General features: G+C 46.2%; 2 protein-coding genes, 1 non-coding gene and 1 pseudogene across 4 annotated transcripts; 3 read left to right on the forward strand and 1 right to left on the reverse strand.

Moving 5' to 3' along the window:
- The first annotated feature begins 15728 nt into the window (after positions 1 to 15728).
- GOT2 (glutamic-oxaloacetic transaminase 2) lies at positions 15729 to 42888 on the forward strand. Its single transcript, XM_032854313.1, has 10 exons — positions 15729 to 15934; positions 28998 to 29154; positions 31074 to 31202; positions 34021 to 34080; positions 34628 to 34789; positions 35020 to 35124; positions 36715 to 36865; positions 37353 to 37518; positions 42027 to 42177; positions 42758 to 42888. The coding sequence occupies exons 1-10, from the start codon at positions 15846 to 15848 to the stop codon at positions 42878 to 42880; spliced, it is 1293 nt and encodes a 430-aa protein (XP_032710204.1). The 5' UTR covers positions 15729 to 15845; the 3' UTR covers positions 42881 to 42888.
- Positions 16809 to 26786, forward strand: LOC116865931 (annotated as a pseudogene).
- Positions 22474 to 22596, reverse strand: LOC116866017. Its single transcript, XR_004382312.1, has one exon. It is a non-coding gene; the product is annotated as a small nucleolar RNA SNORA38 (small nucleolar RNA).
- A 5287-nt stretch (positions 42889 to 48175) lies between the features above and the next one.
- SLC38A7 (solute carrier family 38 member 7) lies at positions 48176 to 58501 on the forward strand. 2 transcript variants are annotated; one of them, XM_032854314.1, is made up of 12 exons: positions 48176 to 48346; positions 48944 to 49082; positions 50416 to 50837; positions 51505 to 51703; positions 51940 to 52084; positions 53080 to 53178; positions 53787 to 53844; positions 54063 to 54177; positions 55461 to 55608; positions 55987 to 56186; positions 56938 to 56992; positions 58273 to 58501. In XM_032854314.1, exons 3-12 carry the CDS (start codon positions 50568 to 50570, stop codon positions 58373 to 58375), a joined length of 1392 nt encoding a protein of 463 aa, XP_032710205.1. In that variant the 5' UTR covers positions 48176 to 48346; positions 48944 to 49082; positions 50416 to 50567; the 3' UTR covers positions 58376 to 58501. The 2 variants fall into 2 exon arrangements, with proteins under 2 accessions (XP_032710205.1, XP_032710206.1); XM_032854315.1 differs by having other exon boundaries at positions 48947 to 49082.
- Positions 58502 to 60948: the final 2447 nt, after the last annotated feature.

Below are 60948 nucleotides of genomic sequence, written 5' to 3' on the forward strand. Positions count from 1 at the left end.
TACGTTTTGTATTTTCTTAAGTTTATAAATTTTTTGCAATCTCTATACCTAATGTAGGGCTCAAACTGACAACCCCAAAATCAAGAGTCACACACTCTTTCAGTGGAGCCAGCCAGCCACTCTGAACGTGCACTTTAAAGGGTTAATTATATAGCATGTGAATGATGTCTCAGTAATGCTGTTCCAGAAAATTAAAGTCAAAAACTCTCTCTCCATGCAAATCCCGTCATCTGGAGGCTGTGAACCATCCTCTGAGCTAAACTTTGTGCTCAGAAGGTCTTTTCCAAAATCGAGACAGAGTCTCAAGGCAAAAACGAGTATAATAAGTGTTTTCTGCTTCCTAATGGTGCCCTTTGTTTATCGCAAAGGGAGCATCTATAGACATGCAGGCAGAAAATCCAGTAACTTTTGATAACTACCAGCTGGAATTTACACAATCCAATTAACTTGTCCGCTGACAAAAACTATCCCTTTGTTTTGTTTCCTGGGGAGAAGTGGAGTCTCCAGTAGGTGGGGAGAGCAAACACCTGCTGATTCGATCCATTTTGTAGTAGATTAGCAAGACCAAAAACATGTCCCTGGGCCTCAGGCTGACTGCGGTTTGCTGAGATAGGAGGGAATCCCTCAAGGACACACAGGTCTAGGGCTACTTACGCTGCAGAGTGGATTCATCACTCAGTCGTCCTTCTAGCAAAAGCAAATTACCTCCTGTGTTGTACAAGGCCCTAAAGAAATTAGACAAGTTAGGGGAGCTTGGGTGGCTCAGTGGGTTAAGCGCCCAACTCTTGATCTCAGCTCAGGTCTTTGATCTTAGGGTCATGAGTTCAACCCCCACATGGGGCTCCATGCGTAGCATGGAGCCTACTGAAAGGAAGGGAGTGAGGAAAAGAAAGAAAGAAATTAGACAAATGATGCTAATGTACAGGCAATAGTTAAGCTGAAAGTTAGCAAGATGGCACCTCCCAGGGCAGACTTGTCTTGGGTGACCTGATCAAAAATGAGCATAGGCAATCATGATGACACACATCGTTTTTAAGAGCTTTCACATACTACAGTCTCCAGTGATACTGTCATGGTTAGGAAACAGTTTTAATAACATTATTTGCACATGAGGAAACAGAGGTTCAGAAACACCAGGTGCATATAGCAGACAGGGCTTTGATTTTGCAGACATGGAGCTCTTAGTTCAAATGCCATCAATACAACTTACTAGCCTTCTGACTTTTCGCAAGTTTTTGAAACTTTTCTGAATTTCAGTCTCCTCAACTTAACAGCAACAGCATCTCTCATAGGCTTGTGTGAAATAGAGGAGAACTTACTCATACACATGTGCACATGCACATGTATGCACACACGTGCGCGCACGCGCGTGCACACACACACACACACACAAAATGCCTGGCACTTCAACAGAGTTTAGCAAGTGGTTACTAAGCTGTGTCCTCTGGAGTCAGACTACTTCAGTCAACATTGCAGGCCTGCCATGTGCCAAGTTCACAAATGTAAGAAGTATGGCTGCTCACACTGCAGTTCCTTACCTACAAAATGGGTCAATAGTAGCAGTTGCCCATAGGTTTGTTGTGAAATTTAAAGATGACAAAGGGGGATACCTGGGTGGCTCAGTTGGTTAAGCTTCTGCCTTCAGCTCAGGTCATGAACTCAGGTTCTTGGGATGGAGGCCCGCATCAGGCTCCCTGCTTAGCAGGAAGCCTACTTCTCCCTCTCCCACTCTCCCTGCTTGTGTTCCCTCTCTCGCTGTGTCTCTGTCAAATAAGTAAATAAAATATTTAAAAATAATAATAATAAAGATGACAAAGGCATATAAAGTTCATAATAAATAGTCAATAAATTACGGAAATAAAAAGGATAATGATAAGGGACGCCTGAGTGGCTCAGTCGGTTGAGCGGCTACGTTTGGCTTGGGTCATGATCCTGGGGTCCTGGGATCGAGTCCCACATGGGGTTCCTTTCTCAGCGGGAGACTGCTTCTTTCTCTCCCTCTGCCTGCCTCTCTGCCTACTTGGGATCTTTCTCTCTCTCCCTCTCTCTCTCTCTCTCTGGCAAATAAATAAATAAACCTTTTTTTTAAAAAAGGATAATAATAATAAAGGTAATGATTGTCATAATTCTCAAACAATTTGTTCAGGGTCACATAACAGATAAGCTAAAAGCAGCTTCCGATTCTAGGTCTTCCAAACTTAAATACTGGTGTCTTTCCGTTATTAGACAAGATTGCAAGGTCAAGAGCAAGGATATGAGATATTTTCAGATTCTGAGAAGTCTTTGGTGGCTGAAAATACTTGAACAACATTTAGAAAACAATAGATACGTCTAAGAAAAAAGAGAGAAGGGAACACTTCCTAACTCATTGAATGAGACGCACACTGTTGCCCTGATTCCAACAGTAGATAAAGACATGACAAAAAAAAGAAAACTAAAGATCAATGTCTTTCAGGAACATAGACGTAAAAATCCTTAACTAAATACTAGCACAGCGAACCCAACAACACATAAAAATAATTAAATACTATGACCAACTGAGATTTACCCCAGGAATATAAGATCAGTTCAAAAAACAAAAACCAATCAATATAATATACCATATCCACAGAATAAAAACAAAACCACATAACCATCTTAATAGATTCAGAAAAAGCATTTGACAAAACCCAACATGCTCTTATGATTAAAAGAAAAGAAAAAGCAAACACTGAACAAACCAGGAATAGAAGAAAATTTCCTCAACCTCATTAACAGCATATTTGAAAAATCTACCGAATAGTGAAAGACTTAAAATTATCCCCCTAAGTTAAAAAATAAGACAAGAATGTCCACTCTGACCCCTTCTATTCAACATTGTACAAAATAGTAGCAGAGCAATTAGGCAAGGAAAAGAAATAAAGACATCCAGATCAGAAAGACATGGCAGGATCTTATACTTAGAAAACACCAAAGAATCCCCTAAAACACTCCAGAGCTAATAAGCAAATTCATCAGGCAAGTTTCAGAATACAAGATCAATACAAAAAGAAAGGAGCTGTATTTCTAAAAACTAGCAATAAACAACCTAAAGATGAAATTAGGAGAATAATTTCACCCATAATAGATCAAAAAGAATAAAATACTTGGGAATAAATCTAATCAAATAAGAGCAAGGCTTATACACCAAAAACTATAAAACATTGTTGAAATTAAAGAGGATCTAATAAATGGGAAGAAATCCCATCTTTGTGGATCAGAAAAGTTAATATTGTTCAGATGGCAATCCTCTCCAACCTGATTTAACAGAACAGGTTCAATATGATCCGTACCAAAATCTCAGCTGGATTCTTTGCAGCAATTAATAAGCTGGTCCTAAAATTCATAAAGAAATTCAAGGAACCTAAAATACCCAAAACATCATGAAAAAGAATGTTTGGAGGACTCACACTTATTTTCAAAGCTTACTACAAAGCTGCAGAAATAAAGACCGTGTGGTACTGGCATAAAAACAAACCTATACATCAAAGGAAGTACATTAAGAGCCCTGAGATAAGTCCATACATCTATAAACAACTGTTTTCCCACAACATGCCAAGACCACTTAATGAGGGGAGAATAGTCTTTTCAACAAATAATGCCAGGACATCTGGAGAGCCACATACAAAGGAATGCATTTGGACCTCAACTACACACCATACACAAAAATTAACTCAAGGGGCACCTGGGTGGCTCTGTGGGTTAAGCCTCTGCCTTCAGCTCAGGTCGTGGTCTCATGGTCCTGAGATCGAGCCCCGCGTCGGCTTTCTGCTCAGTGGGGAGCCTGCTTTCCCCTCTCTCTCTGGCTGCCTCTCTGCCTACTTGTGATCTCTCTCTCCATCAAATAAATAAATAAAATCTTTTTTTAAAAAATTAACTCAAAATGGATCAAAGGTGGGACACCTGGGTGGTTCAGTCGGTTAAGTGTCAGACTCTTGATTTGGGGTCAGCTCATGATCTCAAAGTCATGGAATCAAGCCCCACACAGGGCTCTGTGCTCAGTGCAGAGTCTACTTAATCTCTCTGTCTCCTCCTCCCCCTGCTCACTCACTCTCTCTCTCAAATAAATAAATGAAATCTTTTTCTAAAAAAGATTTTTAAGATTTTAAAAAAAGATTTCATTTATTTATTTGACAGAGAACACAAGTAGGCAGAGAGGCAGGCAGAGAGAGGGGGGAAGCAGGCTCTCCACTAAGCAGAGAACCCGATGAGGGACTCAATCCCAGGACCCTGGCATCATGACCTGAGCTGAAGGCAGAGGCTTTAACCCACTGAGCCACCCAGGCACCGATGAAATCTTTTTTTTTTTTAGATGGAGTACCTCACCGGCTCAGTTGGTTAAGCATCTGACTTCGGCTCAGGTCATAATCTCAGGGTCCTAGGAGTGAGCCCCATGTCAGGCTCCAAGCTCAGCAGGGAGTCTGCTTGTCCCTCTCCCTCTCCTTCTGCCTCTCCCCTAGCTTGTGCTCTCTCTGTCTCTGTCTCAAATAAATAAATAAAATCTTTTTTTTAATGGATCAAAGGCCTAAATGCAAGAGCTCAAATCATAAACTCTTAAAATAAAACAGGAATAAATCACTGTGACCTTGGATTAGATGTTTTCTTAAATACAGCACCAAAAGTACAAGAAGTAAAAGAAAGACAATAGATAAATTGCACTTCCTCAAAATTTAAAACTTCGCGCTTCAAAGAACACAGTCAAAGATAGTGAAAAGATGACCCACAGAATATTTACAAACCACATTTATCTGATAAGGTTAAGTAACCACAGCACATAAAGTATTCTTTAAAAAAAAAAAAAGATTTTGGGGTGCCTGGGTGGCTCAGGGGTTAAGCCTCTGCCTTCGGCTCAGGTCATGATCTCAGGGTCCTGGGATTGAGCCCTGCATCAGGCTCTCTGCTCATCAGGGACCCTGCTTCCCCCTCTCTCTCTGCCTGCCTCTCTGCCTACTTGTAATCTCTGTCTGTCAAATAAATAAATAAAATCTTAAAAAAAAAGATTTTATTTATTTATATGAGAGAGAAAGAGAGAGCATGCACAAACGGGAGGGGGGGGAGGGAGAGGCAGAGGGAGAAGCAGGCTTCCCACTGAGCAGGGAGCCAGACATAGGGCTTGATCTCAGAACCTGGAGATCATGACCTCAGCCTAAGGCAAATGCTCAACAGACTGAGCCACCCAGCCACCCCAAAAAAAGAAATAATCAACTTTTTAAGTAGGTAAAAGATACTTCCAAAGAAGATAGACAAATGTCCAAAAAGCACATAAAAAGACATTCAACATCGTTATCCAGGAAATGCACATCTAAACCACCATAAGAGGGGCACCTGGGTGGCTCAGTGGGTTAAGCCTCTGCCTTCACCTCGGGTGGTGGTCTCAGGGTCCTGGGACCGAGCCCCACATCGGGCTCTCTGCTTAGTGGGGAGCCTGTTCCCCCCTCTCTCTCTGCCTACTTGTGATCTCTTTCTCTCTGTCAAATAAATAAATAAAATTTTTTAAAAAATTTAAACCACCATAAGATACCTCTTTATACACACTAAGATGGCCATAATTTTCTGAAAAAAAGAAGTAGTGAGGATGTGGAAAAATTCAAAAATTCAAATTCAAAAAAAATTCAAAAAATTCAAAAATTCATACGCTGCTGGTGGGAATATAAAATGGTGGGGCCTCTGTGAAACAGAGTCTGGAAGTTCCTCAAAAAGTTAAATATAGAGTAACCATATGACCCAGCAATTCCACTCCTGGGTGTACATCCAGAGAAAGGAGACCTGATCATACAAAACCTTGCACATGAATATTCATAACAGCATTTATTCATAATAGCTAAAAAGTGGAAACAAACCAACATCTATCAACTGACAGATGGATATAAACAAAATGTGGTATATAGAACAGAATATTATTTGGCCCCAAAAAGAAATGAGGAGCGGATGTACACTCCACCATGAATGAACTTCGGAAACATTAGTGACAGAAGCCAGACAGAGAAGACGTGCATCTTATGAGGGCATGGCAGGGAGGGAATGGAGAAATGACTGCTGAGGGTTGGAGGTTTCTATCTGGGGTGATGAACATGTTCTGGAATTAGGTGGTGATAGTTGTACAATCTTGTGAATATTGCTGAAAACAACTGAATGGTATACTTTTACATGGCTCATTTATGGTATGTGAATGGCATATGAATTATATCTCAGTTTTAAAAAGAGAGACAATGGGGGCACCTGGGTGGCTCAGTGGGTTAAAGCCTCTGCCTTCGGCTCAGGTCATGATCCCAGTGTCCTGGGATGGAGCCCTGCATCGGGCTCTCTGCTCAGCAGGGAGGCTGCTTCCTCCTCTCTCTCTGCCTACCTCTCTGCCTACTTGTGATCTCGGTCTGTCAAATAAATAAATAAAATCTTTTTAAAAAATTATAAAAAGAGAGACAATGGAAGCTGACATTAAGGCCACTATGGGAGGGCTTCCTCACGGCTAAGCCTGGGACCTCTCAGGCTTTAACCATGTTTCCAGGGAAGCTATGTTGATTGCAAGGCCAGCGTGGTTTGTGCAAAATCGTCATGCAAAAACTGTGTTGGTCACGTGACTTGAGTTACAGAGCTCTTGCGACTGGTTTTGAATGTCAGAGAACATCTTGAACTCTGTTTGGATAGAAGGGTTTCTGCCATGACCACAAGGCACGTAAAATTTTCCCCTTCCCTTGTCCCCTAGCATTATGTGCCATCAGGAAAGTATATAAAGGTTCATTCACATCTCTAGTAGAAAGTGCTTTACATTGGTCATTCACTCATTAATTCATTTTCCCAGTACTTTCACTCATACAAGGTCAAATAGTTCATACTTTAAGCTTAGATGTCCGTATTATTGTTGGGAGACAAGTCTCCCTGGAATTCTCACTTTCTGTATGTTCTAGGTCTTTTGAGCCAAAGACGTGTTTGAACAGCAAACAGCCTTGGAAGCTAGAAATATGTTCCCTCCTGAGAGACTTGGATATTACCTCCCCAGAGATGTCCCAGTAATAAAGATAAGCCTTCTCTCTCCCTGGGAGATTTGCTCATATTCCAGAGATTGAGTAATCTCTCTCTTCGGAGGAGAAGAAGGACAGGTCATTAGTTTCCTCATTTCAGGGCTCCTCTTCCGTGGGGCGCCCCATAACATGTGCAGGTAACACGCAGCCCTTACCACATTTCCCCACCAACTTGGAACATAGGAAGTGTTGCCTTGGCTCCTGGTTTTGCCATGAGTAATAAACCTATGTCACTGACCCAGGGGGCGCATGTTTTCTGTCAGTATATACATATAAAATTGTGCCAGGCCAATTCGTAAGCTTGCAAGTAAGGTAAAATCTCAGGCCTTTCACGATTTCTAACTTAATGTTTTATAAAATGCAGAATAACAATGCTTAATGTTTTATAAAATGCAGAATAACAAAGCATCTTAAGGGTTTGAATCAAGCCATGTGAATAATGCACTTAGCTTATTATTTGTCAGTCACTGTGCATTATTTTATTAATTACTCTACTAAACACACAAAGTTAGGGGCACAGTAGACAACAAAAAAGAGATTTGGTTCTTGGATTTCTGTCTGGAAACATGACTTTGAACTCTGGCTCCACCACTAACCAGATTTGTGACAGAGGACAAGTCATCCCTCTCTCAGACCTTTGTGTTCTCATCTGCTAAAGTAGAAACCTGGAAAAGGTCAATATTTAAAAGATGCTTTCCTAGAAGCATTAGACTCATGAGATTATTCTGGGCAGGGAAAGGGTTCTGTGGACACAGACATCTGGGAGACTTTGCATCTGGTAAGTCTCCCCTAAAAATCTATAAGGCATAGAACAAAAAGTCAGAAAGCCCTGCAGAAAAGAAGATTGTTTGATCTGAATTAAGCCAAGGTTTCCAAAATGTCATTTGACCACAGAACCCTTTCTTCCTCATGACACCAAACTAGCAGCCCATGGATTGTATTGTAAGAAAATGCTGGACCAGGTGACATAAGGGTCTTTCAAAGGTCAACAACCTTTTACCTCTTTATCATTTACCCATGTCTGATGTTTCTTTCTATAGTTTCAAGCTCAGGTTATGAGTGACAATGATCTTCTTGTGGACAGGAACCACACCTTTCACTCCTAAATCACGCAGCAAGGCAATTAAAAGGTCCATATTGACACAGAGCCACAGCAGTCAAACGCACACCCATCAGCGAGCACACAAAAGAAGATAGTCATATTGGAAGTTTATAAATGAACTCTCCAACATTCTTACTGCCACCAAACACCCTTGTTGGGAAAATATTTCTTTAGTAATCAGATGGGGAGAAAAAAGCCACACGTGACCATGAACCCTTTTCCAGCCTTGTAAACAGCTAAATCCAATAAGAATGATGCTCTGGAACCTGGAAGCTTCAGATTCTCATTCTGCCTAAACCATGAACTCACTCCTGACTTGAAGAGAGTCCTCTTCCTTATCAAATCATGCATTTTCTCCATCTTGTCAGTGAGGGAGTTGAGTTTCTTCTTTTTTTTTTAAGATTTTATTTGTCAGAGAGAGAGAGCACAAGTAGGCACAGTGGCAGGCAGAGGGAGAAGGAAAGAAGCAGACTCCCCACTGAGCAGGGAACGCCATGTGGGGCTCCATTCCAGGACCCTGAGACCATGACCTGAGCTGAAGGCAGTCACTTAACCAACTGAGCCATCCAGATGCCCCAAAATGGCATTTCTTTTGATCCAGCAGTTCCACGGTCAGTGCAGCCTTCTGCAGCAGCCTTCTGGTCCCGTGCATATGCATGAGCCTCATAGCCTCCAACATGCACAGCTGGAGATGGGAAGAGCTCAAGCCCATCTGGGCCTTTTCGAAAAGGCTGCATCACACCTCTTATGTTCAGTGCCCACAACGATGTCACTCTTAACTACTTGGGAAATGCTGTCTCCGGTTTGGGGGACAGCCTGTGTCCACTAAATCAATGGCCTGGACTGATGCGATCCTGAAATTTTCCTTATTTATTTACTTATTTGACAGACAGAGATCACAAGTAGGTGGCGGGGGTGGGGGAGCAGGCTCCCCGCTGAGCAGAGAGGACCTCGAGCTCATAACCTGAGCCGAAGGCAGAGAGGTTTAACCCACTGAGCCACCCAAGAGCCCCGAAATTTTCCCTTTTTTAATAATTTTTTTAAATGACAAAAACACTCATTTAAGTTGTGTGAAGGAGGTGACTTCAACCTCCAAAAGCAAAGAGAGCTACACCTGGGCCTAGAAGTAGTGCCAGACACATGGCTTAGGTTAAGGCAAAAGAACAGTTTCAAGTCTGAGTTCAAGTTTGTTCTTTTGTGTGTGTGTAGCTCTGTCAGGACCTTAGCAAGATTAAAGCACAGCTTACTTGGGGGAACTAAATGCTATGAATGTGTACATTGGGTTCCACTTCTCTGAACTGTGCTGAGGAGCTCAAATCCTCTTAACCACTGAGCATGGGCAATCTCTCCTCAGGGCAGCGTCCAGCCTTGGCTTTGAGGTCATTGACGGCACCCTGTCCCTGCCCTCCCTGCTGTCAGCTGAATGAGGCCTGGGGCTTGTTTGAATCCCCTAAGTCACCTTCCTGGGGCCACGACACTTAGAGAGGAACAAGGAAGATCTGGTTGGCTTTGATGTCACTGATCTGTAACCTTGAGACAGTCATGTGGCCTCTCTGAGCCTCCCACACTCTACTTCCCTACAAAACGGGGCTGATAATCGTGCGGTGAAAACCTCATCAGACTGCTGGTGGGACATCTCTTACCCATCTCCAGCTCATGGGATATCTGGAGAGATCTTGACTGTGTCCATCTATCTTGTCCCTGGTATCTTCCAGGCTTGACAAGGGCCACACCATCATCCTGGCAATAATGCCCTTTCTGTTTTGTTTTGTTTTTTCTTAATAAACTGCTACTCATTCTTCTAGAATCCAGTCAAGTGTTTCCTCCTCCAAATGGCTTTTCTTGACATCCCAGGCTGATGGTCCCTGTACTGCATTCCTCTGGCAATAGAATCACTTCTGTTTACATTTGCTACTGCACTTAGAGAACTAAAATCACAGTTTCCACCTTTAAGATGCTCACAGACAGATGTACCATATTCTTTAATAATTGGCCTTTTTTGGAATGTCCCCTCTCGGGTGGCTAATACATGTCTAGGCACATAATGGTTGGCGGCTGAAAGTGAAAGTACGTGGGGTGCAGGGGCCACCAAGACAGTACAAGGACCCAAGGGGTGTGGGAGCAGCACTGGCATTGTCTGTGACACTGGAGGAGGCCAGCAGGAGGCCAGCACCTGCCTCTCTTCATGGTTGGCAGATCCTGCAAGACCTCTCAAGGTCGATATGGAAGCAGAGATGGGATTGGCCATGTGTTTTAGAAGGAGCCCACTGGCTACCACATGCAGAATGTATAGAAGGAGCAAGACTGGAGTCAAAGAGTCCAGTGAGTGGCTTTTGGTGTGACTCAAGACAGGGCTGATGGCGCTGGTCATGTGGATGGCAAGAGGCAGGAGGCTTCCATTCCCTGGGGTAAGGAGAAAGCTGGGGCTGAATCCAGCTCTGCCCCTCCATGGCTATGGGCTTCAGGTGCCAACTTCACAGCATCACTGTGAAGAATATGTGAGGGAATAAATGTTTTAGTAGTAGCAGTGTGGCAGGCATGTTCTGGAGGTGAACTGGGGAGTATGGCAGGTGAGAGAGAGTCAGATCAGGAATGACTCTTGGATTTCTGGCTTAAGGAAATAGGCTGGTAAGTCAGAAATGACTCAACTATGAGCATGTCAGGTCTTGGGACAGGTAGGAGCAGGACACACTTGGGATCTGTGGGTGGAACTTGTTTAGGCCCTCATATCTCAGCCCTAGCTCTGCTGCCTGGTCCTACTCCCTTGGGCAGAGCCGGGTGGGTGCAGCACAGGCAGCCAGAAAGAGTGGAACTCATTGGAAAGAACAACAGGTCAGTTATCTGAGAGGCTAGGCCTTATCAGAGGTGCTCTGGATGACCCTGGGCAAATCACTTCACTGTCATGCATGTGAATAGAGGACACATTTCCCAGAGGCTGAGAGCTGGAAAGGACGGATGGGGACCTTGAAACATTTCTTCATTCAAGATCCTACTCATATGCCACTTCCTCCATGTCACCCCTCCTGGTTCCCCTGCCCCCAACAACTACTCTCCACTCTGGGCTCCTAAAACCAACACCCCTGAGCACTTTCAAGGCTCTGTCTGGCCCCTGCCCACCCACAGTGCTCCTTGCCCCATGAGCCGCTCTGCTCCCCGTGGCTGCGGGTGGCTGGCGCCAACACCCGGTGAGTCCAGATGCAGCTCCTGCTGTCATGATCCTAGCCAACAGGGGAGCTGGCTGGTTTTCCTTCGAGTGAAATTCCGAGTGTGAGGCAGAACCAAGAGAAATCAAGGCATACCTGTACAACAGGGGCGCCACAGAGGGATAGTATTAATAAAGAATTTTCAAGTCATTATTAATATCCTTAGAGTGATCAGGCTGAGAAGGGTGGATGTATTTCTCCAGAGTAATTTCACAGATGCAGAAAAGTGTTTGCAGACACTCTGTGAGCCAGTGGGAGAGGTTTCCAGAGGCCCCATGAGTTACTCTTGTGGGCCCCCAGGATACTCTGGGGTTCAGGAGATGCCCTCCCACCCCAAGGAGGGTCACAGTCACCAGAAACTACCCCCTCCTGCCTCTTGCTAGGAAGAGGCTGACTGTGGCAGGGCAAGGCCTTCCCCCCAGACATCTGCAAGCTGTTCCTCTGAGGCTCTGCATGCCTCCTGGGGCAGGCTGGGCAGAGAGGGCAGGGGTTGTGAGGATACAGAAGACTCTGGTCAGTTCAGAGAAAGGGTAACCTCTTCAGATGAGAGTGGTCCTCTCAACCAGCACCACCCCTTCTCCACCCAAGGCAGCCAAGGCAGCTCAGCATCCCCTGCTCTGGCCCAGCTGGCCTCCTCTGTCCTCTTCAGAAACAGGGGGCCACAGAGCTTCTTGCCTGACGAGTTTGAAAGCTGGCACACAACTACTCCCCACCACTCCTGTGTACTGAATACCCACATGCAAATGGGCACATACATAGACATCCACAGAGACACACGCCACTCATTTCCATATTCACAAGGTCATACTCAAACACAGTTACCCCAAGTGTACATGCATGCCCTCCATAAACACCAAAGACATGCATGTGCATATACAGCTACACACACACACACACACACACACACACACACACACTGGCACTTCAAGTGTTCTGGCCTTCCAGATTTTGTATACAGCTATATACCTGGCCCCTCTTTCCACTGCAGCATTCACTTGCCCAGGCAAGGTCACTCAGCAGGACGGGGTGAGAGGGAGTCTGGGAGGGGGAGTCAATGCAGAGGTATGAAAGCCAGGCCCCACTGGGCACCTGGGTGGCTCAGATGATTAAGTGTCTGCCGTCGGCTCAGGTCATGATCCCAGGTTCCTGGGATCGAACCCCGCATCAGGCTCCCTGCTCAGTGGGGAGCCTGCTTTTCCCTCTGCCTCTCTCTCTCTCTGTCTCTCATGAATAAATAAATAAAATCTTTAAAAAAAAAAAAAAAGCCAGGCCCCATTGCCCCAGATCAGGACAACTCTTTGGGGCCGTTACCATCTCAGAGCCTTGTTACTGCTATTGGCATAGCTTCTCCTTCTACCCAGTCCTGCTTCCTTCAACCCCCCAGATGTTGATCATCAGAAGGCCCCCCAAAAGAGTCATGAGTCTGTGCGGAACTCTCCCGTTCTTTTAGGGTCTTCAGTCCTCTAGACTGGGAGAAACCAGCTCTTTTCTACCTGTAGCCTGAAGGCTGACCCACAGCATCCTACCCTCTAGTCTGGGCCTGGAGAAGAATGCCGGAGAGGATTCCGGGACAGGCTGCCAGAGGTCTGACTCGGGGCTGGGAGCAGACTGAGGATCTTCCCAAGTGTCTTTAATTGGTGACGTTGGTAAGGGAAATCTACCCTTCATCTATGCTTTTGATTCTAGTCTCAAACCCCAGCTGGCTATGGGACCTCCGGCAATTCTTGCCTCTCTGGCCTTAGATTTTCTGTATGTGTAGTGGGAAGCCTGGAACTGGGGACAAAGCTTCCTGGGACACCTGTATAAGAGCTGGCAAGGTATGGTTTAGATCTGTGCTACTCAAAATGTGGTCCATTGGCCAGCAGCTTCGGCCTCACCTGGAAACTTATTAGAATAGCAGAAGGAGAGGACCTCCCATGACCTAAGGAATCAGAATCCGCATTTTCCCAAGATGCCTGGGTGGTGCTGATGCACACTGCTGTCTGAGAAGCACTGTCCTAAATGAGCTTGGAAAACCTTTCTGTTTCTGGAGGTCTATAAGCTACAATTTTAGCAGGATCAGAGTAGAGAATGTGGGGCTTTTGGTTGAGAGGAGTTACTGATTTGCCAGGGAAGCTCTCCTTTGTCAACGCCTGGTGACACAAAATAGCTGATTTCCATAGCTAGAACCGAGTCCTCCTTGGGGACCTTCCCCTGGCTCCCTCTCCTCCATCTGATCTTTACCACGTTCTGTCTCCTCCTCTTAGCTCCTTTAAAAGATGGCTAGTGTGAGGCACCTGGGTATAGGAGCCTTCTCTCTACCTGGTCTCCCTACCTCATAAGGGTTGACCCTTCCCACCTATTTTTCCCACCAGTAATTCAAATTAGCTGTTGCACAAGAAAGTTCAATATATATATTACAGAGACCAGTATAAAAAATACACACATCCAAAATGCTGACCACTGTTAATATTATCTGTAATATGTTATGAAGCAAATATGGCAAAGTTGTATCATTCCCTCCACAAGGCAAGCACTCTCTTAAACCCTCCTGATCCTGTACTGAATGTATCCTTGGTGTATTTTTTTCAAACGTTTACATATGTTTACAAATGGCTATATGAAATTATTTTGCATTTGTTAGAATTTTATCTAAATGGTTCTGCAACTTGCTTTTTTTTGTTTTCGAGGTTTATCTATGTTGATACCTATAAATTGAGATCATTCAGGGCCTCCTAGGTTGCTCAGTCAGTTAAGCACCTGCTTTTGGCTCAGGTCATGATTCCAAGGTCCTGGGATGAGCCCCGCAACAGGCTCCTTGCTCAACAGGGAGCCTGTTTCTCCCTCTCCCTCTGCTACTCCCTCTGCTGCTCCCCCTGCTTGTGCTCTCTCTCTCTGTCAAATAAATAAGCCTTTTTCAAAAAAGTGAGCTCATTCACATCAGTAGTTCTATAGTACACCATCATGTAACTACAACAGCACATCTATTTAACTACTGATGAGCAACTGGGTTTCTCCTGTGCTTTTCTTTTGTAAACAATCCTACGAATGTGTGAGGTCTCTAAGCCCTATACTAGCCATTATAATTGCTGGGTCTTAAAAACAGTGATTGTTATGGGTTGAAATGCATCCCCCCAAAATATAGGTTTAAGTTCTAATCCCAGGTACCTGAGAATGTGACTAATTTGCAAGCTGAGTCTTTGCAGATGCAATTTCATCAACTTAAAATGAAACCATTAAGGTGGGCCCTGATCCAATATGAGTCATGTCCTACAAGAAAAGACCCAGCCGTACACACAGGAAGAAAATACCATGTGAAGACAGAGGCAGAGATTGAGTGATGTAACTACAAGCCAAGGAGCTGCTTGATGGCAAGGACTGCTGGTAACTGCCAGAATCTGAAAGAGGCAGGGAACAGATTCCCATCCCAGAGACTCCAGAAGAAATGACCCCTGCTAACACCTCGATTTGGGGCTTCTAGCCTCCAGAACTGTAAAAGAATAAGTTTCTGCTGTTTCAAATCATCCAGTTTGCGGTACTTTGTTACAGCAGCTGTAAGAAGCTAATCTAGTGCTGAAATCAAAAGTCCTGGCCTCTGGGAGCATAGGTTAAGGCCGGAGAGAGAGCAGATGAGTCTGGGACAGTCAGCAGGGGCCAGACTGGGAAAGACCAAGAATACGACCTTGGACAGGTGTTTGAATTATTCACTCAGGCAAGGAGATAAATTAAATCGTAAAGGGACACAGTTCTACTTGGGGTTTTTAAAAGTATCAGAGAAACAGCCGTTCTTTCGAGCCGACTTGATTGAATCATTCAACTTCTGATACCTCCAATGAACTCACTTTTTCCTTCAGAAATTATTAATTTCCTTCCACACACAACTACAAGGATTTGACAAACACAAGTTTGTCATTAATAACCACGGGTTATCTTGTGCTACTAAACCAGGCCGTTTTTAGACATAATCGGCTAATCTCACTTAATCCTCACAAATACCCCCACGAGACGGCCCCGTTATCCTCTACAAACATGGATAAAGAAACTCGGTTAGAAGGTGAGGCGATTTGCACTTCACGAAATATCCCCTAAAGATTGAGGACTGGCAACCTTGCTTACGGGGCTGTACGGCAGGAGGCAAATTACTTCGCCTACATCAGCCTACATTTTCCCAGCTTTTAAACTGGCGTGATAGCGGCTGTACTGTCTGGTCCGTCGTGATCAAACGAAAGCTTTTCAGGCGCTGCGAACCGCGACAAACCGCAGGGTCACCATACTCGGGGACCACGTGGCGCGAGAGTGCAGCCTCCGCGGCGAGCCCACACACAGCGCGGTGCAGGAGGCCTCGCTGTCTGCGCTCCGGGCGCCAGGGTGCGCTGTGACGACGCTCGGGACGACGGACGGCCACTCTAGCCGTCCCGGGGAAGTCGCTGTCCTTACCTTCGGCAGGAGCCCGCGCCTCCGTGTCTGCGTCCGCTGGCCCTGCGCTCTGTCCTGCAGCTACCCACTGCCTTCTTGCCGCCCACCATGGCCCTGCTGCACTCTGGCCGCGTCCTGTCCGGGGTCGCCGCCGCTTTCCACCCGGGCCTCGCTGCTGCGGCTTCTGCCAGAGCCAGGTAAGCAGGGGAGACGGAGAAGGAACCGGGGACAATAGGCCTGCCCAGACGGGCTGCGGACGCCCCAGGACTTCCACCCCTGCCCCCCAAGCACAAGCGCGGGTACCACACACACGCTTTCTCTGACGCCCCCTCGGCTTCCCTGGGGGCTGATAATTGAGCATCGGGGCCTCGAAGTGACGGTCGGGGTCCTACAGCCCTCCCCTCCCTCGCCCCCAGGACCTTAGGAGAGCGTGCCAACGCGTTCCCCGGGGGTTAGAAAGTGTGGCCCTCTACGGCACCCGGACTCCCATTCACGGGTGGGGGGGGTCACGAGACGCGGGTTCGGCGCCGTGGGGTGGGGGAGGGGTGACGAGGGGAGAACACATGGGGCTGCAGTGCCGGCCGGCCTGGCGTCGATTGGCTGCGCCCCCGAGACTGCCTCGCGCCGATTGGCTGCGGCGCGGAGGGGCGCGGGTGTCCTTGATGGGGTTCTCTGGGGCATGGCGGGACTCACCTGTCCTGGCCTCGTTCGGGTCTGAGCTGGGTTGGCAGGCCTGGGGCGTGCTGCTGGTCGTGGGCCCGGGGATAGGAAGTACATGGCAGGAAGGCTCCCGGGGCACGGCTTTCAGGTCCAGCTTTCGTTCCTGCATCCACTGACCTTGGTGCGTGGCATCCTTTCTCCCTACCCCTCCACCCCAACGCCGTGTTATTGCCTCAGTTGCCGGTGACCCCTGGGTCGTGTGGCCTTCGCTTGGAAAAGAGTCAAGGTGTAGTTCACCTCCCTTTTGTTTGACTGTACGGAGGTCGCGGTTCTTCCTCTTCACATCACTCTGCACTCATTTAGTAAGTAAATAGTTCGTCACCTGTTTCTCAGAGCCAGGTGCTGGATCAGATGCTAAGTTTCAGCGAGAGACCGGTGTCGCTCAAAGAAAAATTCAAATATGTAACTTCACACTGTGTGCTGAGTGTGCGACAAAAAAGTACGTAGTTTAGAACAAATTAGCAATTTCTTCCCAGTGGAGACCTGAGCCAGGCAATTAATTCACTCAAGAAGGCAATTTGGGGTGTGCCTGGGTGGCTCAGTGGGTTAAGCCTGTGCTTTCGGCTCAGGTCATGATCTCAAGATCCTGGGATGGAGCCCCACATCAGGCTCTGCTCAGCGGGGAGCCTGCATCCCCCTCTCTCTGCCTGCCTCTTTGCCTACTTGTGATCTCTGTCTCTCTTTGTCAAATAAATAAATAAAATTTTTTTAAAAAGGCAGAAATTTGGAACAGTATCCTAAAGTACCACGTAATGAGGAACCTAGTCTCCAACTCAACCTCCAGCTAGTTACTGGCTACAAGGAGCAAAACCTTGGCCGTTATGGGTGCCTTGATTGTTTGCATGTGGTCTTCAGGCCAGGGGAACAGTTTGTCCTTTATGCAGCCTCACACTGTTGGCAGTACAGTTTTGCTTGGGCTCTCACATTTTCTCTCTCCCTGATTTAGCTCCTCCTTGGCCACTTGTCAAGGTATGCTCTTTAAGCCAGCCTATCTAATGGACCAGACTGAGAGAGGGTTTATCATTTATGCAACTAATATGGAGAAGAGAAAGCGTTGTCTGAAATGATGGGCAAGAGAAAGTCTTTCAACATTGTAGTGATCTTAAAGTAAATACTGTTGTATAGATTTGCTTGGGTGGCTTAAAGCTTAAAGTGCTTTGTGAAAATCCCTATGGGTGTGACCTTTTAGTCATTCTTTGAGTGGCTGACTCACTTTTCTTTTCTGTCTTTTCACAATGAGAATATAAGTTCCGTGAGAGCAGAAACCTTACCGACTTTGTTCACTGATGTAAAGTCTTAAAATTATTTGAGCATCTGAAGCTGAGAAGGTGTTGTTCAGGTTTAAACAATGATAACATGATTGAGTGATAGAGCCAGATTCCGTATCTGGCAGACGGGTAACTGTTCAGACAAGGAAGTGAGAACCTGCATTGCTGCCACTGTGAAAGTGATCTTTACCAAAATCCAAAGCGAAAACATTTAAAATAAACTCAGCTAATTGAAGTTTCTTTTCTTTTCTTTTTTAAACAGCTCATTTTGGGGCACCTGGGTGGCTCAGTAGGTTAAAGCCTCTCCCTTCAGCTCAGGTCATGATCCCAGGGTCCTGGGATCGAGCCCCACATTGGGCTCTCTGCTCAGCGGGGAGCCTGCTTCCCTTCCGCTCTCTCTCTGCCTGCCTCTCCGCCTACTTGTGAACTCTGTCAAATAAATAAATAAAATCTTTTAAAATAAATAAATAAATTAGCTCACTTTACTACAAGTCAACCTTGGCAGTCACTATTCTAGAGAACTGAGGATTTATCCTATGAAATAGTTAATTGGTGTTGGGTCATTTAGATGGAACTCTAAGTTCAAATGTTTCATTTAGCTGCATTTTTTAAACAGAAAGCACTCAACATTTAACCTTGTCTTCCTGACTGCTGTGAAAACATAGTGACATGAGATCAGCCTTAATCCCAGGTCAATGAAGAAAGGAGAATATGCTCATGTATTTTGATTTATAAAATGATCTGTTCTTAATTACTCTGGTTATTTAATATTTAGTGAAATAACTAAAGTAGTATCATGAGACCTTTTACAAAGGCAGTGTGCTCTCGCTCTCTCAAATAAGAAAAATCTTAAAAAGGGGGGTACTTCTGGGTTATTCAGTTGGTTAAACGTTTGACTCTTGGTTTTTTTGGCTTGGGTCATGATCTCATTGTCATGGAATTGAGCCCCATAGTTGGGCTCTGCATTCAGTGGAGGGTCTGCCTAAAGAGTCTCTCCCTCTGCACCTCCCTATCATACTCACTAGCTCGCTCTCAGATAAATGAATAAAAATCTTGGGAGGGAAAAAAAGGCAGTGTACAATAGTAGTATAATAATCAGTATTGGAAATCAGCATTATAGTATCATCTTTGCCATTTTTAGCTTGTGATCATGAACAAATTAACTTCTCTCCTTATTTTAAAATAAGAATATGAGGGGCACCTGGGTGGCTCAGTGGGTTGAGCGTCTGCCTTCGGCTCAGGTCATGACCTCAGGGTCCTGGGATCGAGCCCGCATCGGGCTCCCTGCTCAGCAGAGAATCCGAATCTCCCTCTCCCTCTGACCTTCCTCCGTGCTTGTGCGCTCGCGCGCGCGCTCTCTCTCTCTCTCTCTGTCTGTCTTAAATAAATAAATAAAATCTTTAAAAAAGAAGAAGAAGAAGAATGTGAGGAAAAGCATATTTTTAAACTACAAAGCACCAGAGAGGTTCTCAGAAAAAATTGCAAGGCCTTTGAATTAGAAATATTTTATTTGAATAGTTTTTACCTAACATGTTTTGGTTTGCTGGTCAGCATTGCTCAATGGCTGAGGCTTTGCATTTATGTCCAAAGTACTTGGTAGGAATCAGTTTGTAGGCCACAGGTTATCACCATCAGTTTTGTCCCTAGAACATTCTTGTTTTCATCTATTACTGTCCCTTGAAAACATCATGGTTCTTACATTGTGTGCATAGAGTCTTTACCCTTTTAAGGAATGGAGGATGAAGGGCACAGAGATTCTGAACATGATGTAGAACTAATCGAATCGAGTGTCCCTGCTCCTATATTTAGATTAAGATTCAATATTGTAAAATTGCTTTTAGAATTTTTAAAAGATACCACTCTTTTTTTTTTTTAAGATTTTATTTATTATTTGACAGACAGATCACAAGTAGGCAGAGGGGTGGGGGAAGCAGGCTCCCTGCTGAGCAGAGAGCCCAATGTGGGGCTGGATCCCAGGACCCTGAGATCATGACCTGAGCTGAAGGCAGAGGCTTTAACCCACTGAGCCACCCAGGTGCCCCAAAAGATAACACTCTCGATGAGATCTCTGCCAGAAAACTCAAGGGTATAGTTTCAGTGAGAATCTCTATGCTCAATAAACTTTTGAAAGAACTTGATGGGGGTGCCTGGGTGGCTCAGTGGGTTAAGCCTCTGCCTTTGGCTTGGGTCATGATCTCAGGGTCTTGGGATCGAGCCCCCTGTCGGGCTCTTTGCTCTTCGGGGAGCCTGCTTCCACCTCTCTCTCTGCCTGCCTCTCTGCCTACTTGTGATCTCTCTCTCTCTGTCAAATAAATAAAATCTTTTTTGAAAAAAAAAAGAACTTGATGAATAAGTACTTTTCACACCATTTAATAAGAATGGTGCCTTCTGTCCTTGTAGCTTGAGGCAGCAGTCCTGTCATTCTTGGTTAAAGGCCTTAGAGACAGAGATATCATTTTTAAAAATGAAAATTGCTTATTGGATGTTTTCTATAATATGTCCTTGACATTCAAAGTATTCCTTTCACTCATCAGTTAATGACAGTGATGTATAGAGGCAGGTGGCTACATGTCTTCAGGATCTGAATTGTGGGTAGGAAATAAAGGAAGCTTTCTTCAGGCCCAAGTCAGAAGTTGCTTCGAGGTATTTGTTTCTTACAGTTGCTTAGACACTGGAACAGCTAAGCAGCCTACAACAATGAAAAAGAAGAGAGGGATTTTGAGTCCTGGCAATAGAGACAGTGAGGAAAAAGGATGGTAATAATGTCCCCCAGGACTGTAGAAAAACTAAGAAGAAGTAATTGAAAAGCAAGAAAGATCTGTATTTGGTCATAAAAGTTATGACCATATGATTCTTGACTTTTACTTACATACTTGCCTCATCAGATACCATACTCGGGGCACGATAGTTATAAATGAAAGCATAGAAGTAATAATTTAGTAGCAATGATACCAGCTAACAGCAAACACTCACTCTGTTCCAGGCTGTCAGTGTTTTATATTTAATAACTCCCTTCTACTTCTGGGGCGCCTGGGTGGCTCAGTGGGTTAAAGCCTCTGCCTTCGGCTCAGGTCATGATCCCAGAGTCCTAGGATCAGCCTGCATTGGGCTCTCCACTCAGCGGGGACCATGCTTCCCCCTCTCTCTGCCTGCCTCTCTGTCTACTTGTGATCTCTCTGTCAGATGAATAAATAAAATCTTAAAAAAAAAAAAAAACACACACCTCCCTTCATCCTTCTAACAACCCTGTAGGATAGGGACTGCTCTGCCCTCACCTTACAGATAAGGAAAGTTGAGACTTAGAACTTAATTGGCTTGCCTGTGCTCACCCAAGCTGGTAGGCAGCTGAGCTGTTACTTGAATCCATACAGGTTGCCCAGTACTAACATTTCTAAGGCAAGCTGATAAAAGCCTGGGGAATCCAAAAATGGAATAATTTATCCTTCATTAACAGAATTAACTATAACAATTATAGCTGCTAACACTCCGGCAGTTTTCAAGGAGTCGGAAGAGCGTAAATTTAACTCTAGTGCTGTCCCGAGCCATCCAGTGTGCCTCATGGAGGAGTGAGGTGCAAGAGTGCTCACTGGCCACTGACAAGTTCAACAAGAAAACCATTTTCAAGAAGGAAGTTCTCATTGAGCTTGTCAGCATGGTGAGCACAGAGAACTCTCACTGTGCTGTGTAAAACATTTGATTGGTTAAGATGGCTTCCCTAGCTTCCACCTGTCACTTCAACACCCCCTCCCCACCAAGCTCTTTTTCACCTTTAACCTTTATTCTTAAGTCTCTGCTGGGAGTGCCTTGTTTCCTTCTGTCATCCTTAGCACTCACCTCATATGTCACCTCCTCCTGGAAGCCTCCCTAAGCCTGTTCTTTCTCTCCCTTCCCCAGGTTATTAGGGCCTGTCTTCAAGGCTATGAAAATTAATATTCTGTGCTCTGAGCCTGACTTTATCACTGTACGCCCCCCCCACTGCAGCCTGCATTGTTTAGAACTCCCTGGGGGTCACCCCCCTGGGCTAATGCGGTCGTGAGGGGTGGTTTTACTCTTCTTTATATTCCCAGCTCTTCGCACATAGCACATGCTCAGTGACTGGGATTTAGGAGATCATAAAGACTTTGTTTTCCATAATATGAAACTGTAAAAAGCTTTTTGGTTATTTGCCATGAAGAAAAGGAGTAGAATAATCTTTTTTTTCATAACAGTAATTTACCATGAGTAAAACCTCAGTTTTGATATATTAATGCTGCCTGGTGCCAAGAGAGTGTTTATTGGAAACATGAATGGAGCTCCTTGGGTGCCCTCTTAGAAATCTCAAAGTAGTTTTAGGTGAAAGATAGCCTGAAAGTTTATGTTTTCTATATTTAGGATTCAATATGGGAAGGCCAAATCAAAAAAAACCTGTTAGCTATTTGATCACTTGATTAAGATAAGATTATGAGTGCCTGAGAATTAATCACTATTTATGTATTTAATTAAAATGACAGAACTTTAAAATTAAACATGTAACATGATTATGAAACCATTTCATATGTGAGGAGCTATGTTTTGTGTTTTGTTTTTTCCTTTAACAGGGACATAGGAGAGTCAACACAAAGCATAGAGAAGTATTTTAGTAAAACAAAGAATCTCCACTACCTAAGCAGATTACACAGGAGGTAAAAAAAAAAAATTACGTTTTGTGTTACAGGTAAAGTCATTAATCACTTAACCAAGGAAGACTGAGCAAACTTTTTATTTTCCTTCCCTATTGTATGGTTCATCCTGAGCCTGCAGGGAGCAAGCTGGCCCCAGACTTCTCCAGGTCCGCATTTTTTTTGCCTCCAATTCTTACGTGTCCAGAGATAGGACATACCTTTGCAGGTGAGAAGACTGAGCAACTTTTAAAAATGTTAACACCTGGGTGGCTCAGTTGGTTGAGTGTCTGCCTTTGGCTCAGGTCATGATTCCAGGCTTCCGGGATCAAGCTCCACGTCGGGCTCTTTGCTCAGCAGGGAGCCTGCTTCTCCTTCTCCCTCTGCTGCCCTCCCTGCTTGTACTCTATTTCTCAAATACATAAATAAAATCTTTCATTGCTTTTCCAACTCAGTTCTAATGAATCAAGACAAAATTCATTTTCCAAGTTTTGTCCTTAAATGCTCTTTCATATTTATTTACAACAAGCTGATACTTCAACACAGTGTAACAGTTTCTGAGTTTTATTTTCTGATACAGTAAAATATTGGTGTTACATTACACATAAATAAAAGCTGTTTCAGGCCCTCAACAAGTTTAAAGAATAAAAAAGGATCCAAAGATCAAAATGTTTGAGGACCTCTGCTTTAGGACAACACAGTTTTTTTTTCCTTGGAAAACAAAAACATATACAACATTGCATATCTCTGTCACAGTTGATCCTTCCATATTTTCAAACACTCGTTAATAATAACTTTTAACCAAAGTAACTTCCTTTTCACAGACAAAACCGAAGGGAGGGCTCTAATGTCAGTCCTACACAAGCATTTTAGGAGACCAGTTGACACACATAGTTCAGCTTCTAGAGCCACATATATATCCTTTTTAAACTTTCTATGTATATATATATATACATACACGTATATGTGTTTATATATTTTTTTCCCTTAAAATGACAGCAAAAAACATGTTCACTAAAGTGACCCAAAGCTCTGGACTTCTAGTTCCCAGAAGAAAATAAATTTCAGTGAGAAAATAAATTTCTGTTGTTTAATCTCCCCCCAAAAAATTGTTTTAATTAATAAAATCACCCAAGGCTATAACCTCTCAAGCACATATAAAAATAGGAAATAAAATATATAAAAATTACGCTTAGTAATCAGTGTGTCTGTATTCTTTCTTAGAAATTATCTAGGTTTCCAATAATTAACCCATTAATTAATTCATAATTATATTAGTCTAAGATTTTAAGTTACTTAAAGATCTTGGAAATTATCTTCAAGCAAACATATTAGAAAATAAAATGACTGTTCTCCTAACCACCTGTAACTCCAGTCTAATGAGCAAAATATCAAAGTCCAATAGAGGGATATCCTGTAGTATGCCTGGCCAGTACTCCCCAAAACTGTCAGAGTGATCAAAAACAAGAAGTGTCTGGGGCGCCTGGGTGGCTCAGTGGGTTAAAGCCTCTGCTTTCGGCTCAGGTCATGATCCCAGGGTCCTGGGATCGAGCCCCACATCGGGCTCTCTGCTCAGCGGGGAGCTTGCTTCCTCCTCTCTCTCTGCCTGCCTCTCTACCTACTTGTGATCTCTGTCTGTCAAATAAATAAATAAAATCTTAAAAAAAAAAAAAAAAACACAAGAAGTGTCTAAAACTGCCACCATGAAGAACAGCCCAAGGAGACATGACAAGTGAATGCAATATGACATCCTGGGTGGACCTTATAGAACAGAAATAGGACATTGGGTGAAAACTGAAGAAATCTGAATAAAGTGTGGATTTAATAATGTGTCAATATTGGTTCATTACTTGTAACAAATGTACTCTACTAATATAAAATGTAAGTAGTAAGAGGGAATTCTTGGTGGGGGAGCAGATATTGGGAACTCTATAGCAGCTGCTTTATCTTCTGTAAATCTCAAATTCTATGGGATGCCTGGGTGGCTCGGTCAGCTAAGCATCTGGCTTCATTCAGCTCAGATCATGATCCTAGGATCCTGGGATTGAGCCTCGCATCGGTCTCTCTGCTTAGCAGGGAATATGCTTCTCCCTTTCCCTCTCTCACTCTCAAATAAATAAAATCTTTCTTAAAAAAATAAAGCTTCTAAAAAATTTAACCTACTGGGGTGCCTGGGTTACTCAGTCTAAGGTTAAGCCTCCAACTCTTGGCTTCAGAGCTTGTGATCTCTGTCAAATAAATAAATAAAACCTTAAAAAAAAAAAAAACTAGTCTCAAAGGGGTTTATATGACTGATGTGAACTTGAATTTTTTAAACATTTCCGAGTTAGTTGTTTTTTTTTTTTTTAAGATTTTTTATTTATTTATTTATTTGAAACAGAGAGAGAGAGATCACAAGTATGCAGAGAGGCAGGCATAGAGAGAGGAGAAGGCAGGCTCCCCGCCGAGCAGAGAGCCCGATGCGGGCCTCGATCCCAGGACCCTGAGATCATGACCTGAGCCGAAGGCAGAGGCCCAACCCACTGAGCCACCCAGGCGCCCTCCAAGTTAGTTTCTTTAAGAAAAAAAACTTTTGTCTAGCACATTTAAAGTACTAGAAATACAGTCTCTCTTACACAGTCAGAACAGAGCACCTTTGAGATTTTTTTTTTTAAAGATTTTATTTATTTATTTGACAGATCACAAGTAGGCAGAGAAGCAGGCAGAGAGAGAGAGAGGAGGAAGCAGACTCCCTGTGGAGCTGGGAGCCCGATGCGGGGCTCGATCCCAGGACCCTGAGATCATGACCTGAGCCAAAGGCAGAGGCTTTAACCCACTGAGCCACCCAGGCGCACCACCTTTGAGATTTTTTAAGTGGAGCCCAGTGTAGGACTTGAACTCAGGACCCTGAGATCGAAACCTGAGCTGAGTTCAAAAGTCAGGCCCTTAATGGACTGAACCACCTAGGTTCCCCAAGATTTTTTTTTTTTAAAGATTTTATTTATTTATTTGAAACAGAGAGAGAGAGATCACAAGTATGCAGAGAGGCAGGCATAGAGAAAGAGGAGAAAGCAGGCTCCCCGCGGAGCAGAGAGCCCAATGCGGGCCTCGATCCCAGGACCCTGAGATCATGACCTGAGCTGAAGGCAGAGGCTTAACCCACTGAGCCACCCAGGCGCCCCCCCAAGATTTTTATGATCTAAATTTATCAGTACCCGACAGAGCTGGAAAACATTTCACATTCAGACACTCAGAAGGAAAACAAAAAAACCCATAGAGGTCTTATAGCTCTACAGGTCTACAGCTTTGGCCACAGAGCAAGAGTAAACACAAATGAAAACCTCACAATTCTGATAAAGAGCTGCAAAAAAAAATTTTTTTTTTAAGATTTTATTAGGGAGGGGCACCTGGGTGGCTCAGTTGGTTAAGCAATTGCCTTCGGCTCAGGTCTTGATCCTGGAGTCCCACATCGGGCTCCCTGCTCGGCAGGGAGTCTGCTTCTCCCGCTGACCTCTCTCCTCTCATGCTTTCTCTGTCTCTCTCAAATAAATAAAATCATTTAAAAAATTAAAAATAAAAAGATTTTATTAGGTAATCTCTATACCCAACATGAGACTCAGACCCACCCACCACCCCAGGATCAAGAGTCCCATGCTCTACCAACTGAGCCAGCCAGGCGCAGCAGAGCTGCAAAATTCTTGATTTAAGCTTCAAAAAAACAAAATCAAACAACAAACCAGATTATGCATCATCTCTCACCCAACAGAGAATAGATCTCTGCTACCCGTTTTCAGAGATTACTGAATGATGAGATCATAAAGCCAGATTGACCATCATTGCTGCTGATGAGGACTGGCTTATTGGCCTTAGGTGAACCAGAAACAAAGCCCCAGATTAGTAGCGATAGGAAACAAGCCAGAGAAATACTTTTTGCCTCAGGCTCCTTCCTGGAGACCATAGGTGTGGAAGCCAGTGCCCTGCCTCTGCTGGAGGGGTTGGAGAATGAAGGTCGGGGTTGGCACACAGCAAAGTAGACCCCAGCGCTTGTGATGAACAGTCAGGGCATCTGGCTGGCCTACATTGTCTTGGTAGGACTGCCTCATGTTCTACTCCGCATTCCTGTTGTCTGGACCTGACCGACGCTGACCGACGCCATCCATAACTTGGCTGTGGTGTCATCTCAATATACAGTGAAAGGGACACCCTTTAAAACCCCTCACTAAGGTGTGACACACTGGGAACAGATCGACTGTAGGCTCCAGTTTACCTCTTCCTGCAAATTCCTCAGCGTTTCTCCCACTGTCCTCTACCTCCTGGCCAGTTTCTGCACCTCATCTGCACAGCCTCATTGCTCAGCATACTGCTGCCTAAGTTACCCAGTTCCATGGGCTTCGTGTCTTTGGCATCAACAAATACTGAGGGATGGGGCTGGGGATAACACTGGGCCAAAGGGCTAGAACATCCTTTCTTTCTCCATATGTATAACCTTTTATATGTTTAAAGCCTGAAAGCTCTACAACTTTGGCCAACCTTTCTCTTCCCAGAGAAGAGAACAGATTAGAAAATAGGGCTCCCTGGGCCCAGCCCTGCCAAGAGCAGGTTTCTTGGAATCAGAAAAAGCAGGAAAGATAAAGGCCAAATCGCTCCCCCACCACACACACATGCACGCACGCCATGTTTGGGCAGCTTGTTTGCTGATTAAGTTTTTCCAGATCAGCCACATCCACCACCTTCCAGCTCTGTTTTGCTGTGTGTTTCCTTTTAATAAAGGTAATTTTGAGAGGCACCTGGGTGGCTCAGTGAGTTAGAGCCTCTGCTTTCGGCTCCGGTCATGATCCCAGAGTCCTGGGATCGAGCCCCACATGGGGCTCTCTGCTCAGCGGGGAGCTTGCTTCCTCCTCTCTGTCTCTGTGTCTCCTGTGTCTCTTCCTGCTTGTGATCTCTGTCAAATAAATAAAATCTTTAAAAAAAAAAAAAAAGGTAATTTTGAGGGGCACCTGGGTGGCTCAGTTGGTGATGTGTCCCAGGTCTTGATTTTGGCTCAGGTTATGATCTCAGTCATGAGATTGAGCCCCATGTTGGGCTCGGCGCTGGGTGTGAAGCTTACTTAAGACTTTCTCCCTCTGCCCCTCCCCTACACCCCCCCAACACTCTAAAAAAAAAAAAAGTAATTTTTTTTCCCAAAAATAAAGTTATTTTTCAGAGAGAGCATAAGCAGGGGGAGCAGCACTCGGAGGGAGAAGCAGGCTCCCTCCTGAGCAAGGAGCCCATTGTGGGACTCAGTCCCAGAACCCTGGGTTCATGACCTGAGCAGAAGGCAGATGCTTAACTGACTGAGCCACCTAGGGTCCCAAGAAAATAAAGTTCTGTTGCCTCTTGAGATTACCTCAGGACACCAAGGAAAGATGAAGTATACTTCCCTAACAAGATAGTTCACCTGGCCCAGGTGGATGACCCCTCCCACCCCAAGATTGTTAAGGGGTAATTTTTTTAAACATTTTTATTCAAATTCAATTAATTAACATATAATGTATTATTGGTTTCAGAGGTACAGGCCTGTGATTCATCAGTCTTCTATAACAGTGCGCATTACATCACATGCTATCCTTAAGGTCCATTATCCATTTACCCATCCCCTCACCCCCCTCCCCAGGGGATAATTTTTTAAGGCAAAATCATGACTCTTATAAATACAGAATAATAAACATTGTCCAGCATTTTAATTAAGTAGTGAGAGGATGAATAGGTTGTTACAAGTAGTTCTTGCTGATTTTTAATTCCGAAATACCTCGAAATTCGGTCTTCCTCTCTGCCCCTCCTGCCTTGTCCTGGTTTAGGCCCCAATCCCTTTATCTCTTTTGCTAAGTAATGAACCAGTGATCCTTTTGCATCCACTCTTAACACTCTACATTCAGTACCCCACCTTGTGACCAGATGGGCTCTAAAAAGGCAAGGCTGTTCATGTCACTCCACTTACCTGATCAACCCACCTCCCCCTGCCCCCCAAAAAACTTCAATAACTGTACATGTTCTCACTATATCCAAGCTGGAACACGGGAACCTGTGTTTTTAACAACCTCTGCAAATGCTACCCTTTAACAAGTTTGAGAACAGGCTAAAACCCAAGCACTTTTGCGGGCGGGGGCGGGGCGGGGTTTAGGGGTGGTCAGGTAACATTCAAGGACCGAGCAAGCAATGGTCCCTGCTTGCTTCTTTTTTTTTTTTTTTTTTTTTTAATTTAATTAACAGACCGCACTAGTAGGCAGAGAGAGGAAGGAAAGCAGGCTTCCCGCCGAAGCAGAGAGCCTGATGTGGGACTCGATCCCAGGACCCTGGGATCATGACCTGAGCTGAAGGCAGCGGCTTAACCCACTGAGCCACCCAGGCGCCCCTTGCTTGCCTCTCTTATGTTATCTTTTACCACTCTCAGTTTCTCACAGCCAAATTACGTGAAATAGTCTTTGCCTGGGAATTTAGATCAGATTTGGACTGTGAAAGCCTACATATGCACCCTGTCCTCCCCAGGATGATTGGGGTGTCCCTCTTCTGCTCCTCATTGCATTTGGTCTTCTGCCCTCCTCTGCAAAGTGCTCTAGCAGATTTGAGATGTCTCTGGCCATGGAAATCCAGCTACTGTATTTTATTTCTCATTTCAGCTCTTGGTGGACCCATGTGGAAATGGGGCCCCCAGATCCCATCCTGGGAGTCACGGAAGCCTTTAAGAGAGACACCAACAGCAAAAAGATGAATCTGGGAGTTGGTGCCTACCGGGATGATAATGGAAAGCCGTATGTGCTCCCCAGTGTCCGGAAGGTGAGTTTGCCATCTATCCCCTGCCTTCTTGGGATGGATCAACTGAAGAGAGCTCCTGGAGAGTGGCAGAAAGAGTGCCAGGCTGGGAGTCGGGAGACCTGGTTCCAGTTCTGGCATCAGCTGCTTAAATCACTCGGGTTTCTGGGCTTGGGGCTCCTTGCTGTAAAAGTGACAGATTGGAACTACGTGGTCTTTCTCAAGATTGAACTTAAGTGATTATCTGTAAAGCAGGCATAGTGTCATGTTTAATCCTGAGGGTGCACAAAAGGACCAAGAATTTAAACATTGCTTCTTGGTAATAAGAATAGCCCTTTGTGGATGAGGGTTACTGCCATTATTTTCCATTTCTATCATGTTGATGGCCTTAATAAGCTCTCCCACACAGGCATGCTCTGTCCCTTCATACTGAACTACAGAATAATTCGCTTTATTTTTGTGATATTTTTATCACTGTTCTTTCTGTTGGTAATCACTATAACTTTAAATAGTTAATTCCCGGGGCACCTGGGTGGCTCAGTGGGTTAAAGCCTCTGCCTTCGGCTCAGGTCATGATCCCAGGGTCCTGGGATCGAGCCCCACGTCGGGCTCTCTGCTCTGCAGGGAGCCTGCTTCCTCCTCTCTCTCTGCCTGCCTCTCTGCCTACTTGTGATCTCTGTCTGTCAAATAAATAAATAAATAAATAAATAAAAATAAATAAATAATTCCCTTAGAACAGTTTTTTTTTTTTAAGGAAAGCATGTGTTCCCTTTCCATCTACACCTCCTCTGTTGATATATGAATGCTTTGTCACTTCCGAAAATGGGCTGGTGATGCATCCTTCCTCCATAGAGCAGAACTGGGCACTGTGAGTGAAAGTTACAAAGGAATACTTCCGGGTCAGAGTACGACACTCCGTAATCATCTGAGCTGACCGCCCTGAAACCAGCGGGCTCAGGCCCTCAGGAGCCAGTGAAGTAAGAACATGGGCTGAATGAACCCCTGAAAGAAGAAGTGTCTAAGTCTATGGGAGTGTGAGTTAAGGGTCACCTCTAGAGCTCTCAGAGTAGACAGAAAGGGTTCGAGAAACCATTGTGATGAGAAGACCTATTGGAAACTGCTGACTGCTGGGTCTCAGGTCATGCAGGGATTGCCTTGGTCTCAGTCTGACAGTTGGAAGTATTCACCAAGGATTAGTCCGCTGGTTTGCAGGCTGGAATACCACCACACGCTTCCGTGCATTCCTTTGTCAGGTCTTCAGCCATTCGTGAGAGTTGAGCAACAGTTGTCCCCCCATTCAACAGATGAAGAAACTGAGGCTCAGGAAGGTTACTAATTTGAGTTGCTCAGGGTCACACAACTAGTGAGGGTTGGTCTCACCTCTGTCTCCAAAGCAGAAGAGATGTGGCTAGTACAATTAACTCTTTGAAGTTCCTAGACTGGCATTATACCTTGAAATACTTTCTTATGTATTTAGTTTGATTTTATCATCTTATAACTCTTTTAAGTGTTGCTCATAAACCTTGTTCTTGTGCATTCCAGGAATACCGTATATTAAATATTAACCAAGAAAACATTATGTACCCACCCATGTAAAACCTAACTGTAAAAAAAATACAATTTTTAAAATCACAAATATTTGTGTTCTACATTATAAAATACCAAGTATTCTTTTCTTTTTCTTTTTTTTTCTGTAGGGTTTTTTTTTTTTTTGTGTGTGTGTATATTTTCAAATTTTTATTTAAATTCCAGTTAACATACAGTGTCCTATTAGTTTCAGGTATAGTACTTAGCCTTTTTCTTGAACAGTATTTCCAAATAAAAACAAGGCTTTACTTCCTTTATATTTCATATATAAACTAAATTTATTGAACATTAAATATTAATCATCGTAATTCCAGGTAAGAAGAAGAAACTAAGCAGATACCTTTTCTCTTGTCTAGGCAGAGGCCCAGATTGCTGCGAAAAATTTGGACAAAGAATATCTGCCCATCGCAGGACTTGCTGAGTTTTGTAAGGCATCTGCAGAGCTGGCCCTGGGTGAGAACAACGAAGTGTTGAAAAGTAGCCGGGTAAGCAGAGCAGACTCTGCCATCATACAAAGTCTGTTTTTAAATTTAACAGTTGAAACAAATTTGAAATAATTTAAATAAATAACATATATCACTTTGTGTGTAATAATGATTTTGAGGTGACCGTACTATTGCTAAAATCTCTTCTTGAGAGAGTAAGTTGGTACTTATAAATTAAAAGATTTCATGTAGGGGCACCTGGGTGGTCAGTGGGTTTAAGCCTCTGCCTTCAGCTCAGATTTTATTTTATATAAAATAAAATATATTTTATTTTATATTATATTTATTTTATATTAAAAAATAAAATATATTTTATTTATAAAATAAAATAAATTTCATGGAACACCCATTCCAAAAAGGTAGCAATAATCCTGAAGGTGGAATAGTAATTTGACTCAAGAGTTGACCCTGCTCTGTGTGCTTATGTTCACTTTATACTGAATATGCTTTAGAAATGCCAAACTACGGGGTGCCTGGGTGGCTCAGTGGGTTGAGCCTCTGCCTTTAGCTCAGGTCATGATCTCGGGGTCCTGGGATCGAGCCCTGTATCGGGCTCTCTGCTCAGCGTCCCCCTCTTTCTCAGCCTGCTGCTCTGCCTACTTGTGATCTCTGTCAAATAAATAAATAAAATCTTAAAAAAAAAAAAAAAATGCCAAACTAGGTGCACCTGGGTGGCTCAGTCGTTTGGGTGTCTGCCTTCAGCTCAGGTCGTGGTCCTAGGGTCCTGGGATTGAGCCCTGCCTCAGACTGTCTGCTCGGTGGGGAACCTGCTTCTCCTTTCCCCTCTGCCTCTTCCCTCTGCTCATTCTCACTCTGTCTCAAATGAGTAAATAAATCTTAAAAAAAAAAAAAAGAAGAAGAAGAAATGCCAAACTATGCCCAGTTTTAGGCCTATAATTAGCCGCTACTCTCATGTTCTCGGCTTCCAGCTCAGATGGAAGAAGCACACAGGCACGTCTCTTGGGGCCAGGACCAGTCTGGCACTCCTCCCCTGCCCCTTCACAGCCAGTTTAGACATTAAAAGAAGGCAGCTCTTCTCCCTTCATGCTGCCTCCCTTGTCTCTCCTGTCCAGAAGAACATCGAGCAGCAGTGACAGGGGGAGCACACATGTCTCCCTGGGGGTTCTCTTATGGCAGAAGAAGATGGTACTGTACACAGACTTTGCACAAGTAGATGTCTGTGTGCACCCCCAGAGAATGCACAGGCTCGGCCCTTCCTATAGAAGAGGAGCAAGCCCAAGGCGGCTGGGATGCCTCCAGGCCATTCAACAGCCCAGTGAAGAGGGGCCTCGAGCCCCATAGTTCACTTTCCTTTGAAACAAATGTTTATTAATGGATACATTTGTATGTTTAAATATTTGTTTTCCTGGGCAAGTCCCGAGAAAAACAAAGTAGCGGCACTAAGCCAACATTTCTCCCCTTCTGCCCGGGAGACCAGAATAAATACAGTTTATTCACTAGGCTGGTCTAAGTCCACAGGTTAGATCACGAACTCAAGAGTAAAACTGCAACCTCTTACTGAGACAGTAATGATCCTGATCCATGGTTTGATTGATATCCATGCAATCAACCGCCTATTAACCCCTCATGAAAGCTTCCATTTTTTCTATAATTTTTGCTTATCTCTGTCTGTCTAGCTAAAGTAACATCAGCTTATCTCATAAATTGCTGTGCCTTTATGAATTATTAGTATTATCAGATCCACAGTTAGGTTTGTTTGGGTTTTTTGGGTCTTCTAAAGATTTTATTTTTTTTTTTAAATTTTTATTTATTTATTTGACAGAGATCACAAGTAGGCAGAGAGGCAGGCAGGGAGAGAGAGGAGGAAGCAGGCTCCCTGGCGAGCAGAGAGCCTGATGTGGGGCTTGATCCCAAGACCTCGAGCTCATGACCTGAGCTGAAGGCAGAGGCTTAACCCACTGAGCCATCCAGGCGTGCCAAGATTTTATTTTTTAAGTAACCATTTCACCCACTGTGGGGCTCAACCCCAAGATCAAGAGTCCCTAGCTCTACCAACTGAGCCCACCAGTTTCCCCCACAGTTAGATTTTTATTTCTGTCACGGCAAAGTTCGCAGGGACAAACTTTGTTCCATAAAGAGTTTGTTACGCTCTCTCCCCTCCCCCACCCGTTTCTTCTCCTGACCCCCAGGCCAGAAAATAAGTTTATGTTTAAGAGAACCTTAAACATCTATAATGCCATAGAAAAAAAAATCTGTGATTTCTTATTCCTTAAAGTTGACTGATTCGAAGAAACAGATTACCTCAGGCACCTTCCTGTTACTCAAAAGATAACATTTTCAGATTATGAAAACTCAGAGAATGGAACTTCTGAGCCTTTAAAATGTAGTGATCCTTATTATTCTCATAATAATAAGTTGACTTGCTTTTCAAGGAACTTTGATGTTCAAGAATCGTTCAGTATTATAGTGACTTTTCTTAGTGTCTTTTTTTCTCTGTATAAATGAGCCTTTTCTCATGTGGGGGGAGCAGTTGTGTCCTAAACATTTCTCCTGCTATATGGTATGACACTGATAACAAGCCATGAGGAGTTAACTTCTCGGTCAGCAAAGATGTTGGAAACTGAAGAGATGGCTCTTTTGAGATCTCACAGGGAGAGTCATTCTGTCTCTTAGCAAATTGGGAAATGAAACAGTAGTGCTATTCTCTCATTTCCCAGGACCATTTGAAACGTCTTCAGCTTCTGAAGCAGGAAGGAGACTGAGTATACAGGGCAGTGCCTCTCTGGGCTTGGCCTCAGTTCTGTTATGGGCCTGTAGAGAGTATCACACCTTACTGACCGTGCTCTCTCTCCTTCAGTATGTCACCGTGCAAACCATTTCTGGAACTGGGGCCTTGAGGATCGGAGCCAGTTTTCTGGTGAGTCTGGAAACTGCTTCAGGGATGAGCCATAAGAGAGTCTGTAAGTTGAGGATGATGGGGTTTCCTATTGCCTGTGTGTTTGATGACCTCTGTCCCCAAAGTTGGAAGAGTTCCTGTTCTCTGACGAATGGAGTCAGGGGTAAGAAAAGTAAAAATACTTAGAAGAAATTGCAAGGAAGATAGAATAATAATAATAATAAATCTTATTTATTGAGCACATATCTGTTATTACCAGCTTTTCTTTTAACTCATTTAATCATTTTATCTTTATGAAGAAGATTCATTTACCGCCATTTTACAAACAAAGACAGTGAGGCCCAGACAAGCCCTTGGCTACACAGCAAATATACTCGTCAGAGCTTAAATTCCAGCTCACACGGTCTTGCTGCTGAGTCATTACTATCTCTCACTCATAAAGATAAGATGAGTTTCAATAGAGAAAAATGTCTTCCTCTTAATGTCTTCTTCCTAAAATGTATCAACTCTTTTTATTTCTTTCCTTTTCCTTCTTCACTTATCCATTCCCTTTCATCCCATTTTTTAGCAAAGATTTTTTAAGTTCAGCCGAGATGTCTTTCTGCCCAAACCATCCTGGGGAAATCACACACCGATCTTCAGGGACGCAGGCATGCAGCTACATGGTTATCGATATTATGACCCCAAGACGTGCGGCTTTGACTTCACAGGCGCCCTAGAGGACATTTCGGTAAGTGTGACTTTCAGGGCAAGAGGGGTGAAGGAATAAGAAACAAACCTCCTTGTGGAGATGTGATGTTTCACAGCTGGGTCTCAGTATCTGAGTAAAAATACTGGGAATGAACTTATTTCCAGATCTCAGATTATCTTTGTTACTGATCCAAAATAGTGACTCTATGGCATTTCAGGTAAGTTATCTCCTTTCAGAGCTGCATGGTCACCTCTTGGTTGTCTCTTTAGAAAATGCCACAGCAAAGTGTTCTTCTCCTGCATGCCTGTGCCCACAATCCCACGGGAGTGGACCCCCGCCCTGAGCAGTGGAAGGAGATAGCAGCAGTGGTGAAGGTAAGGAGAATGAGCTGACGAGCCACAGTTCTGTGTTCAGTAACTGGGCAAAGTCCTAATCAGAATTAATTACCCTTGAGCCCACATTAAGTTGTCAGGAAAGAGCTGCTTACTTATTAATTAGCAATTTGGGTTTTGTTTTTGGTTGTTTTTGTTTTGTTTTGTTTTGTTTTACGATCTTTATTTATTTGAGCGGGAGAGTGCACATACATGCATGCAAGTCAGGGGAGGTGCAGAGAAAGGGAGAAAATGTCAAGCAGACTCTGCCGAATGCATAACCCAGCACGGGGCTTGATCCCACAACTCGGAAATCACAACTGGAGCTGAAACCGAGTCAGCCGCATAACCAACCAATCCACCTAAGTGCCCTGCATAATCAGTAGTTCTTAACTGATGGTACAGGAGCAGCTTAGAGATAATTTCTGTTCCTCAGCCTGGATGTTGGGAATTCTGAGGACTCTTGTCATTGGCCAGCCTGTCCAGTGGGCATCCACTGGCCCCAGGATGTCTCTCATTGGCACCTACATTTGTCCTGGCCAGGATTACATGTTCATCCTTTATACACTTTGTCATGTCTCCTGTCCTGGCCTGTTTCCTCAGCATGGCCGTTATTCACAGACTCAACTGTCAGAGAAGGCACTTGTCAAAATTTCAAGGGAGGAGGGATGCCTGCCTGGTTCAGTTGGTAGAGCATCAAGTCATGACCTCAGGGTTATGAGTTCAGGCTCCACATTGGAGGAAGAGTTCACTTTAAAAAAAAAAAAATTCCAGGTATTCCTGGAATACCAACAGGTATTCCTGGAATACCAACAGGTATTCCTATTGCCCTATGTCTCCATTTTCGCTTCTTTTGGTCTCCCTTTCTTTACATTCTATTAAACCTAAGGTTCAAACAGAATGAAACAGAGGAGGGAAAAGAAAAAGAGAAAAAGAGCATTCACAGAGCACTTTGGAGATGAGATGGTTCTCATGAGTCCTAGGTAAAAGATGAGACTGCCAGAGTTACATTAGCCCCAGAAGAGACTGATGTTGGTCCTGTGTTGACTGGACCAGAGTAATTACCTAGACTCCTCTGGGCCTGAAAAGAGCTTCCTGTTAGACCAAGCAGCTTTCTGGGAAGATTAAAATTAAGAGTACCTTTTCTTTCTTTCTTTTTTTTTTTTTTTTTTTTTTTTTTTTAGATTTTTATTTATTTATTTGACAGAGATCACAAGCAGGCAGAGAGGCAGGCAGAGATAGAGAAGGGGAAGCAGGCTCCCTGCTGAGCAGAGAGCCCAATGTGGGGCTTGATCCCAGGACCCTGGGATCATGACCTGAGCCGAAGGCAGAGGCTTTAACCCACTGAGCCACGCAGGTGCCCCAAGAGTGCCTTTTCTTAATGTCTTCTTGAGGAACCATAACCACCAAAGTAAAGAAAAATATATGATGATGTCTTAACTGAAGGAACATTAAACATCTCCAAATTGCCACCAGGGGAGAAGACTGCTCACTCTGTGTGAGGCAGATATGGTCCTCATAAGCACAGGCAAGCATGTGGGGCATCTTGAGACAGACTGCCTAAAGCTTTGCTCTTCTCTTTTTCCTTCCCAGAAAAACAATCTCTTTGCATTCTTTGACATGGCCTACCAAGGCTTTGCCAGTGGTGATGGTAACAAGGACGCCTGGGCTGTACGCCACTTCATTGAACAGGGCATTAATGTTTGTCTCTGCCAATCCTATGCCAAGAACATGGGCTTATACGGTAAGCTCAAGGATCCAGAGTGTGGTGTGTGAGTCCTGATAAGACTGAAGAAGTGCTGGAAGAGGATGCCACAGAGATACCAGTTGGGGGGAGGGCGGTGCCTGTGTCCATGTGTGTGTGTGTGTGTGTGTGTGTGTGTGTGTGTGTGTGTGTTACCCAGAGAAGACAGGTAACCTGGATTTTACTTATCTTAGTCACATCTTCGTTCGTGTCTCTGAACTCCTCCAGCAGAGGAAACTAATAACTGTGTCTCTAAACAGGAAATGATGGCTCCACAAGCCAAGAAAATGGATGTCATGAAAAGAGACCCTGAGTACTCAGACTTCCTGTTGCCTCTAGATTCACCTTACTGGTTGTCGAAAGCTTTTTAACAGATATTTTTGGGGCACTTCTGATGGAAGCATAATATGTAGCGCATTGAATCATGACTTGCTTTCGCGTGTTAGACTGGAAAACTGAACGACAGGGTCCGTGTGTGTCTCTCCAGGTGAGCGTGTGGGAGCCTTCACTGTAGTCTGCAAAGATGCTGACGAAGCTAAAAGGGTGGAGTCGCAGTTGAAGATCTTGATCCGTCCCATGTATTCCAACCCTCCCATCAATGGGGCCCGGATTGCCTCCACCATCCTGACCAGCCCTGACCTGCGAAAACAATGGTAACTGCTCATTGCTGCCCCCCTGCCCCCGCCACCGAGCTTTCAGGGTCGTGATGTACAGTATCACCCAGCTTCCCTATGTGGGCGGAGAGGAGGAGAGAGGGGTGTGATTCTGTTAGCATTCAGATACATCGGAGACAAACGTAATTCAGAAACGGCAGGGGTTTTTTATTCCATTATCTCCATTTTAAGTAAAACCTTCCCTCTACTCAACTGAGGCCCAAATTGAAGTACCTTACATAAGAAAACTTAAATTTTTAAGAACACCGTATTTTTTGTTTTTATCTTAGCTACCTCTGAATCAGTATTTCTGCTGCTTTTTGTTTTTTTATCAGCCTTTCCATCTGAATCTCTTGGCACCTGTGCTCAAACTTAGTGTCACTCAGTTTCTTTGACCACAGTCCACATAAGACATATTTTGTATCGTGACCCTGAACCCACATCCCAGTAAACGTACACGAAACTGAAACAGTTGTCAAAAACTCAGTACTTAGGCTTTATGTGTCCTAGTATTTTTTAAATGCCAGTTGCATCCAACTACTTGAGCACTAATGGGTCATGCCACACAATTTGGAAACCTTGCTCTAGATCAGAGGTTGGCAAACTGTTCTGTGGGTCAAATCTAGTCTGCCCCCTATTCTTATAGAGTTCTATTCGGACACAGCCCTACTCATTTTTGATGAATTACATGTGGCTGCTTTTGTGCCAAACAGCAGAATTTAGTAGTTGTGACAGGGAGCAAATGGCCCGCAAAACCTAACAACGTTTATAATTCAGCCCTTTATAAGAAGTTTGCCATGTTAACTGTACTGGGACTTAAAAAAATTTGAAAATGAGAAGTTTGCCAATCCCTGCTCTATGTATTTCAAAGTTAATGAAAAGCCAAGATGCCCATGAACAATGTGATTTGTCAGATAAGAGTTTATCTTTGTAGCTGGTTAATTGAGAGGCTAAAAGATCCCTGAGCAGCTTCTCAGGGAGAAAAGCTAAATCTGTTGTCTGCTGTCTGCAAGAAACTTTATATGCAGTCCCCCAGCTTATCACATGACAGCTATTCTTTCTAATTTAAATTACTCCTGTGGAACATTGAACTAAGTCTGGTTCAGGGTAGTTCTTTTTAGTTAAATATACCCATGCCGGGCTTACCAAGAAACTGACCACTTTTTTATTTATACTTTTTTTTCCCGTTATAAAATTCATATGTAAGTATATTTCAGAAAGTTTGGGAGAGGGAAAAAAACTCACTGTAAATCTAGTCATTAAAGCCCACCGTTTGTCTTTGTTCACTGTCTTCTGTCATGTTAACAAACCATGTACTTTACTCCTATCTATATGTATGTTGTAGGTTTGGTGGTATTTTTGTCTCTTTGAGTTATTCTAAGCTTTTTTTTTTTTTTTTTGAACTTCATATTTTTAAGTGTTTTTTTTATATTTCCTAATGGTTATCAAGATGTCATTTTTTTAACGTGTGTACTTCAGTACACCTTTGAAGTCTGTCATGTACAAAGGTAACAAAGGAACTGTGCTAGATGAGTGAGGTATTTCGGCCTGTGTGTAGTTTATTATCAGGTGAGGGTACACATATAGCATTGATAAAAGAGACAATAAAGGCAGACCAAAGGAAGGGCTGTTGATTCTAGCAGGGTATAAAGGAGGATATAATGAAGATAGCAGCCTGTGAGCTGTGCCTTGAAGGGAGAAGAAGGCTTTCCCCCGCCAACCAAATAAAGAGTAAAGGAGAACTGGACAGAGCTGTGCCTGAGGACAGGTACCGGAGCGCATTGTGCATCCTGTAGGGCGTGCTTTGGAAGTCCCAGGGAGTTTCTGTGGCCTTGACTCTGAGGGGGAGGAGGATAGAGAAGGCAGCAAAGCTGGGAAGTTGGGCATAGGTGATGAAGCACCTTCACCGAGATCTTGAGAAGTCAGAACTTCATTCTGTGGGCACCAGTGAGCACGGAAGGGTTTTGCTGGAGTTGCCCTGGATCTAGCTGTGGTCAGAGCCTCCATGCTTCTAGGACGCCAGCCTGAAAGTAAATAGAGCAGGACAGAGATGGGACCATAGGAAATTTAAAATCAACTCTCATCCCTAGAGGAGTCGGGAGCTAGAGCTCCAGCCAGGAATCACGCTGCTAGTGAAGTGTTGCCAGCTTTTTCCAGAGAGGAAAAACCTGTTTTTATGTGCAAGTGCCCAATTTTAGATGTTTACCTGAGTCAAATAAAAATTACTAATACTAACTTTCTTTGACTTCTGATTGGCAGTTGTGACCCATTGTAACTGTGTATGACATCATCATAGATGGTTTAAGAACATGAACACGTTAGAACAGGGAGGTAAACTAGAAATATTTTTAGTCATCTAGTTGGGCAAGAATTTCCCCTAGAACCATAGGTCTAGAATGGCAAGAGGAGATTCTAAGGAAGGTGATGATGTCCAGAATCAAGTGAGCCATGTGTATCAGAGGACTGCCTTCAGTTGCCAGATAGAACTGACCCTCCCTCCCTGGGCTTTTAATGCGGCACTGTTCTATGGTTCTTAAATTGTCCTGCCTTGTTCCATAGTTTGTGGTTCACAAGTTTGTTCCCAGTTTTGGTTTTAAGATTTAAAGGCAAGGACCATGTCTGAACCCTCCCTTCTCACCGCCTAGCACATGGCTTGGCACATCATAGGTTTCCAGTGCACTGTCTTTTTTTTTTTTTTTTTTTTTTAAAGATTTTATTTATTTGACAGACAGAGATCACAAGTGGGCAGATAGGCAAGCAGAGAGAGAGAGAGGAGGAAGCAGGCTCCCCGCAGAGCAGAGAGCCTGATGCGGGACTCGGTCCCAGGACCCTGAGATCACGACCTGATCCGAAGGCAGAGGCTTAACCCACTGAGCCACCCAGGTCCCCTCCAGTGCACTGTCTTAACTGCAAAAGCAGGAGTCTATTCCACCCATGTTAAAAATAAGGTCATAGTTTACTATTTAAAACACAACTTTAGGGGCGCCTAGGTGGCTCAGTGGGTTAAGCATCCACCTTCAGCTCAGGTCATGATCCTGGGCTCCCAGGGTTGAGCCCCACGTCAGGCTCCCTGCTCAGTGGGGAGGCTGCTTCTCCCTCTCCCTCTGCTCCTCCCCCTGCTCATGCTTGCTCGCTCTTTCTCTCCCTCCCCCAAATAAATAAAATGAAATCTTTAAAAAAAAAAAAAAAAACCACAACTTTTCCACTTTTCCCACTGCATAAACAATAGAGAGCCTTAGTCTTCCTAGATTTGAGTCATTCCTTTTTTTTTTTTTTTTTCAAGATTTATTCATTTATTTGAGAGTACAGGGTTGAGGTAGGATAGAAGGAGAGGGAGAATCCCAAGCAGTCTGCATGCTGAGCACAGAGCCCGATGCAGGGCTCAATCCCTCAACCCCAAGATCATGACCTGAGCTGAAATGAAGAGTCACATGCTTAACCAGCTGAGCCGTCCAGACACCCCTCATCATTCTTTTTTTTTTTTTTTTTTTAATAAACATATAATGTATTATTAGCCCTAGGGGTACAGGTCTGTGAATTGCCAGGTTTACACACTTCCCAGCACTCACCATAGCACATACTGTCCCCAGTGTCCATAACCCCACCACCCTCTCCCTACCCCCCGTCCCCCAGCAACCCTCAGTTTGTTTTGTGACATTAAGAGTCTCTTATGGTTTGTCTCCCTTCCGATCCCATCGTGTTTCATTTATTCTTTTCCTACCCCCAAGCCCCCCACGTTGCATCTCCACTTCCTCATATCAGGGAGATCCTATGATAGTTGTCTTTCTCCGTTTGACTTATTTAGCTAAGCATAATACCCTCTAGTTCCATCCACGTCATCGCAAATGGCAAGATTTCATTTCTTTTGATGGCTACATAGTATTCCATTGTATATATATACCACATCTTCTTTATCCATTCATCTGTTGATGGACATCTAGGTTCTTTCCATAGCTTGGCTATTGTGGATATTGCTGCTATAAACATTCGGGTACACGTGCCCCTTCGGATCACTACGTTTATATCTTTAGGGTAAATACCCAGTAGTGCAGTTGCTGGGTGGTAAGGTAGCTCTATTTTCAACTTTATGAGGAACCTCCATGCTGTTTTCCAGAGTGGCTGCACCAGCTTGCATTCCCACCAACAGTGTAGGAGGGTTCTCCTTTCTCCGCATCCTCGCCAGCATCTGTCATTTCTGGACTTAAGTTTAGCCATTCTGACTGGTGTGAGATGGTATCTCATTGTGGTTTTGAACCCCTCATCATTCTTAATAACTGCATCACATTAGTCATTAGGTGCCTGCTCAGAACAGTGTACAATACAGTAAAATAGCTTTTTACTTGCCGAACTAGTGACAACATCTGACTTGGGCTAGGACAAAGAATTAAGTCACACTGGGGAGACACCCAAGGAACGTAAAATTGCTGTGAGCTCTGTCTTACTTGTTGGTGTTTTGTCTAGAATTGAGCTGCATCCCGGGGTTCTTTTTGGGGTTTTTTGTTTTACAGGTTGCAGGAAGTAAAAGGCATGGCCGACCGCATCATTAGCATGCGGACTCAGCTGGTGTCCAACCTCAAGAAGGAGGGTTCTTCCCACAACTGGCAGCACATCACTGACCAGATTGGCATGTTCTGTTTCACGGGACTAAAGCCCGAGCAGGTGAGAGGGCCCTGATTTCTCCTCAGCTGACCAACTGATCAGTCCTCGCAAACAAGAATTCCTGACAGATCCCCTACCTATTGGGTTACCATTAAAACGGTCCTTTTGGAACCCTGTTAGGTAAAGGAAGAGTGTAGCATTCATTTCGTTCTGTTAATAGTCATTTCCCTGTCTGTATCCCCTGTGAGGCTGCAAACTGCTGAAAAGCAGAGCAGGTTTTGCAAACTGCTGAAAAGCAGCAGGTTTTGGTCATTCTTTGGACCACTGCTGCTTCTCTGAAGAAATCCCAGCACAAGCAGGAGCCGGAATATTGATAGGAGACATACCTGAGCTCTTCCATAGCTGGATTTTGGATCTGTTTTTTCTTCAAATGCTGGATCGAAGATTTGTTTTCACCTGTTCATACCTCAGAATTCGTCATCCAACTTTAAGATGGCTTTTTATCCTTCTCTCTATACTAGCCCACTAAATACTGGGAATAGGGTTTAAGCAAGAAAATTGAGTTTCTGTTTTCCTGTTTTAATGCCTGGGCTGGGCAAATCCCACTGCCTAGAATGCTCCTGACCTCTCTTTTCTGCAGGTGGAGAGGCTAACCAAGGAGTTCTCCATCTACATGACAAAGGACGGCCGCATCTCTGTAGCAGGGGTCACCTCTGGCAATGTGGGCTACCTTGCCCATGCCATTCACCAGGTCACCAAGTAATTTCCCTGGTGAGAGACAACCTTCCTGCCTACGACCCCTGCTGTTGTGAGATTCACACAGAGAGAAGAGGAGGGTGGATGGTGGTGAGCAGGTCCTTTCAACCACAGTAGTTAACACTCAACCACTGAATGTGTTTCGCAGAAAAGAACACGTAGTGAAATAGGGCAGAGGCATCTGCGGCGGGTGTCTGAAACTTTGTGGCTCAAAACCAAACTTCTGCTCGTCCTTGAACCTCAGCTATTCCAAAAGAGTTTACATGTACGAGGAAGACAGAAACCCTGTTGATCATGCCATTGCAATACTCCAGAAGCTTTAACTGCAGCACCTTAGGGCGTTGGGGTACCTCTAGATCTGGCATGAGAACAGCACCCGCAAAAGGTGTGTGGGAAGAGCCCATTCCGACATTCACAGGCGGCCTCATGTGTGTCCCCCCGCCGCAATCCAGCAAGCTTATCAACGGACCTTGTGACAGAAATCATGTTTCATGAAAACCAGCAAGTCTGCCACTGCAGCAAGGAGAATAAAAAGATGCTGTTTCCTGTCTTATTTAAGAAGAAAAAAAAAGGTTCTTTTCAATACTTTCAGGCATTTTAATGTTCTCTTTTCCCTTATCATTGCTGTTCTTTGTCCTCAGCCACAGAGATCTAAAACTAGCATGCATATTCATCCTGCGCTACTGCTTGACTGACCACCTGCCCCATCCTATAGGCTGTCCTTATTTGAAGAACAAAGAAGATAATTTACTGCCCCTCCCATACCCTCACCTTACTCGTCAGAGAATAGCCCAGAGTAGGTAACAGCCCTTGAGGCCAGCATCATCTTCAGTGATTGGTTGTCTACTGTCGGGTGTCACCTCTGCCCAGTTGGACCCCTTTGTTGAGTGTGGTTGTGCGGTCTGTCATCTCACATCGTGAGCGGGCGATGCAGGGCGGAACCAGGAGAGCGGATCCCTGCGCTTCGGTTTTAACCTCTATGTGCTGCCAGCTGGGCTCAGGCTTTACCCTTTGGAAAGATAACCACCATCTGCTCCAGTCATGTAGACTTCTTGCAGCTTGGTTTGTCTGTTCAAATAAAGTTACTGCAGACCCCACCGCTGTCTCCTATGGTATGTTTTTCTATAATGGAAGGAAAGGTTAGTGGCCAGATGTCCCAGCAGTTTGCCGGCCTGTTCAGCTGCCTGTAAGCCAGGAGGTGTGTGAGCTGTTCCAAATGTAAACAAAAGCCAGGTCTTGATCTTGCCATTTGGCTTTTCCAGTCCAACAATGTTGAAAATGTGGGTATAGTCCTTTGGACTTTGGGGAACAAGTGGAATACCTTGAAAGAAACTATAGATAGAACAGGAATGAAGAAATGGAGGGGCAGTGGCGACTTTAAGTGTCTACAGGAGCCAAGTAGGTAACAGAAGCAAACAGCGAATGTAAAGTAAAAAAGGGATGTGAAATAGGAGAGAACTGGTGAGCAGCCTCCGTCCTCAGTGTTGAGGAGTGGTAGGGAAATGACAACACGGAGAGAAAATTCAGGATTGCAGGTCTTGTGGTTTTTTGTATTTTAAGATTTTATTTATTTGACAGCACAGGCAGAGGGAGAAGCAGGCTCCCCACTGAGCAGGGAGCCTGATGGGAGACTCCATCCCAGAACCCTGGGATCATGACCTGAGCCGAAGGCAGACGCTTAACCAACTGAGCCACCCAGGTGCTCAGGTCGTAACTTTTTTTTTTTTTTAAATGGAAATCCTGGTTTCTATGGGAGGTCTACGGATGCTTAAAAGTTGGCAACTAATTCAGTTTGTTGTAAAATGATTTGCAAGCAAGATGCAAATAGTAGGTTACCAGTGCGCAACCTTTAACATGAAGTCATGTGCTCTGTTGGCAGACATCTAGCAGTGGCACCTGCTTAGCATCTGTCCTGCTCAAGGTTATTCTGTCCCTTCTGCTTAGTGCTAGGAACCATTCAAGATGGGCCAGCTACTGAGCAGACAGTGGAACAGGACTCGGGCCCAACCACAGTGTTTTTTGAGAGGGAGGGGGAAAGAGGAAAGTGAGCTCTTGTTTTTCTTCGCCCTGCAAAGGGAAGAGTACACTGGGGACCCGGGGGCTCTTCTGTGTTCCTCTTGCTAATGGAAATAACCCGGCAAAAGGAAGTGAATGGGCCAGGTTACCGGGAGTCTTGGAAATATCTTAAAAGGAAAAGCAATAAATACTATTAACTGATCCATAAAGGGACTGACTGCTAAGTCTCTTGTCTGGAGCCAAAGGTTGAAAGTTGGCTGCCAAGACCTCAACCAAAAAAGGAACTTAACCACCCTGCTGACTTGTTATTTTTAAATATGTATTACCAGCACACCCTGGACTAAGTCCCATTCCTCACTGAAAACAGACCTGGTGGGTGTGAACCTGATGCTTCTCTCCACTGTTCAGACTGCTTCACCCCTTCCGAGCTTCTCACGCTCTAAGATGTTAGCGTGCTTGCACGTGATGGGGGAGGTGGTTTGCCCACTCAGAAGAGTCATGCCTTTGTTCTGTTACAATTTAAGGTATAATAGTTTCCAAATCTGTGTTGATTTTTTAAATATTGGTTTCCTGTTCTTACCTTTGGGCATTCTGACTCAGTATTTCTGAAATAAGGCTTGGGAATCTTTTTTTTTTAAATAAGAGAAAACTGGGGCGCCTGGGTGGCTCAGTGGGTTAAGCCTCTGCCTTCGGCTCGGGTCATGGTCTCAGAGTCCTGGGATCGAGCCCCGCATCGGGCTCTCTGCTCAGCAGGGAGCCTGCTTCCCCCTCTCTCTCTGCCTGCCTCTCCACCTACTTGTGATCTCTGTCTGTTAAATAAATAAAAAATATTTTAAAAAATAAATAAATAAAAAAATAAAATAAAATAAGAGAAAACTTCCCAGGTGGTTCATATATAGCTGACCCATGGGCAGCCATTGGACACCATTAGATGAGACTGCTTCAGGCTTGCATCTAAACCAAAGCCCAGCTCATTCATACTCCTTGAAGAAAACCATTTTTTAAGATTTTATTTATTCGTCAGAGAGCATGCACACACAAGCAGGGGGAGTTGCAGGCTCCCCACTGAGCAAGGAGCCGGATGGAGACTCGATCCCAGGAACCTGGGATCATGACCTGAACTGAAGGCAGGCTCTTAACTGACTGAGCCAACCAGGAGTCCCACCTTGAAAAGAATTTTTAAAACTCTTTCCTTACTTCTAGGCTTGGGAATTTGGTGGGATTTTTTTTTTCGTTTTTTGGGTTTTTCCTCCAAAATTACTAGTTTACTGTTTTTAAAAGATTTTTATTTATTTGTCAGAGAGATAACAAGTGGAGAAGCAGCAGGCAGAGGGAGAAGCAGACTCCCCACTGAACAAGGAGCAAGATGCAAGAGTCAAATCCCAGGACCCTGTTATCATAACCTGTGCCAAAGGCAGAGGCTTAACCAACTGAGCCACCCAGGTGTCCCACTAGTTTACTCTTATAACCAGTAACTAAAAGACCAACTTTTTCAAAACAACAATCTTATTTTAAGTTGAGATTAATACTGCAACTTACATGTCTGATAAAGGACTTGTATACAGAATATATAAAGAACCAGTACAAATCAATAATCAAAAGACAACTCGATTAATGACTAGGAAAGGGGTCTGAATAGACAATTCTCCAGAGATGTACTGATAGCCAATAAGCTACTAACAGCAGGGAAATACAAATCAAAACCTCAGTGAGAATCTGTTCATACCTGTTAGGATGGGTATAAACAAAAAGAGAAGATAATGAGGGTTATCAAGGCTATGGAGAAATTGGGAACTCATACACTACTCCTAGGAATGTAAAAGGGTGCAGCGGTTTTGGAAAGCAGTCTGGCAATTATTCAAAAGTTTAAACAGTTACCATTTGACCCAGCAATTCTACCCCTATGTAAATACTGAAGATAAATGAAAACCTGCATCCATACAAAACCTGCTTATGAGTGTTTGTCGCACTCATATGAGTGAGTTATCATATGAGTTATTCACAAGAGCCAGGAACTGAGAGCAACACAAATGTCCAGTCAACTGGTGAAAGAATAAACAAAATGGGGAATAGCTCAACAATGGACTGTTAACCAGCAATAAAAAAGGATGAAGTACTAATACATGCTCCAGCATGGAGGAACCTTGAAAACAGCAGGAGGCAAATGTTGTAGGTAATGAGAAGGTCACATATATCAGTCTGAGGTGCATGTTCTTGTGACACAAAGTCACATATAACTGTTTTTATGAAATGTCAAGAATGGGCAACTCCACAGAAGCAGACAGTAGATTAATAGTTTCCAGGGGCTTAGAGAAAGGAGGAGTGCCGAGTGACTACTCATAGTTACAGAGTTTAGGAAGAGTGATAGCAGTGTTCTGAAATTAGGTAGGTTGCAAAACTCTGAATATACTAAAAACCACTACTAGACACTTTAAAAGGTTGAATTTGGCGGATCCTAGGTGGCTGGGTCCATTAAGCATACAACTCTTGATTTTGGCTCAAGTCATGATCCCAGGGTCTTAGGATCAAGCCCCACATGGAGCTCCCTCCACACCTCTCCCGCTGCTCACTCTGGGTATGTGTGTCTCTCTCTAAAACAAATCTTTTTTAAAATTTATTTTATTTAAGATTTTACTTACTTACTTATTTATATTATTTATTTATTATTAGAGACAGCAAGTGGAAGGGAGGGCAGAGGGAGAAGCAGTCTCCCCATGGAGCAGGAAGCCTGATGCAGAACTCCATCCCAGGACCCTTGGGATCAGCAGAAGGCTGACAAGCCACTGAGCCACCAGGCACCCCAATAAATCTTTTTTTTTTTTTTAATAAAAAGGGTGAAATTTATGGTAAAATGCCTAAAGTCCAATAGTTACTTATGTTTCAAAAATTTGCAAATAGCTCAGATATCCTGCAAGTGATTAGTTACACAAACTGGTATATACACACTGTGGAATGTTCCTCAGTAATAAAACATACAGGTTGATACACAACAACTTGGATGGATCTCTGGGGGATTATGCTGAATACGGAAAGCCAATCTGAGTACAGACTGTTTCATTCCATTTATATAACTTTTTTTTTTTTAAGATTTTTATTTATTTATTTGGGAGAGAGAGAAATCTCAAGAAGGGAGGGGGCAGAAGAGGAGGAAGAAGACTCCCCACTGAGCAAAGACCCTGACGCGGGGTCCCTGGAATCATGACCTGAGCCAAAAGCAGACGCTTAAACAGCTGAGCCACCCAGGATTAAAACTAACAGGATCAGCATGGTGAACTGGGCCGGGAGAGGACCTCAGGTCATTACTGTGGGGTTGAGGATTCACGCAGCTGGCGCCATCCAAGACTAAAGCCGGCGAAAAACTACAACTCCCAGCGTCTCCCTCGCCGCTGGATCTCGGGCGGTCATGTGATCACGGCTCACGTGTCCCTGCTGCCGGCTCGGGCGTGAAGCACTGTAGGTAGGTGGCAGGAGCAGAGGGTGTGGAGTTAAGTCCCGGGCCTGGGGTCCCCGCTGCGGTAGTGTCCTGCCCACTCCCTGCAAGGCTCTGAAGCCCGAAGTCCTGGGTCCCCCGCTCGCCCTCGGTTGGGCCGGGTTTGCCGCGCGGTAATCCCGGACGGTCTCCACCTGGTGCTAGGCCGGGATCCAGTACTGGGGCCTCCCTGTCCTCCCTCACAGCAGCCCCATCGCCTTGCTTGGTGCCTGAGGCGAGCCCCGGGTGCGTCCCGGGTGCGCCCTGGCCCACTTCCCACTGCAGCCCACCCTGCGTGTTTCTGGGATCCAGCCACAGGCTGGACTAGGCGCCCGCTCCCATTGGAATGTGAGGGGCCCAAGGCAGTGGTTACAACTCTGGCTTGAGCCTGGGGACGTCAGCCTTGTAGTTCTGACTCTGCCAACTACCGCTGGCTGTGACATTACTCTAGCCTTTTTCCTTCCCTGGGCCTGATCCCCTCACTGATCTGGTGCTCCGATCTGTGAGTTAGCGTCACAGCTGCTCAGTTCCCTTCCTTCTGCTGACCAGCACAGAAACGGCTCAAACTCTTCTCTCTGCTGACAGCAGATTTTAGGTGAAGTTTTGAGAAAGAATAAATTGGGGCCAGAGGGAGGTGAGGAAAATCAGATCCCAGATCTTTGGAGAGAAAGAGCTGTAAGAAGCAACACACCCTCCACCATAGACCATCAGGTGAAAATAGCAGGTAAGCTGGGGGTTGTGGAGCTGAGGACTTTTGGGGGAAGGAGAGCTGGGAAGTCTTGGACCAGTGCAGAGACCTCTGTGTCTGAGATGCAAGCAGGGTGGATGAGGAGGTCTCACGACTCTGGGGAGTGCTGACTTCACACGGCTCTCTCTCTCGAGCTGTGCTGGAAAGCTAGGAGCCCCAAACTCTACCTCCACTACCCACAGCTTTGATTTTTTGCTGAGTTACTGGTTGGGTAACAGGTTGCAATAAGAGGAAGCCCTGTGGCATCTGACTGATCTTTCTGGACTTGGAGCTGGCAGAGAGAGATTTCCTCTGGAGCTGGGTTCCTTGGTTGCATGCTTGGTGACGGTTGTCTGAGAGCACCCACATTCTTCCTTTAACCTCTCAGGAGTGTACGATTCCCATTTTTGTTCAGCCATCACCAGGAGGAGAAATGAGAAACATCTGACGGTCTAGGGGCTCTCAATAGCCATTCTAAACCCCTCCCTCAGTGTACTGAGGGCATCAGAGGGATGCCTCTGATGGGCAGTGGTTAGGTCAGTCACCCAGGAGAAAAATGAGAATTAGCCTTGAATTTTGAAGGGCTTTGGAAGCTACGCAGAATTTAGACTCTGGGCCAGAGGGGGTTGTATGGGACTGTAATACACGGAAATACTGACAGTTCTAGGTGAGGGCTGTTCTTGCAACCCTGTGAGGTAGAAACAGGCTGATAGAGATCCAAATCCTGTTCTCCCTCTTGCTAATATGTGACCCTGGGTCAGTGATATGATCTCTCTGAACCTTATGACCACTGTGGTAAGAATTGAATGAGGTAAGATATGTCCAGGGCACCTGGGTGGCTCAGTGGGTTAAAGGCTCTGCCTTCGGCTCAGATCATGATCCTAGGGTCCTGGGATAGAGCCCTGCATCGGGCTCTCTGCTCGGCGGGGAGCCTGCTTCCTCCTCACTCTCTGCCTGCTTCTCTGCCTACTTGTGATCTCTGTCTGTCAAATAAATAAATAAAAATCTTTAAAATTTTTTTTAAAAAAGAGAGGTAAGACATGTCTGTGATACTCCTGCCCAGCGTGTAGCCTCTCTGTAGTGCTGATATGTTAGTACGCCTCTATTTTATGTTTATCTCTTACTGACCCTAAGTATCTGTAAGCCTGAAGCAAGCAGGATTTGCATGGGATATATTTCTGTCTCCGCCACCCTACACTCTGGCTCCCAGTAATGTATTCTGCACAGAGGCACACCTGGATTTGAATCTCAGCCATCTGACCTTCAGAATGTCAGTTCAGCTTTCTGTGCCCCTCTCAGGATAACAGGAGTACCTGTCTCTCCCATCTAGGTTGAGAAGAGCTGGGGCTCACAGGCAACCTGGGATAATAGTCCCAAACAGGCTGGTGCCGCCCTCCAGCTGAAGGTGTTCTCTCAGCTGCCCCAAGGATGTGATTGTGAGGCCAAATCTGCAAACCCAGTGGGAAGCAGGCTCCCGGGGCCATGGCCCAGGTCAGCATCAACAGTGACCTTGGCGAGTGGGGCTCGAGCATGGACTCTGGGGAGCGGGCCCGTCTGCTGCAGAGTCCCTGTGTGGACACGGCCCCCAAGAGTGAAGGGGAGGCCTCTCCTGAGGGTCTGGGCAGAGGTACCACTTCCACCCTTGGGGCCATCTTCATCGTCGTCAACGCCTGCCTAGGTGCAGGGCTGCTCAACTTCCCGGCCGCCTTCAGCACGGCAGGTGGGGTGGCTGCTGGTGTTGCGCTGCAGATGGTGAGTGCACTCGCTGCTCCAGTGGAAATGCAGTTCAGGGGCTGGGGCAAGGCTCTTGACTTCATTCAGAAGGGGGGTTTTGCATCTGAGATAGTGGTAGGTGACACCTGCCACCTCTGTCCCCACCCGCACCCTTGGCAGACAGTACCAATCAATTCCAGCATTCTTTCCTCTGAGCCCAGAGGAGGCTTCAGAGCGCTTCCCAGCAGTCAGGGAAGTTTGGACATCAGCCGCGTATTGAATAATTGTGTAGTTTATGTCTTAAAAGCGGGCCCTTGTCTTTTAGAACTACATGCTGAAATATTTACTGGTGAAATAATTTAGTAGCCTGTATTTCCTTCCAAATAATCCAGAGTGGGAGGGGGCATAGCAGAAACACGATGGGCCATGAACTGGTTATTTTTGAAGCCGAGTGGTGGGTGAATGGGGGTTCATGATACCATCCTGTCTACTCTTGTGTACGTTTGAAATTTTCCACAAGACTTTATTTCTGTTTTGAGAGAAAACCTCAGTTCGGCAGCCTTCAGCCATCTGGTAAAGTTGCCGGCAAGATTAGACTCATTTAGCGAGCCGGCTTCGGGCATTGGCCTCGTCAACGCTGTGCAAGCCCGGACTGCCGTTTGCTGCCAGGCCTTCCGCACAGCCTCTGGCTCTGTCCTGCCTGCAGGGCATGCTGGTCTTCATCATCAGTGGCCTCGTCATCCTGGCCTACTGCTCCCAGGCCAGCAACGAGAGGACCTTCCAGGAGGTGGTGTGGGCCGTGTGTGGCAAGCTGACGGGAGTGCTTTGTGAGGTGACCATTGCCATCTACACCTTTGGCACCTGCATCGCCTTCCTCATCATCATTGGGGACCAACAAGACAAGAGTGAGGCTCCCCCTCGGGATCTACTTCATCCCTCCCCCTCAGGGCTGGTGCTCCCGGGGGGAGGGGACAGGCACAAACACCTGCCCAGGGCCTGGCCTGGGTCCGGCATTCTTCTGCAAATCCTCCCCCCTGGCTGCTGAGCCCATTACTCTGATGGAGGTCCTGAGGCTCACCAGAGGGGAGGGCCGCAGCCTGCAGGAGCCCAGAGTGATATTCCCTCCTTCTTTCCTGTGCAGTTATAGCTGTGATGGCAAAGGAGCCTGAGGGGGCCAGTGGCAGCCCCTGGTACACAGACCGAAAGTTCACCATCAGCCTCACGGCCTTTCTCTTCATCCTGCCCCTTTCCATCCCCAGAGAGATCGGCTTCCAGAAATATGCCAGGTTTGGAGGCCCCACCCCAGCCCAGGCCAGACGGAAGCTCCTGTCACAGGCAGCTAGAGACCCAGGCACTGCTGGAGAAGCCCTCTCCTTCTGGGGCAGCAAGAGTGGGCAAGGCAGGGTGGAGCAGGGCTTGCAAGGCTTCTGGCCTAAGGTTTCCTTATGTGTCAGCCACAAGGAAGACAGTGGCCCTTTGCATCAGTGAGAGACTCCGCCCCAAATGTCCTTGTCAAAGAAGGGACAGATGATAATCAGGAATGTGAAGGCAGCTTCCCGGCAGGGCTGTGGTTTTCCCAGGGAGAGTGGATTTTTGATCATTTGATCATTTGATATTGTCAAGCCTGGCCCAGTGTTCCATGTAGCTTGGTATGAAGGGAGAGGACTGGCTTCCTGGCTCAAGGTCTGAAAAGCTGTGTGATTCTGAGCGTTTCCTGCAATTTATATTTGACAGGGTCACACTCCGCTATCTCCGGGGTCCCCTTTCATGTTGACATCCCAGACATCCCAGCCCTTTTCCCTCCAGCACCTCCTAGTTCTCAAGGGCCCTACTCGCAGCTGTCACCAAGCGGGGGCTGCACTGATGGAAGTAACAGATGGGCTTTGAGGCCCAGACCTCTGATCCATGGAGCTGAACCAGTGCATTTCCTCATGGTTAGAAATGTCAGTCTGGCCCCCTCTTGGGGACCAGCTCCCTCCAAGCTGTGACCAGTTTCTCTAAAACGTATTTTTTTTTTAAGTTTATTTATTTCTACACCCAACATGAGGCTCAAACTCATGACCCCAGGATCAAGAGTCTTATGCTCTTCTGACTGAGCCAACCAGGCACCTCTCTAAAACTTATTTCTTATGCATTATTTTATTCTTTGTTTGGAATAGTCCCCCAATTCACTCAGTAGACACTGTGGTCACTAGAGCTGAGGGTGGGTACTCCCTGGGGTGAAATCAGGGAGGGAAGCTGGGGCTGGGGAAGAGGAAACTCAGTCCATTCTTTCTGGCAGCTTCTTGAGCGTCGTGGGCACCTGGTACGTCACTGCCATCATTATCATCAAATATATCTGGCCAGATAAAGAGATGACCCCAGGGGACATCCTGACCAGGTGGGTAAGAACCCCCGGGAGAAGCCACCACTTGGGCCCCAGGAGGTGCTGGGCCACATAGGTGCTCTTCTCAAGGCTCATTGGCTCACCAGAGCTTGACTCATCAGTCATTGTAGGAAGGAGGCAGGAGGTCCTTATCTCTTTTTATTGGAGGGAAGAGTGAAGACCAGGGATGGGGAGACTTTGCCACCAATATCCAACAGATGAGTCGTCATGAGACAAGACCTCTGGTTACAGAGACTACCACAGTGGACTTGCACGTTTTTGCAGCTTGTGCTCGTTTAATTTCTTTATCTTCTGTATGAGGAGAAATTGGTTTTGTCATTTAAAGCCAAAAAAAGTTTCCTATTTTTGAAAAAGCAAAGAAAGGTCCGGTACAGGAGCCAGAAATTCAGGATTTGGGTCTCTGCAGGGTCTTCCACAGCCCCAGTTTGCTGACCTGTGAAATGGAGATGTGCCCTCTCCCTGTTTCCAGACTTAGAGGGGGTTAAATGTGTAGAATAGTGGTGGGGGAGGGCCCTGGTGGCCTGAGTGAAGCAGGACATGGGGGTGATCGGTGGCTCTGCATGGGGTGCACATGCATCAGATTCTTGTGTCTTTGTCCACAGGCCAGCTTCCTGGGTGGCCGTGTTCAATGCTATGCCCACCATCTGCTTCGGATTTCAGGTGCTGGTTGCAAGGATCCTGTCACCTCTCAGCTCGTTCCCCATTCCGGGCTGGACCCCACATTACAGGGAGGATGGGGACATCCTGGGAGGAAAGACAAAAGTCAGGGCCCTGGGCGTTGTCCTTTGTCCCCATGGCTTTTGTCCCCCAACGTACCTCCCTCTGGAAACCAGGGAAGGGATCACTCTGCCTCATAACTGTGACCTTCATCCTGACAGTGCCACGTGAGCAGCGTGCCCGTCTTCAACAGCATGCGGCAGCCCAAGGTGAAGACTTGGGGTGGGGTGGTGACAGCCGCCATGGTCATTGCCCTCGCTGTCTACATGGGCACGGGTGAGTGCTCCCCTCCAATGGCTGGACTTGGAGTGCTCCCACTTTCCCTCTTTGTCTCTATGTCCTCTGGCCCAGCTCTCCAGGGGGACAGCCCTGCACTTCCAGCATATCAAACACTTCTGTAGGTGTTGGCTTGAACTCGGGCTGCCTTAGGCCTCCTCCCACCCGAATGAGAGAGCTGTATTCATGCATTCATTCAGCAGGTCTCAATCAGTCCCTAGTAAGTGCCAGGAACTGTTCCCAGCATGGGGGATGCTGTGAAGATTGACGGCCATGGTCCTGCTCTCATGGAATTGATGGTCTAGCCAGAGAGAGCCTTACAGAGTAAATCAGGAATCAGTAAGGCATTCTAGACAGTGGTGAGTGCCACTGTGACAGTCAAACAGGGAAGTTGTGAGTGGGACTGGGAGAGGTGGGGATGGCCACCATGGATCACAGAAAGGGGATGGTTCACAGAAGCCTCCTCTCTGAGCGGGTGGCAACTGGGAAGGCCCCAGTGATGAGGAGTCAGAATCTGAAGGCAGGGACAGAAAGGTCTGGAGTGGACAGAGTTGGGAGCAGGCAGGGAGGCCAGACAGGGCCTGTTGGGCCTATTGGGCCTGAGGACTGTTGGGAGCCAGAGAGGAAGCATTTCAAGCAGGGACACATCTTGGCAAAAAATGGCTATGGGTGCCACGCAGGGAATGGTTTGGATGACAGTGCAGGACCAGAAGACAAGGAAGCCAGGCCCTGTGATTCTTTCCACAGGTGTTACGGGGCCAGCACTGTTCTACCTCTGAAGACAAAGCTAGGAATAGGAAAGGCAAATAGGCAGAGCCCCTGGCCTCCTGGGGCTCGTGTTCTGGCTGGGGAGACACATGATGAACAAGTGTTAAAAAAAGAAAATGCAGAGAGAAAGTAGCAGTCTGAGGAAGATAGAGCAGGGTGATGTGAGGGAGTGCCCAGGGCCGGGGGGTCATTGTGGATGGGCTGGGTGGGCACGTTCTCTGTGGAATGGACATCTGAGCAGCGACCTGAAGGTGAGGGGAGAGGGGTGTGAAGGGCTGGGCAGACAGAATGTTCGTGCAGAGGAATGTGCTGGGTGAGCTCAAGATGACAAAGTTGGCAGTGGGGATGGAATGGGAGAAGTCAGGGAGGAGGCCTCGGGTCCCACCCTGACACCGTCTTAGCCTCCAGAGCTGCTCCAGCACCCTCCCCATCTGACGCTGCACCCAGGAGTAAAAGGTCCATCCCCTTACCCTCCCAGGATCACCTCTGCCCAGCCCTCTTGTCCCTGTCCTCAGGCATCTGTGGCTTCCTGACCTTTGGAGCTGCCGTGGACCCCGACGTGCTGCTGTCCTACCCTTCTGAGGACATGGCTGTGGCCGTTGCCCGCGCCTTCATCATCCTGAGCGTGCTCACCTCTTACCCCATCCTACACTTCTGTGGGCGGTGAGCACCCTCCCCACACCATGGGGGTACTCCCTCCCTGTAAACCCTCTCCCTTTTTGAAAGCCCTTTGAACGTGGTCCTTTGACCTTCTCTGAGTCCTCTAAGAACCTGTAGTCCAGGTCCTTTCCTGAACACCTAGCCTTGTAGGTACCTGGGGAGAATAATAGCATGAGTTCCCACGGGGCGAAGACATCCTGGGCCGGGCCAGGCACTGAACGTATCACATCCACCATCCCCTCTGGTCCCCATGGAGTACCGCTAGGCCCACTTCACACAACAGGAAACAGGCGCAGAGCTTAGGGCCATACCCCCAGTCTACTGGCTCGAGGTCTAGCTCCAGAAACTGGAGGGGCCTCTGAGCCACGTCCTTGCGGGCAGGGCGGTGGTCGAAGGCCTGTGGCTGCGCTATCAGGGGATGCCCGTGGAGGAGGACGTGGGGCGCGAGCGGCGCCGGCGCGTGCTACAGACCCTCGTCTGGTTCCTGCTCACCCTGCTGCTGGCACTCTTCATCCCTGACATCGGCAAGGTCATCTCGGTCATCGGAGGCCTGGCCGCCTGCTTCATCTTTGTCTTCCCAGGTGGGGACCCCCGCCCCCCCCACAGCACCTGGCCCCCCAGGTCTCTGGGCCTCAGCTCCTCCTTTGCGCTCCTGCTAGCGCTTATTAACCACCCGCCTCAGGCTCCGTGGCTGAGCCCCGCCCCTCCTGAAAAGAAGGTCCAGGTGCTTTCTCCACTTTGCTGATGAGGCGATGAGGGGAAGTCAACAGACTCAAGGCTTGAGTAGCAGCTTATTTGACCCAGCCTGCACTCCTAAACCTTTCCTTCACGCATTGGTCGCTGCATGACGATGAGGGGTCGGGCTGGTTCGGCTTGGGATAGCCCAGAGGCTGATGGGGTCTGGTGGCCGCACACTGATGCAGAGGTCGGGAGATGGACACATGATGTCTGCCACCACGTCCCCAGGAAATTGTCCCTTGGGCCCAGCCACGAGTTCTGCCTGTACCCACCTCACTCCTCCCTGGGAGACCAACTGGAAAGGCCTTGCCACATTGCTTGGAGCAGTGGCGGCCACACCTGCTCAGAAGGGCACAGGGAAGGGCCCCGGGTGTGGTGGGGGCTGCTGCCCCTGAGCTCTGTGGCTCGTGTGCAGCCCATGGGGTGCCTGTCAGGTGCCTCAGCTGTGCGGGGAGTGGAGGCGGAGATGGGGTATCGGGGAGGAACACACACAGGCCCTTCTCGACTCACTGTCACCATCTCTTGATAAAGGGTGGGGGGAAGCCCCAGTGAAGGAGTCCACCTGAGCTCTGGGGACCGCCTCTTCTCTTCTAGGACTGTGCCTCATTCAAGCCAAACTGTCTGAGATGGAAGAAGTCAAGCCGGCCAGGTAAAGCAGGGCACCCCTGTGGTCCTGTCAGGGAGGTGCTGGATGAGGGGTGGTCCGGTGGGGGCAGGGGGGCCAGAAACAAGGATCGAGAGACTTGTGAACGTGAAAGCCATAAGGGTTTTCTAAATCCCTTTTTAAATGGGTGGCACATGCTGGTTGTAACAGCTTCAATGCTACTGGACTTCAGAGAAGAGTGTGGAAGTCCCTCTTCCCCCTGCAGCGCCCTCCCCGCCGCATCCCTCCTCCTGAGAGAGCTCTGTGCATGAAGCATGCGTGTGTATGCACAAGCATGTGATGCTCTGTGTCTATTTGGGGTTCTCCAAAAATGGCTTCATGCCAGACTCTCCTAATGTTTGCGGTTCACTTAACCATGTGTCTTAGAGATCACTGTCAGCACAGGAAGATCCGTCCACTTCTTCCCTCTTTTGAGGACTGCAGAGTGTTCTGTTTTGTGAATGCATGAATACTCTTTTACATGGGCGATTTGGCACACCTGTTTTGAAGATCTTAGTAGGATCAATTCTTAGAAGGGAATTGCTGAATCATGGGATGTGCTCCTTTTGACTTTGGCACATGGATTCAAATCTCCCTCTAGAAAGGCAGTACCACTCAGAGTCCTAAAAGCAGAGAGTGCGAGTGCCTCTTCTGCACAGCTCTGCCAGGATTGTATGGAACAGACTTTTAAATTTCTGTTAGTCTGATAGATGAAAAATATGACATTGTTTTAATATCCACATTTTCTTGAATAGCACAGAGGTTGAAAACTGGTTGCAAGCTTTTTTTAAAAAAATGTGCACATAATATTCCTTATAAAAAACTTTAAAAATATAAGTCTAAGGAAGAAAATTAAAATCATTTTGAATCTCAGTACCCTGTCATACCCTCTTAATGCCCTGTTGCTTTCTTTGATACATTGATTTGCAGATGTCTGCTTTTTTTTTTTTTTTGTAAATGGAATGGGTCACATTCCACATGAGCTGCTTTTCCCTGAACATATTTCCATCAGAACATATGCATTCTAATCCTGGTTCTGCCCTTGGCTTGCTGTGACCAGTCCATGAATCCTATTAGGTCTAGGTCTACTGACCCATGGTCTAGGGATCATATAGTCTGGTCCCACATATCTTTGTATGAAAAGTCACTTAGAAGTAGGAAGTGCCTACCCACAGGAGAAGTGGTATAAGTTATTACAATAATTAACTGATAGATAGATAGATATAAAGTCTGCAAAGTCAAGGATGGGTTGACTGACTAGGCCCCTCTCTTCCTCTGCCCTACAGCTGGTGGGCGCTGGTCAGTTATGGTGTCCTCTTGGTCACCCTGGGAGCCTTCATCTTCGGCCAGACCACAGCCAACGCCATCTTTGTGGATCTCTTGGCATAACCACTGCTTCCAGGCAACACGTGGCCTTTGCCGCTGGACCCAGGAACCCATCTCTTCAAGCTGTGGGGCCACCCTGAGTCCAACATCATTCCCCTTTACTGGTGGGATGACATCTGGACATCCTTTTCCGGGGACAGTTCTGGAGTGAGATCAAACCCGGTTTCCCTCCTGCTTTCCAGTCCCAGCAGTGTGAGGATGGGCAGGGCAAGGTCTTGGGTCACAGAAGAACCTTCCTTGCCCTCCAATGCTCAATTCTCCATTCCTGAAAAACACAGGGGAAGAGTGTCAGAACATCTCAGAAAAAAAGAACCCAGTCTGACTTAACTTTGGAGAAAGAGTGTGGGCAGAGGGCCACCGCCATCCTCCACAGAGCAGCCTGTCCTGAGCAGGAGCTGCTCTCATCACCCTGGGACCCCGTCCGTGCCTGCCCGTTGTCAGCCACTTAGCCCACAGTGGCTTCTCTGGGATCGGGCAACTTCCAAAGGTAGCACAAAAGTCATACAGATGCACAGAGGTAGATAGAGTCATGCCTTGTCCACCCCGTCCTGGGGCCTCTTTCCCCAAACCTGAGGGTCCAGGCATCCCTGTCTGCCTCCATTCGCAGACATCATCAAGTCTAATGTTTACAAACGGTGCCAGCCCGGCTCCGAACCAGAGGCCGGGGGCCGTGCCGTGCTGCCACGGTGCTGTGAGGATTCCTTGGTTAGTTTTTCCCTTGGCAGGACGTCTGCTTTTCTCGCTCTAATTCCAGGTGGGCCCCTCATTTCAGAGGCACAGGTTGGGTGATAGAGAAGGCTGGAACCTTCCAAACCCATGCAGGCTGGGCTAGTCAGGGTCTGGGGGAGCCTCTCTGATAGCTTCTCTTTCGGTGACTGCTTCTCTTCTGCCTGCTCTTGAGTCATCTCTCTCCTGTCGGCCCTAGCAGGGTAGCCGTCAGAGAAGAGCAGCCGAGTTGTCACTGACTGGGCAACATTTGAGTATAGTCACGCCAGTGTGGAAGTTTCCCTTCCAGTCCAGATCTGGTCTGCTCCCTCCCTTCATTGTTTCTTCACCCCCTACCCCATTTTTCTAGCTCAGTCTCTCACGTAAGCCTGGGGGTAGTAGACCTCCCTTCTCTTGCCCACTTCTGCAGCTCCAGGGGTCCACTGGGCCAGCCTCAGCCGTCTGTCAATCACACTGAGGTCACACATGGATTGTGCCCCAGATGGGGTGAGGAGGAACACTGTTTTCCTGGTCTGCATTCCCATTTTTCCTTCTCCGGCTGTTCACTTCGACCAAACCCAGGCATTGAATCGGGCTTCCTCCACCTGGAACTCACAGCATTTCCTCAGCCCCTCCTGCCCAAAACCTCCATAGCACAGGTGAGCAGGACCCTCCACTCAGGGCAGTGAGCTCACAGAAGCAGAGGCAGGCCTGGCGGCAAAATAGGTTTCTGCTCAGTTCCCGGCCTGGATGACCACCTTTCCTCACATCCCCGTGCCCCCCTCCACCCACCCTCAGCCCCTCAGGCAAGACCCATGCTGCTGCTTTCTCTCAGCCCCTGCATAGTGCCAGGCCCTTCCAGCGCCCATCCCTGCCAAGGCTAGGAGGTCCAGTCAGCAGGGATGCATAGCCCCCTGAGGTTGGATTTCAGCTAAGGGATGGGGGATGTAAGGGAAGTCCTCGCACAGAAACAGACCTGTCAGGAGAAGGAGCTGGAATCTGGCCATTTGGCCTAACCTCAGGAGCCCCCTGCTCTGCCCTCCCTGCCAGGGTATTTTACGGTTTCTTTTCTACTCGTGCACATTCATACCAGGGAAGATGGTTAATAAAAAGAGGCTGTGCTGCTGAGCTGTGTGGCCTCCGTCTGGTGCTGGGGACAGAGTCTAGGCCACTGACTGGAGGGAGGTCGGCTGGGTTGGGCGGAGGGTAGGCGGGGACTTTTGGCCTTAATCGACTTTGACCTGTCTCAGGTGTGAGTACTGCCGTGCTCCCTTCATCGAGATGGGAACATACAAGTGGTTTGTGAGGACTCCCCTTTCTTCCACATCCCACCAGCCCTTCCCTGCCAACCTGGGGATCTCCCCCTGGGCTCCTGTCCCACTGCCTCTGCCTTGGTTCAAGCTCTCCTCGAATTTTCCCCACCCCATATGGCTTCAGACCGGGCTCTGTGCTGCGTGTCTGGCTGACCTCCCGTTCTGGGATGAGCTTCAAACTCCTGAACAACCACCGTCATCCCTTCAGAGGCGTGTGTTGAGCAGGCCCCAGTTTCAGAGCCCAGGCACTCACTGCTCAGGGCTGGCAGGAAGGCACTCTGCAAGACAGCAGCTCCACTCTCGGACAGATGGGTAAGACTGATGCTAAGCACGTGGTCACACACGTGCATACTTGCAATTTGTGATATGTGCCAAGAAGAAAATGTAGAGAATGTTCTCTTTGGGGGCCTGAAACTTCTCTGGGGAGTCAGGGAAACCTTCCTGGAGGAAGCGGCATTTGATCTGGCCCCTGAATGATGAGTAGGAGTAAACTAAATGAAAACAGGTTAAGAAAACCTTTACAGGCCATGGGAACTGCATGTGCAAAATCCCTGTGGG

Source organism: Lontra canadensis, unplaced genomic scaffold, assembly GCF_010015895.1.
Source record: "Lontra canadensis isolate GAN:19392208 unplaced genomic scaffold, GSC_riverotter_1.0 scaffold8, whole genome shotgun sequence".
Taxonomy (NCBI): Eukaryota; Metazoa; Chordata; class Mammalia; order Carnivora; family Mustelidae; genus Lontra; species Lontra canadensis.

What these genes read in the sequence shown, in the direction of transcription:
- GOT2 (XM_032854313.1), top strand. Translation starts at nt 15,846, where the DNA reads ATGGCCCTGCTGCACTCTGGCCGCGTCCTGTCCGGGGTCGCCGCCGCT. An exon ending in GCGCCCTAGAGGACATTTCG is followed by an intron (nt 34,790 to 35,019) that starts GTAAGTGTGACT and finishes TTGTCTCTTTAG; the next exon opens with AAAATGCCACAGCAAAGTGT. An exon ending in CCTGACCTGCGAAAACAATG is followed by an intron (nt 37,519 to 42,026) that starts GTAACTGCTCAT and finishes TTTGTTTTACAG; the next exon opens with GTTGCAGGAAGTAAAAGGCA.
- SLC38A7 (XM_032854314.1), top strand. Translation starts at nt 50,568, where the DNA reads ATGGCCCAGGTCAGCATCAACAGTGACCTTGGCGAGTGGGGCTCGAGC. An exon ending in CCAGGGGACATCCTGACCAG is followed by an intron (nt 53,179 to 53,786) that starts GTGGGTAAGAAC and finishes CTTTGTCCACAG; the next exon opens with GCCAGCTTCCTGGGTGGCCG. An exon ending in CGCTGTCTACATGGGCACGG is followed by an intron (nt 54,178 to 55,460) that starts GTGAGTGCTCCC and finishes CCCTGTCCTCAG; the next exon opens with GCATCTGTGGCTTCCTGACC.